General features: G+C 42.1%; 1 pseudogene; it reads right to left on the minus strand.

Annotated features, from left to right (window-relative positions):
* Positions 1–12,973: 12,973 nt before the first annotated feature.
* LOC148012975 (transcription factor TGA2.1 pseudogene) lies at positions 12,974–42,063 on the minus strand (annotated as a pseudogene).
* Positions 42,064–72,089: the final 30,026 nt, after the last annotated feature.

Raw genomic sequence — 72,089 nt, forward strand, 5'->3', positions numbered from 1 at the left:
TGCAAGGACCTCCGGATTTCATCTATGCCAATCAAGGAAAGGTTTTGCATACTTGGATCATAGAAATAGCTCCAAAATTGAGTGCCCCAATCTCTTCTACTCAGCAGCTCTCTCTCTCTCTCTCTCTCTCTCTCTCTCTCTCTCTCTCTCTCTCAAGCTCTCCTTAATCTCTCAAATGCAAAATGAGGTTTTCCATTCACACACCACCCCCCCATTACACACCATTCACACACCGCCCCCCCATTTTCACATTCCCACCCTCCTACCCCCCCATTTTTACACACACCCCTACCCAACTCCCCATTCCCACCATCCCCCCCCCTTAAGACCCATTCCCACCACCCCTCCTTTAGCCCCCTTTCCCCTAACCCCTTCCTCAGCCCACCCCTCCCCACCCTAGCCCTTGTTCACCCCCTCCCGCAGTGAGTCAAACACAACTAAACGGATCAACACCACCTACAACCTGTGATTCTCACACGGCACCCCGTGCTGTGGTTTCTTATCATGTCTCTTAGCAGCTGTTCGCGTGCGCGTATGCGGGAGCGTGTCTTTTTGCGACTGTTCACGAGCGGGACGCGCGTTTGGACTTATCAGTGCGGTGGTGCATGCTGGTTCATTCACACACAGTTGTTCACGCGTGTCTAGGTATTCCTTTTTGAAATCCCGAACATCATTTTTTAATCACCAAAATCCATTAAGCACATTTAAAATTTGAAAAAAATCATTAAAAATTCAATTGTTTTTTTTTGAAAAATTGCCAAAAATTGCTGAAACCTTTTCCCATAGTTTAATAAATTTTCTTCCTGAAAAATCCTATAAAAAAATTCCTAAAAATTCCAAATTGGCTGAAATTCTTTCTAAATGGATGAAAATTGATAAAAAAAATCCAAAAAATACATAAAAATCAGAAAATAATTAGAAAAAAATTTAAAAAAATCACATTTACCTTCTTTCCTATTTTGGATATTTTCTTAGAATAAAAAAATATTCACATAATGTTGGGAATTTATTTCTTTTTGAAAACATCTCATGACAATGTATTTATTTTAAACAAAATTTTTTCGAAACTCCCCAACATCAAATGAACATTTCCATCACATTGAAACAATATGGGTTTCTGTGCTCGTAGTGGGAAAATTTGGGTTCTTGGTTTTAAAAAAAACACAAACAAAAACAAAAATTAAAAAAAAAACACAAAAAAACACACACAAAACAAACAAAAAACACCATAAACCCCAAACAAAAAGAAAAACAAATATCAAACCATTCACACTCTACTAATCAACACATCCAAATAAAACCAAGACATACATTTTTTTTCTTCTTTTCTTTTGGTCATCCGTTTCATTGTTCTTTGTCGTGGTCATGGTATTAGCTCGTTTTTGTTTTTCTATCCAATAGGACGACTCTTGGCAGTCGACTGTTTGACCTTTTGTGGATTTTTGTGGACTGGGCATTCCACTTTTGGAGGTTGTGATTTCAGACTTCACGGGCAGACCCACACATTACCAGGTTCTTTCCTTTTTCCCCCTCTCACTTGCACACTAACACACATTAATTGTAAATAAAATCAACCGAACGTTGCACACACATAATTAACAGACTGCACCTCATAAATTGTAAATAAAATGAATCGGACGTTAATTGTAAAAAGAACCCTCGCCGTTGCACGTGCACCTTTGCACCCTAACCCACATAAGTTGTAAATTAAAATCAATTCACAAATGCACACGCACACGCGTTTCAGACACATTAACTTGTAATTAAAATCAACCCCCGAAGTCACGCATGCATGCACACAAGTGCCATACATAATCTAATTATAACAAGGAACTGCATTAGTAGAGACCTAGTCAGTCAGTCCAATTGTGTCAAAATTTGAGTAGGGCTGGGTTACGATGTCGACTCACCATGCATTAACGGGTTAATTTAATAATGAATGATGCTTAATTGTTTATATAATAAAAAATGAGTCGTTAGTTTCACTCACACACTCCACCGCACTGTAGGACGTGAACGCTACGTGGGAGTGGGAGTAGTAATCTGACATTGGTCAACATGGTACTTATTCTTGTTTTTAGTTAGAATATTTGATTGCATCATGATTTTTTTGAGTCTCTATCTGGGCTACGGAATGTAGTTTTATTTTATTTTCTGCCTGATACGGGGTTACAGGGTGCATGTATGTGTGCATAGCATGAAGCTTTCGGTCGCATGTGTGTAGAGGTCATGCTGTTTTTTTTCTAGGATGTGGTTTGCCTGGGGGTTGTTATGGTCCAGTCAGTCGTGTTAATTAGTCGGTTTCCTATCGATGGTCTCAGTCTTGGTTTTGTTTTTGGGTTTTGCAGGTTTTCTTTTTATTTTCCTGGTTGTGTGTGTGGATTTTTTTACCATAGTCTGAATGGCACCTCTTTCTACGCCTCCAATTGTGGTCCAGCATGTTCCTCTTGTGGTCCATGACTATTCTCTTCTGTTAAGAGGCAGATTGTATTCGACGAGCTGGCCTTCGCCCATTTGTGGCTCTCACTTTACCACCTGTGGATGAGAAGCTGTGTTATTCTTTCCTCGCTTCTTACAAAAACCAGTCTGGCTTGGCTTGCAACTGGACATTTTGTTTATCAGTAGCCAATATCAGTGAAGCATTATGTTTGCCCTTATATGCTTCCTTTGTGCCCAGTGGTAACCAGCTACTGACGGCTGAGGAGATAGTCACACTGATGAAGAAGGAAACTTCCACCCCCTTGCTCCTTAACCAGCTCATTAATAGCTCAGGGGTGTCTGTGGCCCACATTTCTTCTCCAGTTTGGAAGCAGTTATGCCAGTTCCTACAGGACCGGTTCATGTCAAAATACCTGTCAAAAGAATTATTCACAGCTTCTGTGAAGATTCTGGAGGGAGCTAAATTCAGCTGGGCAAGTTTCCTATTATCTAAGATGGATCAGCATTTCCAGTGTGTTAGGAAGGGTCAAAATAGTACCGTTTCTTATGGTGCCTTCCTACAGAGGATCCTTACTTTTGCACCTCCTCCTGGTGGTGTTCCAGTGCTAGATCCAGCTCCTTTACCAGTGCATCCTACAGTATCAGTTTCTTCTCCTAGGCCCATGTAGCTTAATTCAGAAGATGAGGAGTCGCCTGTTATTTTTTCTAGAAAGAAATGCCTTCGCACAAAGGGACCTTCCAATCCTTCTGTCCAAGATCCACTGGTGCAAACATCCACTCCTGCTGTGTCTGGCAGTGCCCTTCCTTCATTCCTTTCTTGTACCAATCTATTTGCTGCTCAAAAGGAAGAAAAATTAGATTCACAGATCCCTTCATCATTACAAACCATATTAGCTGGATCCATGCTTCCACAGATGGTTTCTAATGTCCAGTCTACTCTAGAAACTTCCCTTACTTCCTGTCTTCAGACACTGTACACCAGTGTTTACACTTCCATGCAAGATAAGGTGGATTCCCTCACTAGTCAATTGAGTAAGTCACTGGAGGATCTGTCTTTAGAAAGGGCTACCCTCAGTGATATCCACAATCAAATGACTACTGCCACAGCCTTAATGGATTCACAGAAGGTCACTATTCAAGAGCTAGAAGCTAAGGTTGTTAAACTAGAGGAAGAGAATGCATCTTTGATGCTTGAGAAGAATTCTGCTCTTGCAGAGATGGTCACTTTGTCTAGTAAGCTTGCTACCAGTGAGGGTCAGTTTTAGCAATCTCAGGACACTGTAGAGTTCCAACAAAAACTCATTGAAGAACTTAATCAGAAGGTGGATGTTCTTTCTGTTTCCCCTCCTGCTCCTGTATCTTCTATTGTGTCATCCCAAGAGGAGCTTAATCAGTTGCAACATAAGGCTAAGCTTTGTGATGGGTTCTCAACTAAGGTTGATCGCCTTCAGCAAGCGGATGGATTGTGTGTAGAGTGATTTTGTCCGTTATACTGAATTGGTGTCACCTCCTCCATCCTTTTGGGTGAAATATCATCAACAAAGGTTTGACTTATATATCTCTTTGAGCAATGTGGATTTATAGCCTCCAGAGGATGGATGGTCCAATCTCTAGCCTGCAGATCTCTTACGAGCTGTTTTTGACAGATTTGTGGATGACTTGATTTCCCATGAGGTCCAGTTACTCTCTTTCATGTATCTTACAGGCTATTTACAGATCCCTGATGAGGAAGATTTAAATGTTTATGTGGGAGATGTCATCTTACAGGCAGTGATATATGTACATTCAGTTGAGCTTCTGTTAGCAGAGAGTTTACGAACTTATCATGAGCAGACGTCTTGGTGCAAGGGATATGCTTGGCATCCACCTTTGGAGGATGTTGCTTTGGAACCTCGCTACCTCAGAAGTGTCTTTCATAAATCAGATATCCAGCCTCTTCAATCTTGGTTATTGAGCTTCATTGCTGATAACCCATTATTTATTGTCTTTCTTTCAGGATTTAAATTTTTGATGTTCTATTTATCCTTTAGATCCTGCTGATCTTTTATCATATTCCCTAATGTCTTATCATTTTCCATTATATGTTTCTCTTCTTTCATCTAGTCTTGATAATAGGGAATATTCCCTGGCCGACTAGTGGAGGCTTATATGGTAGGTCGGTCAAGCCAACCTCACGGCCTTCGCAGGCTATAAAAGCTAAACCCCTTCACAGCCATCGATCACTCATCTTTCACCCAGCCAGAGTTGTTGTTCCAGCTAGCCTTAAGCTGTTCACCTATCTTCTGTCTAGATCGCCATCTAGGCTTCACACAGTGGAAGCGCACGGGTGGACAGAGCCATCTTTGTATCAGTTGTTTGGAGTTAAAGAATTTACTGATTCTCCTCTTATCTGTTGTGTACTCTCTATTTCTTTCTCAGATTCTATTCGCTGTGCCGTGTAATATTTTACATGGTATCAGAGCCCAGGGGGCTCTAGAGATCGGAGAGTGTGCAAGAGGCAAAGGCTTCAACAGCAAAGAGAAACTATGTCGACTCCCGGAAGCGGTTCTGGCGCATCAGGAAGTGGTGTAGGAGGTGGTGTTGCTGTACCGGCTATTCAAACACTGAGGATTCGTCCACCAACCTTCAGCAAAGGCAAGTTAGATGGTACAAACTACACCTTGTGGAAGTTCAAAATTACAACTATCCTTGATTCTTATGAGCTTCTGGAGACTGTGCTGGGGACTGACGCAGAACCATAGCCTACCCCCGACCCATCAAATCCTAGTGTGATGATTCCTCCAAATGCAGATCTTCTACAAGCTTGGAAATGAAGGAACGCAGATGCATTGTGTGCCTTAGTTACAAGCTGTTCTGATAATGTTCTGACTTTGATTCAGCATACAACCAAAGCGTTAGAGGCTTGGAATGTACTAAGGAGTCAGTATGAAACACGAAACCAAACAAGGATTCAAAACTTGGAGAATCAACTAGTAGTGGAGAAGTTTGCTGAAGGAGAGATGGTTGAAGCATTCATCACTCGGATTAAGAATCTGCGCGATGAGATGGCTGGTGCTGGGATACAAAAGACTAGGAAAGAGCTAGCTCGGAGGTGTCTTCGGATTTGTCCACAAAAGTTTGATGGACTAGTAACTGCCCTTAATACTCAGGTGAGACCTCAAGCTTTGACTTTTGAGGAGTTTTGTGCATTATTAATGGAGAAGGAATTGAGGCTGAAAGCCCGAGAAGGAAGCAACAATGGAGATGCTGCATTCTCTGCCAATGCAAAAAGCAAAGGTGGTTCCTCCACAAAAAATGATGGTGACAAAAAGAAGAAGGGCGGAAAGAAGAAGTTTCAAGGAGAGTGCTTCTATTGTAAGAAGATAGGACATGCAATTGCAGATTGTCGTGTCAAGAAGGCAGATGAAAAGAATGGTACCCTTAAAAGTAAAGGGAAAGAGACAGCCAATACGGCTGAAGCAGAGCTGGAATTATTCATGGCGACCATTGAGGAAGTGTGCTCCTCGGCGCAAGAAGAATCTACCACTGACTCATGGGTGTTGGATAGTGGGGCCTCCCGTCACATGACCAACAAGAAAGGTCTATATAGTTTCTATGCAGCCTCTACAAGAATCCATCACTATGACGGTTGGAAATGATGCTAAATGCCTTGCCGCGGGCACAGGTACTATTTCTTTTGTTGCTGCAAATGGTGAAGTCAAAAAGCTTTCAAATGTGTTGTATGTTCCCGAAATCAGGAGAGATCTCTTATCAGTTGCTGACATAACTGATCTTGGTCATGAAGTGAGGTTCAAGAAGACAGGTGCATAAATTCTTGATAATGCTGGCACAATTGTTGGCAAAGGAGAAAGAAGGAACAACCTATATGAGCTAAGTGCTCTTACAGCCACTGCTAGAGTGGACACAAGTAAGCTTTGGCATGAAAGGTTTAGACACATCGGATTTGCAGTGTTGAAGGAGATGCAAAAGCAAGGTATGGTTGCTCACCTACCTACAATAACTGAATTGAAGGAACCATGTGAAGCTTGTATGATGGGCAAGCAACAGAGAAAGGCATTTCCACAAGAAAGCAAGAATAGAGCACATGCTCCTCTAGAGTTGGTGCATGCTGACTTGTGTGGTAAGATGCCTACACAGGCCATGGGGGGATCTTCTTATTTTATGTTGATTGTCGACGACTACAGTAGGAAGATGTGGGTGTACTTCCTTCGTGATAAGGCTCAAGCTTTTGGTAAGTTTAAAGAATGGCTAAAACTTGTTGAGAATGAAACAGGGAAAAGTGTGAAGAAATTTAGAACAGATGGTGGTGGTGAGTTCAACTCAAAGGAGTTTGAAGGCTTTTGCAAGAGCAAAGGGATCAAGCGTCAATTGACGACGCCTCACACACCTCAGCAGAACGGTGTTGTGGAACACAGGAATAGCACCATTGTGAAGATGGCAAGATGCATGCTAAAGGGCAAGGGATTTCCTAACCATTTTTGGGCTGAAGCTGTTAATACTACAGTCTACATTCTAAATCAGAGCTATATAAAGGTTCTCAAGGGTAAAACACCTCATGAGGCTTACACTGGTAAGAAACCATCTGTCTCACATTTCAGAATTTTTGGATGTGAATGTTATGCACATGTTCCAGATGAGAAGAGAAACAAGTTAAAACCAAAAAGCAGGAAATGTATCTTCTTGGGTTATAGTGATGAGCAGAAGGCTTACAAATTATATGACCAAGAGGCAAAGAAGATCATCGCGAGCTATGATATGGTGTTCAAGGAGAAGCCGCATACAGTGGAGGAGGAGAAGGCAAGTTCTTCCACTTTATCATCAAGCGAAGAAGTAGTCCACTATGAACCTGTCTCGAGATCTATCCCTATCCTTAAGGAGGAGGAAGCATCATCTTCAGATGATGAGGAAAAAGTTCACCAACCTGACATCACCCCACCGGAAAAGCCATTGCCGCACTGATTGAAGTAGCTCTATGACCACAATAATCCTATGCCTGCATCTGTTGAGGAGAAGGCTGACAGACCAAGGAGGTCTCAGAGAATAGAGAGCAAAGGAGGTGTTGAGAATCAGCAATCACACTCACTAAAACAGCCTCTTTGTATGGAGCTTCAGGGTCAAGGATATGCAGGCTAACTTATCCCATATGCACAATGGTGCCTACTGCAGTTTCCTACTTTCCTATAAAGCATTAAACTTGTTTCCTTTTCTAAATGCAATGATAGTACTCTTTTCTTTTCAGTGAAGTGTCAATGTTATTGTCCACATACAAAAGATTGTGTTTATGAGTCCAAGTCTCAATCTTGGAACCTAATTCACTTGTGTAACAAACAGTGTCTTTTCCATCATGAGTCCACACTTCTCCTTCCATCCTCCATAGCTTCCGATTTTGCCATGCTCTAGATCCCGCATTTCTCACATGGTATCAAAGCCCAGTTGGGCATGGCATTGCTTCTCCAGTCTCTCTTGATTCCTCTCAATCTCAATCTAGCTCAATGTCAGCTCATGACTTCATCTCCCAACTCTACTCTCATTGAAGCTTCCATGGCAGCCATAGCCAGCAGCACCCTGTCAGATTGAGCTGCTTATATCTCACTCCATAGGTCAAATCTCTTGGAGTTTCCTTCTGGAAAAGTATTCCCCAACTCACAAAGCTTCCATGTATCACATCAATCCAGGACATTTGACCATCTGAAGCTTAGCATTGTGAAAATTCTCAATCTCTGCTCTGTGTCTGCCATAGCCAGACATGACCTACCTCACTTGGAGCTTCAATAACTTCTCAACCAGGCCATTTCAGCTCTTGATTTCTTCTAGGGAGTTGTTCCTCTACTCAAGGAGCTTCATCCTGGCACGTAAATCGATGACATTGCTGTGCCATGACCCTGGCATTACAGAAATTGTGGAAACCTATCCTGAACTGCGCCGAATCTATTCGAGCTGCCTGTGTGCGCCATACTGCCTGCGATCTTGATGATTTTCATAGGGTTTGATAGCCCATGAAGTCAGCTTCCTAGGCATATAAATTTTTTTGAAAATGATCAAGTATAGCTCCTGCAATCTGAGAAAAACTAGGCCCCTATCTCAGAAACCCTAATTCCACCATAGCCAAAATTTCTCAAGCTTTTTTTTCTCAGTTTTTCTTTCTCCTGACACTCAACCCAAGCCTCTGTCACTCTAATCCATTGACCCAGCATCAAATCAAGGAGGGGAAGGACCTGAGAAGATTGAAGAACGACCGAACGATCCCGAACAAGAAGAATCAATCTCAACATCAGCACTGACATAGTGTGTTTTTACACTGTCACTAACTGTGTCTCTTGACACACTGCATTCTGCTCTTCTACTAATAAAATCTCAGAATTCTAGTGTTGATTTGCTGCTGATCTTGCAACCTCAACATGGGAAAAGACTCTCCAAATGCTCGATTCAAAGGAGTCGGGTTTCACACCTGGCAAACCCGCATCAAGCTCATCTTGATGAAAAAGGGTCTCTGGGCCATCACAAATGGCAAAGAGAAGAAACCTCGGGACGCGGACCTTGCAAATACTTGGCAAAAGAGTGATGACAGAGCCCAAGCCATTATCAAACTGGAGCTAGACGACAGTTATATCCACCATGTGGATAACTGTGAGACCTCACAGGATACATGGAAAAGACTTGACACCCTGTTCGGTGCACAATCTAAATCATCAAAGTATGGTCTCCTGATTGAGTTCTTCAGGCTTGAAATGAAGTCCAGCACATCACTTGCCACACATCTCAATTACATGGAAGGACTCAAAACCCAACTTGCAGGAATCAACATTAAAATGGATGAAGATGTTTGCATCGGTGTTCTACTTAAGAGTTTGCCTCCTAAATATAATAATGTATCAACAACTTTAATCAACATGCCAAATCCTAAACTTGTTGATATCCAGGCATCACTGTTAGAAGAGGAAAAGAAACTTAAAAGCAAAGAAGAGCCCAGCACTTCAAAGGATGAACAAATGTTATATGTAAACAACAGATACAAAGGTAAAAAGGAACCGCTCTTCTGTGACTTCTGCAAAAGGACCGGACATACTGAAAAGTTTTGTCATGCTAGGAAGAGGTCCCAAAAGGCCTATCTTGCAGCTGTGAAAGAAGAAGAAGACCATGGACCAAAAGATGAAGATGAAGATGAAGATGAAGATGAAGACCACCAGGATCGGAAGGACAAGACTCATCAGTCCTTCTACTCTCATAATTCTGATAGACTGTTTTAAAAGCCTTGTACTTCCTTGCCCTAATGCTTCTTGCCATAAGCTTTGTAAAACTCCTTATGTAACTTGGCATTACAGTCCCTGTACACTTTGTGAGGCCCCTGTTACAGCCTCTGGATGTCCACCATGTTTATGGTACCCACAGTTAGCCTTTTCTGTGATATCCTCCGGTGTTTTGCCATGTTTGTGGTATGCCCACACTTTGCAGGTGGTTCTCATTACAACCTCTACATACTTTGTGCCTTTTTAGTTGTGATTGAGGAGGGGTGTTGAGAATCAGCAATCACACTCACTAAAATAGCCTCTTTGTATGGAGTTTCAGGGTCAAGGATATGCAGGCTAACTTATCCCATATGCACAATGGTGCCTACTGCAGTTTCCTACTTTCCTATAAAGCATTGTACTTGTTTCCTTTTCTAAATGCAATGATAGTACTCTTTTCTTTTCAATGAAGTGTCAATGTCATTGTCCACATACACAAGATTGTGTTTATGAGTCCAAGTCTCAATCTTGGAACCTAATTCACTTGTGTAACAAACCGTGTCTTTTCCATCATGAGTCCACACTTCTCCTTCCATCCTCCATAGCTTCCGGTTTTGCCATGCTCTAGATCTCGCATTTCTCACAGGAGGGCTTCTGCTCACATAGTCAATATGGCCTTGATGGTTGAGATTATGAGAGAAGTAAAGGATCCAACAGACTTAGAAGAAGCACTTGCAGATCCATGATGGAAGGCTGCTATGCAAGCGGAGTATGACAGCATAATGAAGAATGACACTTGGGAGCTAGTGGATCGACTAGCAAAGCGGAATGTTATTGGCACCAAGTGGATTTGGAAGGTAAAGTACAAGGCTGATGGTACCTTAGAAAAGTACAAAGCTAGACTAGTTGCCCAAGGATTTTCACAAGTTGAAGGGTTTGATTTTCAAGAGTCATTTGCCCCAACTGCTAGAATGACCATTATTCTCACGGTACTTGTAGTGGCTGCCCACAAGAAGTGGCCAATGTACCAAATGGATGTTAAGTCAACGTTCTTAAATGGTGACCTCAAGGAGGAGGTGTACGTGGCTCAGCCACTAGGGTTTGAGGCCCCCCATTCTGAGAAGAAAGTGTGTAAGCTGAAAAAGGCATTATATGGGCTGAAACAAGCCCCCAGAGCATGGTACCAGCGGATAGATAAGTTCGTTTTAAACCTAAACTTCAAAAGATGTGCCTCAGATGCTAACTTGTATGTTTACAGGGATGATAAAAAGTCTGTAGTGATTGTTCTATATGTGGACGACCTTCTTATTACAGGTGACTATGAAGATATGATCAACCAAACTCGAAAGGCTTTGAGTTCTGAGTTTGAAATGACAGACTTGGGCTTGCTGCACTATTGTTTGGGGATTGAAGTCTGGCAAGAGCTAGGAAAGATCTTCATCTCTCTGAAGAAGTATGCATGGGAGATCTTGAAGGCATTTGGCATGACCGAGTGCAAGGAGATAGCTACACCTATGGAGGTGAATGAAAAGTTATCCATCAAGGATACATCAGCACTAGCAGACATTGGGAGGTATAGGAGGTTGGTTGGCAGTCTGATCTACTTGTGTAACACTAGACCAGATATCAGTTTTGCTGTTGGTGTTTTGAGCAGGTTCTCAAACAAGCCTCATGAGCGTCATTGGGAGGCTGGGATGCGGGTGCTCAGATACTTGAAGAAAACTCTTGACTATAGTATCACATACAGTTTCGGAACTTCTCTTGTGGGGAACTGTGACTCAGATTGGGCAGGAGACAGTGATTCCAGGAAGTCAGTTTTTGGTTATTGTTTCTCTTTGGGGAATTTTCTCTTGGATTAGTAAGAAGCAGCCAACAGTGGCATTGTCTTATACTGAAGCATAATACAATGCAGCTTGTTTTGCTACATGTGAAGCAGTATGGTTGAGAAGGATTCTATGGCATATGGGAGTGCAGGATGAAGAAGCAACTATGCTGAGATGTGACAATTAGAGTTGCATTGCCATTGCCAACAATCCAGTGTTTCATGCATGCACCAAACATATAGAGATCCAGTATCACTATGTGCGTGATTTGATGGAGGATGGGATAGTGGAACTGGTCTACTGTCCAACAGAGGAGAATGGAGCAGATATATTCACCAAATCACTTACGAAGGATCTGCTTCAAGTTCATCTTCAGAGACTCGGCATTGGGTCGAGGAGATAGTTCACCTATGGGTGGACATTGAGGGGGGGTGTTAGATATGATCAATGCCCCACCCTCATTAGGTGCTACCAATGATCCATGGTGCTCAAAGTTGTAAGGCCCCCATTATGAGGAGAAGCCAAATGTGAGCCCAGACATTGGTTGAGTCCTGACTTGTATATCAGATGAGGCCTATGTGATCGGATGGCAAAAAGGTGACCATTGTGGGTCTAATCTTTGGGTTAGGTCGTTGGATGCACTGCCTTTCTTTTCAACAATATCACAAATCCAAATTCTCTCCCAGAGCTGCACAAGTAATTTTACAAGATATGGTGATCCCCATGTTCACGAAGCCGATCGATTTCATGATCCACACAACAAGGTCTTCATTTGTGGCAGAAGTGCCATATTTCATGAAATCAATCTCCTTCCCACAGGCTCTACCAGCACACAATCTCTATCTTTGACACTTTATCTTGTTGTCCCATATGCTAGCACATTATCCGATTAAACACTTGGCACTACTCAATCTGGCCCACTATATCTTCTACATAATCTTCTCTTTTTGTTTCCCTCCATTAATGTTCTTCACCATTTTCATCTCCCTTATCCCATATAGAACAACTCACACCATATGCCACCATATGAACAAGCCCCAAATCATGTAAAATCTAGCCTTAATGACTTAATATCCAGCTCATCACTCAAGCCAAACGTTGGAAAATTGGCACTTTCCTTTGCAGCGACAATCATGTAGGCTTTGAAGATTAAGTCAATTAAAAATGTGCCTTCTCCTCCTACCACGTAGCAATCGCAACATTGCCTGCTGCAATGAGGTTTCCATACCTGAACAAAGAGCAACCACGTCAGTAGAAAATGCCATTTAGCACCCACCTTGTTGCTACTCCAGCTCATCAACAATATGTGAACAATACTCTCTCTCTCCCTGCAATTTCTAGTTCACTATCCACAACTAAATAACTACTTAAGTAGAAACAAACTCTTGTCCTTCCACTCTTATAGGTCCAATATCCTACAACCAATTCGGTCCCTCTAAATACCTACTCTTCTCAAAAATCAGCTTCAAAATTATCCATTGAAGCTCATATTGATCCAGCATCCTCCAAACTTTGAAGGTTTGCTCGTATAGTTGCAATGTCCTCCACTTCAAGTAATTCTTTCCCTATTGCTCTCATTATCACCACTCTTAGACCTCCATCTCCAAATTCCCCTTCAATGCCCATTACTCTCTTCAACTCTTCTGACTCCAACACTGATGAAGTTCACTCCCAACAAACTCCTTGCTACAAAAGCTTACATGACCTTCATCTCCAAGCCAACATTGCCGTTGAACAAGCTCAAGAGTCACCTCCAACCACCATTCCCAAGCCGCCAAACTACCCTTCTATCAATCAAGCACATTGGAGTCATGAAGCCTCTCAATGGCAAGCTGCAATGCTTGTAGAATACAAGGTTCTTCTTCATAACAACACTTGGACATTGGTTCCACTTCTTCTTAGAGAATTTTCAATCAGTTGCAAATGGGTACTTTGCAAAAAGCTCAAACCACATGGCTCTATTGACAAGTATAAAGCCTGACTTGTAGCTTGTGGTTTCAAAGAAATTGAAGGCCTCCATTACGGAAGTACATTCTCTCATGTTAACCTCCTTATGAGTATTACTCTCCATGTTTGCTCATTTCAAATTAATTCTTCATCATGTTGATGTCAAAAAATTCCTTCTTACATGGTCACTAAAATTTTGTGGATCCAAAATTTCCAACTCATGTCCATTTATTGCATAAAGATCTTTATGGCTTGAAACAAGCACCAAGGCAATGATACACTCGCATTCATTCTCACTTAATACACCATGGATTTAGAAAGCTAGATATTGATCATAAAATTTACATTCTTCTTCAGAGCAAAACCATCATTATACTAGGCCTCTATGTTGATGACATTCCCATTCTTACCAACTCTTCTCATGCCATGTCCAAAGCTAAATCTAATATATCTTCAAAGTTTGCTATCACAGATTATGGTCCTATGCATTATTGTATTGGCATTGAAATTGAATAGTCACCCACATCTATCAAAATGCATCAACATACCTACATTATGCCTATTCTCTCACGTTACTCCATGCTCCACTGTAATCCCATGGTCACTCCACTTGCCCAAAATCTCCAACTGAATCCATCCTCATCTCATTCTCTTTCAACTGAGCAAGCTTGTGAAATAGAGACTATCCCTTATATGAAAGCACTTGGATATCTTTAGTATGTAATTACTTTTACCCGTCCAGATTTGTCTTATGCAAGACATATTCTTTCCAAAGCCATGCATCAACCCACTTATGAAAATTGGAAGCAACGCAAATGTGTCTTACAATACGTGAAGACAACATCTAATGTGGGGATATGTTTTACAAAAGACAACAATGATTTTCTTTTAAAAGCATATTCGGATTGTAGATTGGGGTGATGATCTTTTTACCCGAAGATCTCTCACTAGTTTTATCATTACACTAGCAAGAGGTCCCATCTCATGGAACACAAAAAAAAACACTTCGTATCACTTTCTACTACGGAAGTAGAATATGTGGCATGCAGCATGGCTTCCCAAGAAGTTATTTACCTTAAGTATCTCTTGGAAGATATCAGCTTTGGATATCCGCATCAGCAAATTCCCATCTTCACCAAGTCAACAACAAAGCATCGATCTCTGCTATTCAAGGCCCTAAATTCACTCTGAAACTCTGCCATATTGATATGAGATATCATTTTGTACGTGAATTAGTTGAAAATTCCTATATCATCCTTCAATATGTACCCTCATGTGATAATGCTACCGATTTCCTCACCAAATCAGTTCCCTACTTGAAGCATACAATTGCCATGTAAATCCTTTGCATGCTTTGATGGGGAGGGGAAAATATTCTAGTTGAATTGGTAAATTGAATGTAATCTTTTTTTTAATGTAGATTTCCTATGGAATCCTTTTGAGGGGGTATATGAGGATAAAAGTTTGGATAAGATAAGGATAAGCAAATATGTGGACAAAAGGATCCCATACATATCCACTTTGTAAATATCTCAGATATTTAGAGAAGAAGCTCACCTACCTCATTTAATGTACCATGTATATATATAGCTACCAGTAATGAAATGATCAACTGCAGTTCACTCCATTTTCTACATTGTCTCTATCTCTTTCTCTTATTGTGCATAGTGTCCTTTCATCTACAAATTCCTAGTTTTCACTACAATCATTTGATGTATCAACGAGCTTGAGCCGATAGAGCTAGTGTTGGACCCATTTTTTGGTCTTAATACTCTACAATGTATTACAAGTTTTATTCAATCTCTATAGGCCATATACACAACAATACCATAGGGTTTGGAGACCTTAGTTTGGACCTAAGAGAGGTGAATAGACCAAATAGTGTGTTTATAGGTTGTAGGAATGTTCTGTACAGTAAGAAAAGAATATTTCAAAAATATTTAACTTTAAATCTAAAGTACAATGCTATAGCTAATCCTAAAGAGCTATTTGTTATCTTCATTTTTCATAAAATATTTCTTGATTCTGATATCGGGTGAAAAGTTATAGCCACTTTTTTGATAGGAGGTCGTTGTAGATAGTTAGGTATAATTTACTATTTTGCTTTGGAACCACCTCCCTTACCTAATTTCAAAGTGGCATTTTTAGTAAATCTACCTTGCCTCCATATACTAAGCTTTTTTAAGAGCAAAATCATAAGGATCAATGAAGTACAACTCAATATATCATCCATTTATTGATAGTCAAAGTTCTTTCTATTGCACCTACTCAAATGGCTAAGAACAAGTTATTGAGAATATGAATAAAGACTTGGTTGAATATCAAGAAAAGATTAACTCATCAATGAGGGTGACAAATAAAGGGCTAAATATTATTGGTAAGAGCAACACAAATGATGAGTCACATTGGCCTAGAAATCATCAAGATATGCAGCCTTTGGCTGAAGCAAATGTACCACATGATTCTAATGAGTACCAACAACTTTCTCAAGGGATTGATAGCATGAATGAGAGTATCATTCAATTGAATCATATGATAGATGAAATTTTGGTCAACTTATTTTTCATTTTGAGAAGTTTGGACAGCATAATTACTCATTGGATTCAAAGTTGGACCAAATGATTTCCATTCTCAACAACTTAGGCAATAAATGGCCAATCAATCTATCAATGATAATGGTGCATCAATTCCAAATGATAATGTGAAATTGTTAACCCCGGTGCAAATAAAGTGAAAAAAATCAAAAGATATAGGGCAAGGCAAAAAAAGGTTGTCCAACACAAAAAAATAGGAAGAAAAAGGCCAAAAGTGCAGGAGAAACTTTAAAAGTCTAGGGCAAGTGCAAAAAGGGAAATACACAATTTAAATATTAAAAGACACCCTAAATTTTTGTAAAAGAGCACCAATCTCCCTCCCGTGCAATTTGTAAATGTAGACGGACGTGGGTGAAATAACAATATAAATAGGAAGGGAATAGGAAAAGAGAACATAGGCTAAAATGACCGATCATGTAAAGAAGGGATGGGCACCCTAGGAGGAGGTAGGGCATGCATAAAATGCAAAAACTGAATGAAGAAGCTTATTCTTGTGTGTGGCCAAAACCAGCTCTCTTCTTCTTCCTCTTCTTGTTCTTGCTTGTGCTTGTCTTGAGAGAGGGAGTGTGAGGGAGTGAGTGTGTGATAGTGATGGATTGTGGTAGAGAAGCTCTCCATCTTCTCTTCTCTTCTCTTCTCTTCTCTTGCATACAAAAATGGAGCTTGGAGCTTGGAGCTTGAGGATTGAGATTGCTTGAGCTTTCATCTCGGATCATGGAGCTACTAGAGAGCTCTGGGAGGAGGCAACTCGATCAAGCATGAAGGTAAGATCAGTACACTCGTAGATATGAGAGTGTGCATGACTATATGAGAGATAGCCATTGCACTTGGCTTGAAACACTTGAAACAATAAGTGATCCATGGGTCTTAGCGATCAAGTTTCCACATTTTTGTTCCATTGTGCCAAGTCAAATGGATTCAAGTTTTGGGTGCTTGCATGCTCTGAATCGAGCATTGAAGTAGGGTTTGCCCCGAAAAATGATGCTTGAGATAGGTAGGAAATGAGGGAGTCCGAGGGAATTTGATCTCCTTTTGCAAGTAATTTTTTTGGTTTTTAAAATTTAGGTGAGTAGGATGGAGTAGCATTGGTGTTTGCTTTGTGTTTTGGATGCATTAAGGTAGGAAGAAACAAGGAAAAGAAGGGAAACAAATAGTAGGGTTATTGTTATTAAAACAAGTTAAAAGAGGGTGAAAAAGAGATTAGATGCATTAAGGGCGCAAAGAGAGAGAAGGGGGAAGTAAAGGAGCAAGAGAGAAGGGGTTCAAGAGGCCAAGAAGAGGGGGAGAGAGCTCATTTGTGTGTATTGAGTCAAGAGAGAGGTTGAGAGATAAAGAGAGCTATATAGGGCAATGCAAGCACAAATTTTCTCACCGATTCATATTATTGTATCCCCAAGCCCTATAGGTATGGTCTAAGTGTCATTTGATACTTGTTGATCATAGTCAGTGTTGAGAAACGTGGACCTGGCTATGGTGGATGCAAGTCAAACACACGATACATTATTATAATAAGGAATTGTAACTCAAGTGAATTAAGTTCAAAGATAGATTAACTTGGACTCATAAACAAAATCTTGAGTGACTCAATTGATAGTACCCTTACCTTGAAATAAGTGTCAAGCACATGCCTTTATAGCTTTTTGGATAGTACCACTTTTCCTCTTTGTGCTTACGGGATTTTAGACATCTCTTCCTAGAGCATTCATCATTGTCTCTCTCTCATAAAAAGCCATTTATGGGCAAGCCTCTATGGGCATACATACAAGCATCATTTGCTATTCTCAACACCCCCCTCAAATGATGAGTTCCTACCCTTGCTGGCTTTTGCCCCCCTTGCATGCAAACATGGACCAGGAGACTAGCTCTTTGGCAGCATAGTCAAGTTAAGGCTTGAAACTTTACATTCTTGGTAGGGTTTTTACATCCACTATGGGAAATAAAATCTACTATGGGAAATAAGGATCCAATTTGGGAGGGTTTTTGTTATCGGCAGTGGAGAATATTTTCTTCAATTTTTTTTTGTGTTTCTTTCGCACTCTTTGGTGCAGGCTTTAATCTTCTTGGACTCCTTGGTCTTCATGCTCTTTGCCTTTGTTGTGATTCTTGTCCCTTTGTTAATGTGTGGTACTTCTCCTTTTTGCTTTATGATTTTACAAATGAACACATTGATGGGTTCATGGGGTTGGTTTGACAAACTCTCATACATTGAAGTTCGGGATACATGAATTTTTTGGATTTTATTTGGCTCAATGGATAGACAATCATTGAAAGGGCTTGACATGGCAATAAAAAACTTCAAAAGCTCAGATGGGCAAAAACCTCCCATCCACATGAAGCATCTCTTTGCAGGACTCTTCCACATACTAGACACGATATGAAATACATATGCCTTGATAGCTACCCCCTTGAGGCGGAACAACTCATCATAGTGAGTCATACCATTATCAATGAGCAAGCGCAAGTTGGTGTCACTCACATGTGCCGTCAGTCCAAATATTAGCTCCGAGAGTTGCCTGTTCTGCTCTTCTACCCACCTTACACAATCCATATTGAATGCAACATCTCTGAATTCACGGATCTACCCGCATCTCCAAGTGCATATCCACCAACATAAACTCCCTATTGTCTAGCCTGATCAAGCTCTTGTTCAATTTGATTTAGCTTCACTCGGCTTGATTCTAGTTGTTGGACATAGGATTTTTTCTTAGACGGATTTTACGAGTAGCTCCCTAGTTTTGAGCAAGCCTTCTAAGAACCTTGGAGTTTGTAAATTTTGAGATATTGTTATGATTAGAAGACCTCGAAGCAACAACTATGTCTCCACGGTTCTCATTTTCTAGCTTATCCTCTTTGATAAGTGATCGATCTGATCAATCTTTTCCTTTGACTTTTGAGAGGGCCTTCACCTCCTGCTTGCCTTTTTCCTCTGCTTACTGGACTAACTATCCCCCAACTTCTTTCACAAGCATGCCCTTAGCGTGTTGGTAAGCTGCCCCCTTACTTAGTACCTCCAATGCGAACCTCACATCAAGTTTCTTGACTAGCACCTCCTTCCTTGAGCTCCTTCACCTTGTACAAGACAATGGATGTGTGGATGGATTAAAGAAATTGAGATGGAAAATAGGATTTTGATGGCATCAAAATAGGAAGGATTTAAAGTATGCAGGGGAAGAAGTAAGATGCGTCCACTAGCTATCTAGCTTAGCCATGGCTTTGATACCATGTTGAGAAACACGGACCTAGAACTCGGCTATGGTGGATGCAAATCAAACACACGATACATTATCAGAATAATGAATTGTAACTTAACTAAATTAGGTTCCAAGATAGATTAGCTTGGACTCATAAACATAATCTTGAGTGACACAATTGATAGTTCCCTTACCTTGAAATAAGTGTCAAGTACATGCCTTTATACCTTTTTGGATAGCACCACTTTTTCTCTTTGTGCTTATGGGATTTTAGACATCTCTTACTAGAGCATTCATCATTGTCTCTCTCTCTCTCTCATACAAAGCCACTTATGGGCAAGTCTATGAGCATACATACAAGCATCATTTGCTATTCTCAATAGTCAGGAATCTGGTTGCAATATCAGAGTAGGTGCTTGGAGTATTTGATCAAATTTTTTCCTTTTTGGACGCCTGTCCTGCCTCACTTAAACACCATCTTTGGTATGTACTCAAATGGTCTGGAATCTAACTCAAATTTTTTGAGTCATTCATACGACAATAAAATCGTCCGAATCTGATACTTGGACTCAAACCTTGAACCTCTCAACCTCAGATGTGGCCTTGGATGCAACCTCGGATGGTTGAGGCATCATGCTCGGGTGAGCACTGCAACTCGTACACTACAACTCAAACAAGTATACATAATAATATTTTTGGCACATCAAACCCATCCTAGGGTTGGTAGAGCCTGAGTCAAAGCTAGGTGACACCCCCATAGGCCTCTAGATGCATGTAACGGCTCATAGAGCTGATAAACTCAAGAATCGCGACCTGATGGTCCAGAAATGACTAAGATAAGAGACCATTAGTTTCTTATCCTACTAGAGACCTGAATTAGCTAACCAAACTTGCTATCCCTTAGATCACGCATCTAGAATGCAGTAGAGATCGGAACGGACCATCAAGAGTGGTCATCACCCATACGAAGAAGCTGTAATTAGTTGAAACTAATTAGTTGACACTTTCCAATTAGTTGAAACTAATTGGAAAGTGTCATATGCATTGCTTCCATTTACCTTGCACATCTGTATCACTTAAATACTTGGAGTGCATTGGAAAAGCAAAAAGCTTAATTTTGCACAGTGCACATCAATAAGCACCACTTGAGCATTTGAGTGCATGTAACATTGAGAATTTTTTTGAATAACAAGAAACTCACACAAGATAGCATAAGTCAACAAAACCCAATAGTAGAAGAAGACCCCTAGATGCCAGACGAGTGACCAAGAAAACCAATCATTGAAGACTGAGAGGCTTGAGTTATCAAGCCGAGAGCAACAAAGACCAACATGATTAGGGACGCAACTTTACTTGATCTAATAAACCTGACCGATACCCTAGTTTCTTAGGAAAGTTCTGACATGTCAAGAACTAGCACCAACCCTAGAGACGATGAATTCGACTTGGGGGAATTCCCAATTGATATCCAATAGCTTATAAGCTAGTATGACCTGTGAACCAGAATGGTGCATCATGGTAGACCAATCGAGGAGATCATAACCAATATCGAGAAAGAGAGAAAGCTAGTAAGAAAAGTACTACAAAGCATAACCACCTATAACCAAGAGCATCAAGCTTAGAAGCTAAGACAAGACATAGAAATGCGTGAGGTCCAACACATCTTGGCTCTCGCCAACAGAACTAGGATAGGACCAAATGTTGAGAGGGAGAGAGCAGTAGAGGTAGATCTTACACTGAGCAAGCTTCTTATGAAGCAACTTTTAGATAATGTAGTTGATTGCAAAGAGCAGAGCAGAGCAATGCTAGCAACTACATTGCTATTGGGGCTACAAATTACCCCAAACTCTAGCCAAGATACCTGCGGTTGCTAAGTAACTCAACAAGTAGTATCAGCCCAACACTGTACAACTTTGTAGAGTAGTCTGAGAAAGTATGCGAGACAAATGACCTCACAAACCTTGCTCAACATGCACAAGCTTTTAGACTTTGCCTAGGAGACAAAGGAAGGAAGAAATACACTAGCCTAGATAATGCCGAATGCAATAATTTTAATAACCTCAAGAATCTAATTGTTAAGAGATTCTCCAAGGCGGGATACTCTAATAACCCCAGTGTTAGGTTGATGAATGCCATCAAAAGGGACAAGGAGAATATCCAAGACTACAATACTCGCGGTGAAGTCCCTTTGAGAGAATCCCAGTGATAGAATGACCTCATGAATGAGTAGTCTCCAGTATATTCACGAATGGAATTCGAAGCAAAGAGCATTACAAGGCCTTATAGTGAGAAAATTGAACATGTAGAGGCATGTGCTAGCCAGGGCTTCAAAGAAGCCATACATGTGGATGACTTGCTCAAGGAGAGAAGCTCAAGAGCCACAACTTGAGATAGAACTACCTCTAGATCCTCAAAGAGAGCTATACCCATTAGCAAAAGATCTAGCTAGAGCACATATGACAAGGGAAAGAGTGTTGACTAGAGCTAGGAGTTGGCGGACATGAAGCTAGAGTTGGCTAAGCTTCAAGAGATGATGAGAAGGCCCACATGACCTCATGTGCAATGCCTGCATTGCAAGGAAAATCACCTTCTAGCTAAGTGCATGGATCCTATATTGAGACCATGTGCTAATTGCGGTAGGTTTGGCCATGGTGTGATGCATTGCAAATTGCTGAGATAATTCCCATACCCAAAACCACACAATAAATCATATAACCTAGCAAATAGGCAACCAAAATTCAGAAGGCAAGCTCCATTAGCTCTCTTAGTACCCAATGAATCAAAGCCAACCATCCCTAGGATGCACATCAACCCTTTAGGGAAACCTAGACTACTTGGACCCATTGTGACCTATACACCAAGTGACACTTCAATACATTATGTAGAGGAGCCAAATGAGGATGAAGCATATGTAAACCTTTACATCTCATATGACAAGAGGGTAACCCCATCTTGATGGATTTTGAATTAGTGCACATGATGGAATTAGGCAGGGGAAGCGGTAGAGGTCTAAGAGGACAAAACCAAGAACCCATCGCATGCTCGTCGACTTGTGGTCACCCATGGCATATCTCATCTCGTTACACCAAAAGGAAGCAAATAATCAAGACAAGGCTAACTAGAGATGTCCAAAATACGGGATCAGATGCTTGTATGCAGAGTGTCCTATGTGGAAGACCTCTATTAGTTCGACAATTGTGCTATCCGTACCATTGGGGCTGTTTAGAGTTGAGACACTTGATGGTGAGGCCATGCCAATTCCATTGAATGTCATGAACTGAGCACAAACTAAGCAGGAAAGTATTTCATTACCTAGACGTAGCAACCTTGATGCATCTTCAATAGGGAAGAATAGCCATAGGAGAATGAGAAAGAGGGCTGAGGTAAGGGTCACACTCAAGATAGAAAATACCACTATATTACCCAAGGGAAAGCAAATCATGGACGCATAAGCGAAGGCATTTTCTCTCCTAAGATCGTAGAAAAGGGGAGTGCCAAGATTGGGGAGTATTTTGATCGGAGGCACAATTAGAAAGTAGTAGATAAGGTCAAGGAGTGGGTGAGAGAAGCCCAAGAGCACCTAAAGGATGCTAAACCCATCATTGAAGACAAGATTGATGAGCTCTCTAGCATGAGCACACCAGTCTTGCCTCCATGGGTAAGATCAAGAGATACATTTGCACTGCATGTAGCACCGTGTAGACAAAGCCTAGATGTCACAGGTAGGAAGATTTCCCAAAATCATTGGCAAAAGAGTGTAGAGCTTGATGAAAAGCAAGTGGTTGGCAATTTGCTCACGACATATCAGCCCCTGTCACTCTACCTCTGGGAGAGCTCCTTAGGTAGAACCCAACACTATGGCAAGTGTTGAAGCAATGGGTAGAAGGACATGATGAGCTTGGACTGACTGACTTTCCTAAACATGATGCAACAATGCATATGCTTAACTTAGCCCTAAAGTCAGTGTCTAAGTCCTTGCATGTAAACTCTTTTTGGGAAGGCATGGATAGAGGCTTTATAGAGACGGTCACCAGAGGGTTAATAGAAAGACATTAGAAAGCCTTTAGCTCAACTTAAATCATTCAAAACAATCAAGAATCCATAAACAAGCTTCCAAACGCTCTCAAACTTTATTAATCATTATTCTAACCTCTCATACAGAAGAAAAATAGAGCAAAATAGAAGCTCAACAGAACCAATCAAATACTAACAGGACATCAACAAAACATGTCAAAATATCATGTCTCCACTATGAAACATCATGAGCTTCTTAAATGCATGCAGTCTTACTTGTTGTAGCATTAGGAGAAACCACAAGAAAGGTAATCATAGATACAAGAGCAGGAGTCAGCGTACTCAGCCATACAGTCTTGGGGTAACCCACTTGTGGAGGCTGCAAGGTTTAATGTCACGTTGGCTATCGGGATGAAGGTTAGACCATTTGGAGTACTAGAAGATTGGCCCTTGAAGATAGCAAGAGTTTAGTTCTCAGAGAAGATTGGGGTAATAGTCTAATGGTCTTAGGCAACATATTGGAAGCTGTAAGAGTAAGGATGGACACCTAGAAGACCATGCCAGTTGACCTAGATGCCATCTTTGCCATCTTGAAAAAGGAGGCGCACAAGTCAAAAATTCCTACAGGCCACTAAGAAAGTACATCCCTTGCCCCAGTTATGAGTGATATTGGATGCATGTGCTAGTCACCATCGATCTAATGTTCTGAGTGCTGCGAGGATAGCCAATGAGTCCCACAAAGCCACACCATCTTAGTTGCCAAAGAGTAGGACCACACCATGAGTACCACTCTACATGATGGCCAGGAACTCTAGCAGTCGACCAACACCTCTCGCTTTCCATGTTCCATCTTACAAATTCAAACTCAAAGGGATTCTTGAGCACTTGATGAGAGCTAGCTAGTAACCCAGCTTCTACCAATCTCAAACCCCTCAAGGACCTCATGGAGGATATGAAGTGGCAGTGGACCAAAGTGCATGACTTGAACCTATTGTACGATTGGGCACTAATCAGAAATAAAAATAAGGCTAAGAGTGGAATCCTAGAAAATGATGAGTAGTTAGAATATGATTATTCAAATGACCAACAGCATGAAGATTGCTACTCTACAAATGAGAAAAGTAAGGAAGAGACTGAGACAGTAGAGTATGATACAGAAGATCGAGTGATAGAATAGACACGAAGAGACAAAAGAGACCGAGAGTGCTTCAAGAAGTTCAAAAAGGGCAACAAAGTAGTGATATTGCTAGGAGATAAGAGGCAAGGAGACATGCAAGCAAACCAATGGAAGGGCATGCTAAGGTCAAGGAAGTTAACTTAATAGGGAAAGGGGAAAATCCTTGACCCGTATTCATAGCAGACGACCTAACTGAGAAAGAGGAGGCTGATCTCATCGTTCTCCTGGGAGAGTACATGGATGTGTTTACTTGGTCCTTAGATGAAATAAAAGGAGTAGATCCAAGGGTTGTGACTCATAACATCCCTATGACTCTCGATGCAACACCAGTTAAGCAACGACCATACCCAATGAATCCAAAGCATACACATGCCATTAAGGAGGAGACATATAAGTTGTTAAAGGCTAGATTCATCTACAAAATTGATCACACATTGACTAGGTGCCACCTATAGTAATTGTCCTGGTGAAGAAGAAAGGAAAGATTTGAGTGTGTGTGAATTTTAAAAAGGTCAATGTTGTGACTAAGAGGGACAACTGTCCACTATCCTACATGGAGCACATGCTCTCAAAAGAGTAGCATGAAAAGAAGCCTACAATTTCCTAGATGGCTTCTCAGGCTACAACCAAGTGCATGTGCACCTTAATGTGCACCAACTACCTTTCAATGCCTCATATGTGCCATCTTCAAAGTCATACTTAGGTGAGAATTGGAGGTGTTTTTTGAGATCTATGTGTCCACTCCAGTTGGAGGGAGAACCTAGAAAACTTCTCATAGTCTTTGAGTAATGTAGACTGTATAATCTCTCTTTGAACCCCCTAAAGTGCAATTTTTGGGTAAAATACAAATGTATCCTAGGACACGTAGTGTCTAAGAATGGCATTGCTAGAGACTTATCCAAAGTCAGAGTCATTGTCAAACTACCACCACCCACAAACTATAAGGGACTTCGGTGTTTCTTGGGACACACATGATCGGTGATTCATTCTAAATTATGCATTAATCACTAGATCCCTTTACAAATTGTTGATTGTATTTGAGCCGACCGAGGAATGCCAACATGCCTATGAGGAACTAAAGAAGGCTCTTATGACTGCACTAAGCCTACGAGCCCCATATTGGAACATAACATTCCACGTGCACATTGATGCATCAAAGTTCACAGTGGGAGCTATTTTGTGCTAACATGGTGAACATAATCTCAATTATCTTGTGAGCTTTTCTAGCAAACAACTCATGGATATGGAGATGAATTACTCTACAAAAAAAAGGAAAGGCCTACCTATGGTGAACATAATCTCAATTATCTTGTGAGCTTTTCTAGCAAACAACTCATGGATATGGAGATAAATTACTCTACAACAAAAAGGAAAGGCCTACCTATGGTATTTGTTGTAAAGAAGTTTCATTATTATCTTTTAGCTATACCCTTTATCTTCTTTGTTGACCATCAGGCTTTGCTTTAGTTGGTGAACAAACCTTGTGCTACAAGACACATAGCTAGATGGTTACTTTGCTTCTAGAATTTGACTTCTCTGTGGTTTTATGAAAGGGCAAGCAGCATTACATGGTAGACCATGTGTCTTGCATACCCATAGGAGAAGTTGCTAAACAAGGAATCATAGATGACTTACATGATGCACACCTTTTCAACATGTCCAATGAACGAGACTTGTTTAGGGCCGATCTAGCACCGTATTGGGGTAGATGACATAGTCCAAATCCTAGAGCATGGATTTCCTAAAAGACCTATAGAGAAGGCTAGGCTAAAGTGACTTATCCTCAAGATTTAGCCCTATCAGTTTTAATAGCCTGCCAGCTCTATACGCTAGGATAGGATGGGCCATTGCAAAGGTGTGTGTGTAAGCATGAGATGCATGATGTACTTGTTGAAACACATGGTGTAATTGCTAGAGGATACTTTAGTGGAGCCACTACACCATGCAAGGTGTCACGATCTCAAGTGGTCCACCCTATTCTGTGATGTAGACGACAAGTGCCAAAGGACCAAAATTCCCATCTGTAAGGACAAGATGGAGTTGACCCCAGTAATAACATGACAACCTTTTGAAAAATGGGGAATCGACTTCATCGGGCTGATCAATCCCACATCACAATATTCATAAGCAAATTACATAATTGTAGCAATGGATTATCTCACAAAATGAGCAAAAGCTTGAGCCACCAAGAAGAATGACATTAGGACCATAGCTAAGTTCCTTTTTTAGGAGCAGGTGATCTCACTATTCAGGTTTCCCATCAAACTAAGTTAGTTTTCAAGGCACACACTTCATTAATGAAGTGATTGCCCATTTACTATCCACCTTCTTGATCATCCATAGGAAATCCTCACCATACTACCCTCAAGCTAACGGTTAGGCGGAATCCACGAATAAGATCCTAGTAAATGTCTTAACTAAGGTAGTCTCCACCTCGCACACTGATTGGGACAATAAGCTCATGGTAGCACTATGGACCTATAGGAAAACTTATAAGATGGGGGGAACATCATTCAAACTGATGTATTGGATTGAAGGAATTTTACCAGTGGAGTTCTTTCTTCCAAGTTTAAGAGTGGCAGTCCAAGAGAGATGGGATGGAAAGGAATCATGGATGGAGTGCTGGTAGAGTTAGAACACCTATATATAAGAGTCGACTCCTAAACACCATGCACTGACTTGTGAGAAGGCAAGATGTAGGAGCTAGTTTGACAAACATGTCAAACAATGCGACTTTGAGTAGAGAAACCTAGTGTTGTAGTACTCTGTAAAGGGCCATAAGAAAAAGATGAAGTTTAGAGGATTGGGACCTTTCAAGGTCCACAACGTTAGTCAAACCGACAATGTAGACCTTGAGAATCTAGAGGGAGAGAGCATAGGCTTCTTTAATTGTAGTTGCCTCAAGAAGTATTATCCTCCAACGCATGAGCCTCCAGTGTTGGAACTACCAATGAATGTAAGAGTTGCCACCATCCACTGAAATAGAGGACAAGGATGTGGAAGTAGTAGCACCTGCCTACTTGCATATATCGGTCACTACCCAAATAACACATACCTTTGATGCACTCACAAAACAAGGGAGCTAACTTTAATATTCTTGCACATGACCATTGGACCCTCAATGGTTAGCCCCAGTTGCAACCTACTAATGCTAAACTCAGTCCATTTGGGGGGCACTCTTACTCACTATTGTGAAAGTGCAAAGTAGTGGTCTCTATTGAGACTAAAAGCCTACCAATGATCTTCTATGTGTTGCCCAATAGTAAGGTTGTCGGTAAGGAAACACTGCTAGGATGTGCATCCAAGAAACAAGCACACTACAATGTTGATTATGACTCATAGCATATTCACCTTGCCATTGGCAATGTTTGAATACTAACAACTTTTAGTAAGGGCAGCGTAGCTCCATCTAAGCCCACAGTGTTGAGATATCGAGCTCCACTCGTGATACGCCAGGGTGACCGTTGTGTATTTATGTCACCGACTTGTCAGTTGCAGATGCGGTTGGTACACCGCCCATGAATAATAGCTACATGATAGCTATCCTTATCTACTCTAGTTCGTGGCTCAGTTAGTATGCCACCTTAGTTAGTTGAGTTTGGTTTGAGACCCATATATAGGGTTCTTCTATTTCTTTGTACTAGAGTTTTTTTGGCTTACACAACTAAGAAGAGGAAAACTGTTTTCAGCCTCCACCCTTGTGCGTATTTCCCCCATTGTGCAAGCAAGAAAGCTTCAAGTGAGAATCCTTCCTTCTCTCCCACAATCTTGACATGGTATCAGAGCCTTGTTCGTGGTAAGGAGCTCAAGAAAGCAAGCCAAGCTCGCGGTGTTCTGGTAAGAGGAGCAGTGTTGCTTTCATTTTCTGTTTTGGGAGCAGATCTCTGCAGGTAGCACAGCCGGAAATTGCAAGAGTGCAGTGTCTCAGGTTGAGACGCCCTTCGCGGTGAAGCAACAGGGCAGTATATGCTGCGGGAAAAGGGCTTTAGCCCTTGGCGACCCTGTTTTTTTGATTTGAGGCCATTTCGGGGTCTGTTTTGGAGGCGGAAGTTTTCTGCACGCACTCAGGAAAACGCCCAGTTTTATGTTGTGCGATCACTCTTCTACAGGTCGGTGAAAAGTTACCACAGAAATTGCATCATATGCTTGTGTGCAGAGACATTGGGAGTTACAGAATCATCCTTGGTTCCTGTTTATGCAAAATCGTCACTAGGAAGTGACTGTGTGGTCAAATACCACTTTCGCCAGTTTTGCAGATTTGCCCTTGTGAGGGTGAAGCTGTGTTTTTTGCAGTGACAGAATTTTTTGCAGTATTCTGTAATGGCGTCTGATTCTCTTTCACAGATTGTAACTGAAAAGCTTGACAAGAACAACTTCCAAGCATGGAAGTTTAGAATGACAAATTTCCTTATGGGAAAAGGATATTGGGAATTTGTTGCAGGAAATGAAGAAGAACCAGTTCTTCCTGATGTTCCCAATCAACAGCAAATGCAGGCATTCAAAGCATGGCATGAGAGAGCCAGGAAAGTTATGTACTGGCTGTCTATCAGTATTTCAGACTCTATGATTGTGCATATTCAGGATGCAAGTATGCCAAAGGAGGCATGGGATACTTTGTCAAAAATGTATAGCACAAATACGCAAGCCAGGAAAATGCAGCTCAAGCAAGAGTTGCATAATGTGCAAAGAGAAAATATGAGCATCAATGACTACCACATGAAGGTGAAGAAGATTGCAGATGCACTTGCTTCCATTGGATTGCCAGTGGAAGATGATGATTTAGTTTCTGTGACCTTGAATGGTCTAGGAAAGGATTATGCACAGTTTCGGACATCCATTTCAGTTCGTGAAAGATTTCCTGATTTTGAGGAGTTGATTGCTCTTCTAATTTCTGAGGAGCAGAGAAATGGTGGTGCATCTTCTTCAGGAGGAACTTCAAAGGAAGCTGTCTTCTACTCAAATGCTGGAAGAGGTAGAGGCAGAGGTAGAGGAGGCCGATTTGGAGGCCGTGGTAGAAATCAGAATATGCAGCAAACTCAAGAAAACCAGTCCTATGGATATTGGGCTGAAGCAGTTGCTACAGCAGTCTACATAATGAACATGACTCCCACTGCAGGAATACATGGAATGACTCCAGAGGAGAGGTATACTGGTAGGAAACCAGATATTTCTCATTTGAAAATTTTTGGTTGCATTGCCTATGTACATGTGCCAGATGAGTTGAGATCCAAGTTGGATCCAAAAGCTGAGAAGTGCATCTTTATTGGTTACTCTCTGCAGCAAAAAGGGTATAGATGCTATAACCCCTCTACTCGTAAGTTTACAGTGAGCAGAGATGTTGTTTTTGATGAGATGAGTAGCTGGTATAAACCAGTAAATGTGATTGATGATGTAGATGCACAAAATGGTAATGCTGCACAGAATTCACAGCAGCAGTCACAAAATATTAGTGGACCTGGAGCGTCCTCTAGCAGTGGTTCACATTCTTCGCCATGGACAGGCAGATTGAGATCAGGAGAATCTTCTCAAAGTAATGCAGATAGTGGTATGTAGGTATCACGAAAAGGAAAAGAGAAGGTTGATCAGCCCATGTTTGATGTGAATGCAGGTCACTCTTATGTGGATGGTGAATCCAGTGGCTCAGAACAGAGCATTGATGATGAGTTGGGTATTCCTTCTATTGTTACACCTGGAGTAAGAAAGACCAGGGATGTTTTGAGAGCACCTGGGAGTGAATCTACTTTGCGCAGGTCTACAAGAGCTAGGTATCCTGTCGATAGGCTGAAATATGATGGATTTACAGCCATTCACTATGCATATATGGTCAAAGTGATACAGAAACCAGAACCCACTTCTTTTGAGCAAGCCATGGGAAAAGAAAAATGGGAGAAAGCCATGGATGAAGAAATGGATGCCTTGGAAGCAAATGCTACATGGGAGTTAGTACCTTTGCCTAAAGGTAAGAATGCAATTGGTTGTAAGTGGGTTTATAAGGTGAAGCACAATGCAGATGGTTCTGTGAATAGATACAAGGCAAGATTAGTAGTCAAGGGGTATGCACAAACATATGGCATTGACTATGAAGAAACATTCAGTCCGGTCGCAAGGATGGCAATCGTAAGAGCAGTCATTGCTATGGCTGCATCAAAGGGATGGTCTTTACATCAGATGGATGTAAAGAATGCCTTCTTGCATGGTGATTTGCAAGAAGAGGTCTATATGGAGCAGCCACCAGGTTATGTGCATGCTGTTCATCCTGAGTTTGTTTGCAGGTTGAAGAAAGCCTTGTATGGCTTGAAGCAAGCACCTAGAGCATGGTCTGACAAGATAGGACAGTATATTGTCACTATTGGTTTTCAGATTTCCAAGGCAGATTTCTCACTTTATGTGAGAAAAACAGAGAAAGGTATTATGCTACTTGTCATTTATGTTGATGATTTGATTATGACAGGTGACAGTGATAAAGATATCCTTCATGTGAAAATGCTATTGAAGCAGAAGTTTGAGATGAAGGATATGGGAGAGCTGCGTTATTTCTTGGGCATTGAGGTGATTAGATCACCAAGTGGGATACAGATCTTGCAGAGGCAGTATGGATTGGACATGCTGTCCAAATATGGGATGACAGGCTGTACGCCTATTTCAGTTCCTTTGGAGCAGAATGTGAAGCTGAGCGCAGATGCAGATGAGCTTCTGGAAGACCCTACTATGTACAGACGCATAGTAGGAAGCTTGATTTATATGACTATTACCAGGCCAGATTTGAGTTATGCTGTTGGATTGGTAAGTCAGTTTATGCAAGCTCCAAGGAAACCGCATTTGGATGCGGCTAGACGCATACTCAGGTATGTGAAGTCCACATTGCAGTATGGACTATTTTATGAGACTGGGGTTCAGATACAGTTGCATGGATACACTGATGCTGATTGGGCTGGTAGCATTTCTGATAGACGATCTACCAGTGGATATGTGTTCTCTTTTGGGAGTGCTGCAGTCACTTGGAGCAGCAAGAAACAGCCTACAGTTGCCTTATCCAGCACAGAGGCTCAGTACAGGGGCGCAGCAATGGCTGCATGTGAGGTAGCTTGGTTGCATAAGCTACTTTATGATATGCATCAGCCTACAGATGGGTCAGTTGTCATTTATTGTGACAACATGAGTAGTATACACTTGGCAAATAACCCAGTCTATCATGCTAGAACAAAGCACATTGAGGTGCATTATCACTATGTGCGAGAGAGGGTTTTACTAGGTCTTATTGATCTAGTTTATGTCAGCACAAAGGACCAGGTAGCTGACATATTCACGAAGGCATTGGGCGCGGAGAAGCTGTGCAAGTTCAGAGACCTGCTTGGTGTGTAGGAATTGGGATTGAGCTCGAGGGGGAGTGTTGAGATATCGAGCTCCACTCGTGATACGCCAGGGTGACCGTTGTGTATTTATGTCACCGACTTGTCAGTTGCAGACGCGGTTGGTACACCGCCCATGAATAATAGCTACATGATAGCTATCCTTATCTACTCTAGTTCGTGGCTCAGTTAGTATGCCACCTTAGTTAGTTGAGTTTGGTTTGAGACCCATATATAGGGTTCTTCAATTTCTTTGTACTAGAGTTTTTTTGGCTTACACAACTAAGAAGAGGAAAACTGTTTTCAGCCTCCACCCTTGTGCATATTTCCCCCATTGTGCAAGCAAGAAAGCTTCAAGTGAGAATCCTTCCTTCTCTCCCACAATCTTGACACACAGTGCCATCTGTAGAGAAACCTAGTGCCAAGCCTAAGGAGGGGGGTCGCAACTTGTCCCACCCCACTAAAGCAAACCATGTTCAAGATTCAAAGGGATAGAGAGACAAAGACATGGAGCTATAATAGAGAGTAGTATACTATCATTGTTCTCTATTTCTCATTATTCTGTAATGCTTACTAAAGTCTAGTCACACATAATTGAAAAGACACTAGGTCACTAAGTGACTGCACCACTAATTGTGGTTGAGTCTGAGTGACTCAGTTATTACAACACACATGGAGAGTGACACTTAAGATGACAACTATCTAGATAAGATCTGTCATGTTGGTGATATTGATCATGAGCTTGATTCTCAACACTCACCCTCAAGATCAAGCTAATTGTTTTACTCCAAGTAGCACCCTAAAATGCACAAACTTCTCTTTACCAAGAGTATTTGGTAAAGATATCTATTACCTAGTCTTCTGTCTTCACATGGAGTAGATCGATCTTTCTAGCAAATACCATCTCCTTGATGAAATGGTAATGGACTTATATGTTTTTGGATCTAGTATGATAGATTGGGTTGCTAGCTAACATCACACTACTGAGGTTGTCACAATACAAGATGATCTTCTTGTCTAACTATATACCCAAGTCATGTAGCAGTTTCACAAGCCAAATTGCTTCACATGCCACTAAGGCTACACCCCTGCATTCAGCCTCTATAATGGATAAAGCAATGGTTAGCTGTTTCTTAATACTCTAGCTAATCATACTACTACCCAAGCTAAAGGCGTAACCACTTATTGACCTTTTTTCATCGACACAACTAGCCCAATCAACATTCGTATAACTTTTCAAGTCAAATGACTTTCCATGCTCATAAAATAGCCCATAATCACCAGTACCCTTCATGTATCACATAATGCTCTTGACTACATCTAGATGTGGCTTACGAGGCTTCTGCATAAACTGGCTAATCAGCCCCACTACATAACTGAGGTCAAGACAAGTGATAATGAGATGAATCAGGTCTATCACAATACATAGTGACATTCTCTATTTCATTTCCAACATCAACTGCAAGTTTGACATTTTAATCCAATGGTGTGTCCATGGCTTTACACTCCATCATGCCATATTTTAGCAACATATCATGAGCATACCATTTTTGCAACAACCACATACCTTGAGGTGTAGGCACAACCTCAATCCCAAGGAAGTATTTTAGCTCTTCAAGATCCTTCACCTTGAATTCAGCTTGTAATCATGACTTAATTTCAACAATCCCATGATCATCATCTCTAGTGATGTTCAAATCATCCATATAAATCACCAAGAAAACATAACAATTCTCTGTTTTCCTTGTAAACAAGTTATGGTATGCATGACCATCTAGAAACCAAGATACTGTAAATAAGTATTGATACAAGCATTCCATGCTCTTCGTGCCTGTTTTATCCCCCATACAAGACATTTTTCAATCTACATACATGTGGTCAGGGTGTACGTAGCCCTTAGGCTATTCCATATATACTCCTAAATCAAGTCACCATAGAAGAATGCATTTTTGACATCCATCTACCATAACTTCTATTCTTTAGAAGAGCTACTAATACAATGACTATTCTTACGGTTTCCATCTTTGCAATTGTGCTGGAAGTCTCCTCATAGTCTAAGCCATACTGTTGTGCATATCCCTCTGCAACCATCCAGGCTTTATACATTTCCAATGAACCATTTGCCTTGCATTTCACTTTATAAACCCATTTACAGCCAATGGGTGTTTTTCCTTTAGGCAAACTAATCAAATCCCATGTTTCATTTTTAGCTAGTGTTGCATATTCTTCATCCATGCTAGCATACCAATTTTTATGTGCATGTGCCTCACTAATCTTAGTAGGTTCTTTGTATCAGTCTATCTGCATGTGCCTCACTAATCATATATGCATAGTGTTGGGATGAATACCCACTGTATATCAGTCTATCATCTAATTTCTAGACCCTTTCCAACCTTCTCAATTGTAGTTTACTATGCGATTACCTCTCATGGGGTAGCACATACCTTCATGGTGTCATAAAACTAGCAGTATGCCCAATTCACTGTCAATATTGTCACTGCCAAGGGACACTATAAGCAGTCTAGTTACATCATAAAACATCTTCTCTTTGCCTTTGTCTAATTTCCCCCTCATTGACATATTCGTGTCAGTGTGAATGTAGAAACATGACTGCGTAGTCGTCTTGTCCAAGGACTAATAGTAGAAGAACCATCACATGTAGGTCCACTCATGGTAGTACTAGGTGAAGGATAAATTTTAGCATGAGTAGGGTTGGTTGGTCCATCAAAAACCACTACATTCAAACCACCATACCATGATGCTAGCTCATCAAATACTACATCCCTACTAATCAAGGTCTCCTGAGGAGATGGATTATAACACTTGTTGGCCTTTTTATCTTGTGCATAGCCAAGAAAACCACTTTTTATAGCTCTTGGATCTAATTTCCTCCTCTTTTCATCAAGCACATGTACATAAGCAATGCAACCAAACACTTGGAAGTGACTTTTATCGAGCTTGTGACCATATAACGTCTCATACGGTGTCAAATCATGAATTCCATCTATAGATGTTTTGTTTAATACATAAACAACATTGACAACTACTTCAACCGAATAAGCATTTGGCAAGTTCTTTTCATTAAGCATTGCCATGGCAAGTTCCATAAGTAGACGATTCTTTCTCTCTACCACACCATTTTGTTGTCATGTGTAATTGCATGTGAGCTACCTTTTTATACCATACTTTTTCAAGTACATGTTAAACTCTCTAGAGACATATCCCCCCACCCCCCAATCAGATCTCAGACATGAGATATTACATCCAAACTCATTTTCAGCATGTGTCTTAAAATCCTTGAATACATCAAGCACCTCATCCTTGTGCTTTAGGATATACAGCCATGTATACCTGCTAACATCATCAATAAATGAGACATAATACATGGCACCACCAAAAGATGCATTATGGGCAGCAAGACCCCATATATCCAAATGTTTCAATTGCAAAGGTCTTAAACTATTTCTAACATGTCTCATGAATTGAAAACTTGCTTGTTTCCCAAACTGACACATAGAGTAGACATGCCCAAGATCAATATACTTAAACTTTGGCAAGCCAAGTACAACCTCTTTTTGCTGCATATTTTTTAGCCTATGAATATTTATATGACCAATGCTTTTGTCCCACATTTCTACATCTTTAACTACTCCATTATCATGCAGAAACATGGCTACTTTCAACTCATATATAGATCCATCCAAAGTAAACATTTTGCCATCTCTCTTGCCTTCAACAATCAATTTGCAGCCATTTCCATATTTCTCAATAAAGTAACCATCTCTATTGAATCTAACTTGCAGATTATTTTGTTCTGCTGCCATCTATCCAACCAACAATAATACCATATTAGAGAATTTGGGAATCTCCCAAGTTCCACTTTCAAAAAAGGAGTAAAGATTTGACCAAATAGCTAAATCTTAACCCCATATTTGAGAGTGGGCTTTAGGGGGATTACTTATATAGTATCTAGGAAAAATTTCACCTTCAAGTAAGGGGATAAGATTTGACCATGTGTCCAAATATTAATCACATTAGGAATTCCCAAACTTTATGAAAATTTCCAAATTCTTAAATATCTGGTTCAATAAATTCTTAGTAATAGAAGGAACGTGTAGTACATCATATAGACTCTTCTTTTTGCAACAAGGCATGATTAATGGAACCACACTTGTATGTTGAATATCATGTTGCGTGGCATCACCATTGCATAAATGTCCATGGGAACCTACTGTCATCTCATCAAACAACTCACCATGCGGATTCATATGATTGGATGCTCCTAATTCTATATACAATTTTTCATCATGGCCTTGCTTAGATGTATTCTTAGGAACATGCTACATAGCAAACAACCCATCTCCCTGATCATCTTGAGTACCAATGGAAGATGCATAATTTCCATGTTTTTTTCATTTTGTTTTCATATCTTCTTGCTTTTTATGGTAGTCCTTTATTATGTGTCCATATCTTCCATAATAATGATTAGTATTTATTCCTATTAGACTATTCATGTGATTGCCAAGAGCCACCTCTACCTCTAGGTGATCTTCCATGCCTCTAAAGGTGAAAGGCGAGAAGGATCGAAGCTTGCATGCGAGCTATGGCGGGAGAGCAAGAGCAAGAAAGAGAGAGACAAGAAATGGGAACTCCAATAGTCACAATGTGTGACCGGGCCTTCCTTTATTCAAACTGTCACTAAAGAATAAAGTGACGTGACGGGCGTCTGCCACCTGCAGTGTGCAGTGGCGGGTACTGTCAGTGTAGTAATACACGGGGCGGCACAGCGGAGGTGCCTTTACACCCAACAACCTCCCACTTAAAGGCGAATCTGCCCTAGTGAGAGAGAAAATAAAAAAAGAAAAGACAGTACAAATGTACATAGGTACAAGGGATGAGGAAAGGCGACATCTCATCCAACGCCCATTAACCTCCTGAGGAAGGCAAAGCGCTCAGTAGTGAGGCTCTTCATGAGCAGATCTGCAGGATTCTTGTCAGTGGAGATCTTGACAAGGTCAATAGACCTGTCCTCCACGACACCACGTATAAAGTGATACCTCACCTCAATGTGTTTCGTCTTCGCATGGAAGACCGGATTCTTAGCCAACTGAATGGCACTCATAGAATCCGAATGCAGTGTAGGTGTAGCATCAATCCCAAGGTCAGCAACTAGACGGCCTAACCATATGGCCTCCTTGCAAGCCTCAGTGGCTGCAACATACTTGGCCTCAGTGGTAGACAAAGCCGTACACTTTTGAACCCTGGACATCCAAGAGACAGCCCCTCCAGCATAGGTGAATACATAGCCAGAAGTGGACTTCCTACTATATGCATGTCCTACATAATCGGAGTCAGTGTACCCCACGACCCCTGTATCCTGGCTGCCATAGCAAATACACATATCTGATGTGCCCTTCAGGTACCTCATGATACCCTTCACGGCATCCCAATGTCTACTGCCAGGTGTAGCCATATAGCGTGCCACAACACCAACTGCATGCGCAATATCTGGACGAGTGGCTATCATGGCATACATCAAACTGCCCACGGCTGAAGGATAAGGGATCTTGGCCATCTTGGCCCTCTGCTTATCTGTCTGCGGACAATCGGCCTGTGATACCTTCACATAAGAAGGTAATGGACAGCCAATAGGCTTTACGTCCTGTATGCGGAAGCGCTCAAGGACTTTATGAATGTACTCCCGCTGTGAGAGATACAAAAGCCCCTGATGCCTATCGCACTTAATGCACATCCCAAGTATATGTGAGGCCTGTCCCAAATCCTTCATCTCAAAGCTCTTCTTCAGCTGAGATTTAAGAGCATCTAGCTCATCATGAGCTTTCCCTGCTATCAGCATATCATCAACATAGAGTACCAAGATAAGAAAGCTGCCATCATGGGCTTTCTTCGTGTAAAGACACGGATCCATAGCACTCCTGCTGTAGCCCTGTGACTGCATAAAGGCATCAAACTTATGATACCATTCCCTAGGTGCCTGTTTCAAGCCATACAAGCTCTTCTTCAACTTGCACACTAGGTGCTCCCTGCCAGGTTCTGCAAAGCCCTTAGGCTGATCCATATAGATCTCATCATGCAAGTCCCCATGTAGAAAAGCCGTCTTGACATCCATCTGATATAGATCTAAGTCAAGCTGTGCAACCAAAGCCAAGACTAAGCGCAGGGTGGTCATCTTAACCACAGGAGAGAAGACCTCATCAAAGTCCACACCATGTTCCTGCTTAAAACCCTTTGCTACCAATCTAGCCTTGTATGCCGGCTTGGGGTGTCCAGGGGTACTTTTCAGCTTGTACACCCACTTGCATGGCAAAGCCTTCTTGCCCTTAGGCAAGGCAACCAAATCCCAAGTCTCATTCTTATGCAGGGAGTCTATCTCAGACTGCATAGCCCTCTCCCAGGAGTGACTGTCACCTCTGCACATAGCCTCATCATAAGTGAAAGTCTCTCCTACATCTGTAACCAAAACATAATGCATAGAGGGCTGAAATCTGTCAGGTGGATGTCTGTCTCTAGCAGACCGTCTCACCGCAGGCTCTGCTGCCTGTCTAACTGCTTGTCCAACACCCTGGCCCTATGGAGGAACTGCTGCAGGCTGTACTACTAGCTGTGCTGGAGCTCTAGGCTCCTCCTGAAAGATCACTCTGCGGATCTCAACCACCTTCTCAGGCTGCCTGTGCATCTTGTCTTCATGGAAGACGACATCATGGCTGCGTACTATTTTCCGCACCTGCGGATCCCATAGGCGATAGCCCATCTCTCCTGACTCACCATAGCCAAGGAATATGCATTTAATGCTCTTTGGATCCAATTTACTCCTCTTGTCCTTGGGCACATGGCAGAATGCCTCACATCCAAAGACACGGAGATGCGCATAAGAGGGTGGCTTACCAGCCCAAACTTCCTCTGCAACCTGGAAATCCAATCCACTGGAAGGCGATCGGTTTATGACATGTACTGCCGTACTAACTGCCTCAGCCCAAAAACTCTGGGGTAGGCCTGCATGGCTAAGCATAGAGCGCACACGCTCCTGAATAGTCCTGTTCATGCGCTCAGCCAAACCATTCTGGGGTAGGGTGTAAGGGGCAGTCAACTGACGCTTAATACCCCTGTCATCACAAAACTGCTCAAAAGCACGTGAGACATATTCTCCCCCATTGTCAGTCCTAAGGCATTTCAGCCTATACCCAGTCTGGTTCTCAACAAGAGCAAGCCAACGCTGAAAGACTGCCAAGACATCGGACTTTTGCTTTATGGGATAAGCCCACACTTTCCTAGAAAAATCATCAATGAAGGTAACAAAGTACTTCATGCCACCCATAGACATGCAAGGCATAGGCCCACAAACATAAGAATGCACCAATGCCAAGGGCTCACTCATGGGTGGCCTACCCGATTTCTTATGCGTAGACCTATTCTGCTTACCTTATACAATGATCACACGAGTCAAAACGTGCATAGTCCAAAGGCGGAAGATACTGTAAACCAGATAACATTTTCATTCCCTTCAAAGACATATGCGCCAAACGGGCATGCCAAAGTGATACATGTGGGATAGAGCCCACTGCCAAAACATGGTCTACAGAAGACCCAAATACAACAAGAGGATAGAGCCTGCAGCCTTGGCGCCTCTAGCAAGGACAAGTCTGCCTTTGGTAATTTTCCAGGCAGAATCCCCAAAATAGACATGAAACCCTGCATCATCCAACTGTCCTGCAGACATAAGACTACGCGTAAGCGCAGGTACATGACGTACATCCCTGAGCAAAAAGGAACTGCCAGTGGAAAACTGCAACTGAATATCTCCACAGCCCACAATATCAAGAGACCTGTCATCTCCAAGTCTTACTGATCCAGATATAGTACGGTAAGAGTGAAACCACTCACGGTAAGGCGTCACATGGAAGGACGCACCTGAATCCAATAACCAGCACTGTGGATACATATTAGATGTCTCAGTCAAGTGTGAAGCATCAGAAGAACTAGCTGTAAGTATAAACTCATCACCACCATCGGACTCCTCAGTCTGCGTGACATTAATTTCCTCAATCTTGACGCTGGACTTCGCAGGTACTATGCTGCGATCAGAGGACTTCTCCTGCACTTTATCTTTCCCCTTATCCTTGCGCTTCTCATTGCGCAACTCATGACACTGTGGTCTAATATGGCCCTTTTTCCCACAATGATGACAAGTGACATTTGCATTGCGCCCACGCGACTTACTACGCGACTTGCCACGAGATTTAGACCGACCCTTCTGCGAGTCACGGCCTCGGCCATTACCATGGTCATACCTGTCATTCCTGCCTCTAACTGTCAAACCATGACTACCACGAGAGGCATCCAAGTTTTTGCGATTCACCTCTTCCTGAAGAAGAACACTCTCAACATCTGCCAATTTTAGAGTAGCACTAGAGGCACAAAGAGCAGTGGGAGTACATCCCATGACTCATTCAGAGTCCCAAGCAAGAAAAGAGGAGTTACTTCCTCTCCAAAGGTGATATCCTGCGAAGTCAGGTTCTTCAGTATAGCATGGAACTGGCTCAAGTGAGCAGACATAGTCGCATTATCCTTCATGCGCAGATCCATAAGCTGCTTCAACTAGTATATTTGACTCACCGGACTTTTCTTATCATAAAGATTCTTGATCTTATTCCATAGATCCCATGCACTCTGTGCTTCCTCAAATACATTATAATGTACCTGTTCAGTGAGAGACAATACAATCGTGGACTTGCATAGCTCATCAAGTTCAAGCCAGTCATCATTGTCCATAGTTTCAGGCTGCTCCCCACTCAACCGAAGTGGCTTAATCTGAGATGTCTGCACCAAGACCTGCCAAATTTGACTCTTCCAATAAGCGTAGTTGGTACCATCCAACTTTGTAATGTTAAAGATGGCACTATCATGCGAAGATGACGCCATTATGCAGGCTGGAAATGCCCAAACAGTCCAAAACTGCTTGCTATTTTACTGCAGAAACTGCCCAAAAATGACCAAAACGGGGTCCAAAGGGCGAGCAAAGTGTGCCAAAAGTTGCTGCCCACTTAGTACTAGGTGCGGTACACCAAATCAGGATATTTCAGCATGAAAAGTACACCTCAGTCCACCAATAACTGCTTGCTGTAATAAATTGCAGGTATGCAGTCTAGAGAGCAAACTGTCCCAAAATAGGATCCAATGTCAAGCAAACAATGCTAGGTCCAAAGCCGGCATGAAATGGACATAAGCAAGGCCAATGACAGTGAAAAGAACATGAGCTCAACACCGAAGCATGTCAAAATAACATCTGCCAGTGAAAGGCACACCCCCAGACACTCTAGGCAAAGTGTTCCTGTAATCCCAGCAACAAACTATGTCCATACAAGCATCAATAAATACATAGAATTGATGCTGATATTCACTGGACTTTCCCATAATTTATGACAGATAAGCAGCCTGTTGTTATGGTTGGCAACATAAACTTTGCAATAAATAGAGAATTCTTAGCTCAAAAATATCCTTAAACCACTATAGACATGCCCTAGTGCATTGGGGATTCAATATGTGACCAAACAAGCATTTACTGGTACCAAATAGGTGTCAAGATGCTCCAAAACTTCATGTGTAAGCTGTCATATATTCAGGACACATTTCAGCCTGCATTTTGGACAAATTTCCACCTCCTATTGCCATTTGAATATGAGTTTTTAACTCTTTAGAGCCATGCCAAAATTCATGAGAGTAAAGGCATATACATTGCTAAGTATCAGTAGACATCAGTAGAGGTCAATATAGCTCCCCAATGAACTACAACCAGGTAGATGTATGGTGTCCTTATATAATTGACAACAAACCTTTCCATTTTCCAACAAATGTTTGATTCAAACATCCCACAAATGATTGAAGAACTAAGATACCAATGCTATGAAGCTTTCTTCAATCCTTGACAAGTTGTTTATAAAGTAGAGTATGTTTATGACTGTCAATGTCTGAGTTGGAGTAGGAGAAGATGACCAGCAAATAGGTGCAATCTATGCATGTCACATTTTTTACGTTGCTGTTTTTTTTTTCCCAATGCTCATGTAACAAAGCTCATTTAAGTGGCAGAGAACCCCTCTAGGTAGCCTTAATAGGTTGTGAACTGATAAACCACAAGAAACATACATTCCGACTCATCCAATGGCTGCCAACACATGAACTTTTGTAGGTCCACAGTGCAGCTCCTGACTTTAGGCTCCAACTCTTGCAATGACAATGCCAATGCCACCGCTAAGCCTTCAGGCACTTCAGGCTGCTTTGATACCATGTTCAAGATTCAGAGGGAGAGAGAGAAAAAAAGACATGGAGCTGTAACAAAGAGTAGTATACTCTCATTGTTCTCCACTTCTCATTATTCCATAATACTTACTAAAGTCTAGTAACACATAACTGAAAACACACTAGGTCACTAAATGACCATATCACTAACTATGGTTAAGTTTGAGTCTAAGACTGACTCAGTTATTAAAACACACATGGAGAGTGATAGCTAAGATGATAACTATCTAGATAAGATCGGTCATGTCGGTGATACTGATTTCATGAGCTTGATTCTCAACAAAGCGGCCACAACCCCCAAATAAACACACCCAAGACCACTAAGAAGTAGCTCAAATGGGTATCCAAACAACAATCCCCACCATCTAGGAGCAACTTGCATGAACTCGTAATCCTAAAACCTCATGCCCTAGGCCTAGGAGACAAAGTTGGAGGTATAGAAGCCGACAAACAAGAAACAAGACACAATGGGTCCCCAAAGTCCTATTGCGCACTCAAGACTACTATGAAGGCAAAAAATGGATTTGTTTGCCCAAGGCCATGAGTGGCATGCGTGTTCCTCAGACATTGCCTTTTGGTCCATCTCCACAAGATAGTAAGCCAGCTAGGAATGAGAAACCAATTGACCCAAAAGGTACCAAACCCATAGGACCACAATAGATCTTTCAATCAAAACCATAGTCCTCTATAACAAAATTCACTCAATCTGACACTTCTAGTGTCCCAACTATTCCACAAGAAGAAAGTAGTGCACCAACTGAGCTGCAAGACCAACCCATCACACAAGTGGCTGACAGACGCCCTATTAACCAGTCTCCATTAAGTAGGCATCAGTTGCTAAGTTATCTAGTCCAGTTAGACCCCAACCTCTCACAAGCCTTGGATCCTCATATGAGCAGAGATCTATCCTTATTTTGGCCTCAAAACTAGCCATGAATATGGGGGATGACCTAGTCACTTGCATCAAACACTTGGATGCCATCTTCACCATGTCTGCTAAAAGTTATGAATGGTTGGATTTAGGCCTCCTAGATGAACCATTAGCAATGTGGATATATGCTCCTTGCCATGCACTTGGGAAGAATATGAATTTATGTTTGTCAAGATTCCCATGGTAGTTGAGAAATTGATTGCTAACAAGTTATCTTGAGAACAAGATCTTAAATAGCTAGTTGATCACCTCTTATAGTAGCAAGAGCAAAGTCTCTGTAATAAAACATGAGCTAGAAGAGCTAAAAAGGCTAGCCGGCTTTGACTCTTCCTTCCTACAAAAATGGTATGCTCTCCTGTCAAATGGGAATAAGGGGGTTGCCAAATTATGACCAACATCGAGAGCAGAGACGTGCAATCAAAACCTCTAAGTACGACCCAATCTATGTGGTTCTTACCTCATTGAGGGTCTTGGCCATCACTTGCAATGGACTGTTAGAAGATCATCTTATGGTGGCCTACCTCTATTTGGACCAAATCCTGACTGAGGAAGAACTGCACACATCACTAGCAAGATGAAATATGGTGACTTTCTAACTAATTTTCTAACCTACATTACACACATAGGCATTAGACCATATAACATGGACCATCATGCCCACTTAGAGTATAACCCATAGTTCTATGATTGGCTCATGAAGAAATAAAGCCCAACCAACTGGTGCCCTTCATCCTCCAATCCTTGGAAGGATCTTCATCATTATCAAGGGAGGAGGGGGTAAGGTGGACAAGAAAACATGACTTGAACCTCAAATTGGATTTCAAAAGCAAAAAAAGATGGTTAAAGTAAGCTTATACTTGAGGAAATTTTTCATGAAATTCTTGTTAGAATGTGTGGATTGCTTGAAGTAAAAATTTTCATTCTATACTTGAACATTTCATTGTTCCATAACATACATTTGTAATTGTCAAGAATCGCGTGATGGGAGGATGTGCTTGAGCTGCTGTGCCAAACACACACTGTATACACAAGAGGAAGCTTACTCAAGAACACAAGAAGAGAGATGGAGGCAAAACGTTTTCTTGCTGGTTTTTTCTTATTTTTCCACACACTATAAATGTACACAAAGTATAGATATGATACAACATAAAGGAAAGTGGCCTTCTAAGTCAAACATTGCATAACCAACTACACTAATCGACTAGTGTTATATCTTTGCCAGCTTTGTAGGTAGGTGTAACAAACTAAATATAATAAGTGATAAGTCAGTGGCCATGTGAGTATCATAATGACCACCAACGTGCTAAGTGTAGATGTGTGGACTCATATAGCCATGTGAGTATCGTAATGACCACCAACGTGCTAAGTGTAGATGTGCGGACTCATCTAGCCAGGCGGTCCATCATCAATGTCCTCACGTGTTGAGTTTGCCATCTCAACACTCCCCCTCAAGCTCAATTCTATCTCTGCAACTCCAGGTAAGCTTTGAAACTTTCAAAGCTTCTCTGCACCCAATGCCTTTGTGAAAATGTCAGCTATCTGATCCTGTGTGCTGACATATACCAAGTCAATCTCTCCTGCAAGTACCTTTTCTCTCACAAAGTGAGTGATCAGCATCAAAAATACAAAATCCAATATTGACAAGATACTCTCCAATCTTGTCAGACCATGCTTTAGGTGCTTGCTTCAGCCCATAGAGCACCTTCTTTAACCTGCACACATATGTGGGATGCTCTAAATTCTCATAACCTGATGGCTACTCCATATATACTTCTTCTTGCAATTCACCATGCAAGAAGGAATTCTTAACATCCATTTGCTGCAAACTCCAACCTTTGGCTGCTGCCAAGGCAATCACACACCTAATAGTTGCCATCCTAGCAACTGGACTGAATGTCTCTTCATAATCTATGCCACATGTTTGAGCATAGCCTTTTGCAACCAGCCTAGCCTTATACCTACTAACTGAACCATTTGCATTATACTTGACTTTATAAACCCACTTACAGCCAATAGCTTTGTTACCCTTAGGTAAGGGTACCAAATCCCAAGTCTTATTGGCTTCTAATGCAGCCATCTCCTCATCCATTGCTACATCCCAATGAGCATGACCAACAACATCCTCAAAACAAGTGGGCTCAACATCCTCAACTAGTTTCACCATATAAGCATAATGATGAGCTGCATAACCTTCAAAACCAAATCTTTTAACAGGGTATCTAACCCTGCTAGATCTGCATACCATCGGATCACTCAATGGAGCCTTTACATTACTATGAGCTCTCTGTACACCTAGTGTGTTGACTGAAGGAATATCAAGCTCATCATCCAAACTCTTTGAACCACTGGAATCTCTGTCAAATCCCAAATGGCTGGTAGATGCATCATTACCATCCAACACTTTCTTCTTTTCTTTGTCCTTCCCTGCAACACTTATAGATCCACCTGAAGATGTGGGGCTACTCCTTAGTCTCCCAAACCAAGGGCTCACTATAGGTATAGTAACAGATGATGTTTCTGGTCCACTAAAACTTTGTGACTCTTGTTTATCTTTCTGGACATAGCTGTCCTGATCATTATCATCATCCAAAACATCACCAGCAAGTATATACCAACTTTCCATCTCATCAAAGATAACATCACTACTCACTCTGAACTCACCTGTGATAAGGTTATAATAGCGATACCCTTTCTACTCTAATGAGTATCAAATAAAAACACATTTTTCTACCTTTCTAACAAGCTTCTTTTGTAGCTCATCTGGCACATGGACGTATGAAACATAGCCAAATACCTTCAAGTGCGATACATCGGGCTTCTTGATAGTAAAGCATTCTTCAAGAGTCATCCCATGAACTGTAGCTGTGGGAATTCTGTTCATAATGTAGACAACAGTGTGGACAGCCTCAGACCAAAAATGTTTGGGCATATTCTTTTCAGCCATTAATGCCTGTGCAAATTCTGGAATATGCTTGATTTTTCTTTCTACAACACCATTTTGCTGTGGGGTATACTTGCAAGTAATGTAACGTGTCCGCTCGTCCACTTGTGGGACACATCTTAGCAGCCCATCAGGAAGAGAGTCTAGAAAGTGCCATCTGGCACTCACAAGGAATGTCACAGGGTTTGTGATCTAGGTCTTCCCGAGTCTACCTCGAGCGGAAGTGTCCGGCCGTTCCCACTTAGGATCGACCTGAAGTCAGGGTTCCTTTCCTATCGGCAAAGTCTCTAGGAAGTAGCTAGTGTCGAGCTCCAGATGACCCACTTTGAGTAGGAACAATAGAGTCGAAGCGGATTAATGTTGCACTTGGTTCATGGAAAATGGGGAACGAGAGGGATGCGAAGCTCAACCTCTCTGCCATAAGGCATAGTCCCATTCCTTTCCCCTAAAACAACATAAATCGGAATTCTAACTCTACTGATGCTAGGTCTCCATAGTCTCCTTATCTCGTCTTTTGAGAAAAGTTCCCAGCTAACAGGGACCACCCTTTTGTAGGACGGACCCAAGTCACGTCCACCGCACTTTCCTCGAGTTGCTTAGTTATCTAGTTACCTACCACATTATGTTTGACATGCAAAAGCAGCTTCCTTAATTAACCAGTTTAAACACAGGTTCCTTAACGTAACTTAGGCACTGACACAAAAACAATGTCAAGCAAGATCCTTTTTCAAATATCTGATCTTTATTTATCATAATCCCGGAGTACATCAAGTATCCTGCCCGAAGGCTATCCCAGCAATCAACATGATTGCTCCTCCAAGTTTTCGCCCATAGATTAGTATATGGGCCTCGAGATCCCATCTCGAGTCACGTCAACCTCTTGTGCAGGGTCTCGAGGTAAGGAATTTACAGCCAGAGCCTCCCCTGGCACCCAAGCGTCCTCCCGCTCTAAGCAGCACCCACGGAGAGACCTCTCGCGGCGAGTTAGGTCCATATACCCGGTGCGGCTAACAACCCCCTTGGATAGGGCTAGGCAGACAGTCGGAGGTAACTATTCCTGCCTCTCCCTCCAGGATTTTAACTTGAAGCATTAAGTGTTTTGCCTTGAATTAGTTCCTTGAGCAAAGAAGTTCAAACAATGTACCTAAGTGTACAATCACGATCATTTCGGAGGCCGTTTGTATGACCAACTGCTAAGGTGCGATTTCTTTGTCCCAAATGCTCCCAGCATTCAATCCTAGATCGTTCGCAACTTGGCGAGATCCCAAGGGCTTGGCAAGCTAGGTTGCTTGTTTTCCCTTTATCTTCAAGTTAGGGTTTGTACGATGCCGACCCTAAATTATCCTTACCTTAGGTATCCTGGTAAAAATAGGTCATGGACAACCCCATTGTCCTTGGTTGGTCAACTTGCTGGTTATCTCCTAGATCCCTTGAAGTATCTATGTGATCTTTCCTTCGATCCCTAATCGACCAAGGGTACTTTTGGTGATACAATAATACCTGATCTTAACCCCTTTTTCAATAGTACTCACATGCACTAATATTTGCCCCTTTCTAACCCTTTCTTTGAGCTTGTCTAACTACATTGATTAAGACAAGTATTGACTTTACTCAACAATTTCAAGGCCAATGTACAAAGCATGAATTCAAGCATTCTAATGCACATTAATTTCATGCAATCTTTCTATGCGTGCAATCTTGATATTACCCATGCATGCAATAGTTTCTTCGTATGCATCTAGTATGGATGCGACAACTTGAACAAATCATGATGTAGTGCTTCAAATTCAGCATCTAGCACAAGGCAATCTTCTTCAACCAAGGTAATATGCTCCTATGCTATTATGATGGCACTCACAATATCTAAGCTTGTGCCATCATATCTTCCAATCTTTGCCATTGTCGGATGCACATCCAAGTAATCATAATCGATTAGGTCTTCCATTGAATCCCTGACTAGGATAGAAAACAACTCTTCTTCCTTCATTTCCAAGTACTGCAGTACATCTGATAGAAGCAAGTATTGTACACCATCTACTTCAATGGGTGTCAAGGAGGCAAGGTTGGGTTTGTCGTCTTGTGGCTATTTTGAAGAAGATGGCACCATGAGAGCCAACCCTTGCTCTACCACCACTCATGTTCCTCTTTAACATTTATGAGCTCTTCAATCGGTTCTTCTCCCGTGTATGTGATAGAAACAACTTGTGGAGTTGTATCTTCATCACTCTCCTCCTCTAGGGGTGTATCCAATGCAAGGAGGTAAATTGCCAATGCGCAATCACACTCCATGAGATCCAAAGGTGATGTACCTGATGCACTTCCCATGGGAATAGTGCATACTCTGTGCAAAGGATCCACATGGGCCAGACACTATTCACCATTTTTTGGTGATTCTTCCTTGCCTGAAATACCATGAGCTATTCTAGAGGCACCCAAGTCATGTCGGATCCCTCGATGGAGTATGTGCATGTAGCAATGGTGCTCACAAAGTCTTCCAAAACCTGAAGAGGGAGATCGAGCGATGAGAGCATGCTTTTAAGGTTGAAGTTCTTAGAGAAAACCTGGAATATCTCATTACTCTGGCTGGCAAAGATAGTCTCGTGGATCCACTCATCAAAGTGTGCACGAGCATCCATCGTAGCACGTAGGAGGGATGTGGTGGATATAAAGAGATGAAGAGAGAAAGTGTGAAATGAAACAATGAAACAAGAACTAAACTAGTTCTACCTTAAAAACCTTAAGTTTTAAACCATTAAGGGTTGTTCGCATACGATATTTAGTTATGGATTTACTCACATCTTTGTAAAGTTTACATGCATATGTAAATGTGTTGATGTGGAAAGTGTATAACAAGTGTATGATTTTGCATAAATACCATAATTGTTAAATATTACAAGTTTGTAAGCGACAATATTTTATTGGAAAAAAAAAATCAAAAATTTATAGGTGATGGATATTACAAATTGTGGTGTTGGGATTTTTAGGGAGACTCTACAATTTCTAAAATATGTGGAGCCACACAGTTTCCGCTGGTAACAGTATCCTCAGCTCGGCTTCGAATTTTCCTACCATCTAGTTTAAAATAGAAGCTAACAGGTGGATTTTGCATTAACATTGTAATTTCTTGGCGCATTATACTCAAGGGCCAATCATCCTCCATTTGCAACACCTGGGGCTCGCGGCCCTCACAAATGACAGTAACATCCACAACTGCACTTTCATGCATGTCTTGATCAAGGCACAACCATTTACCCTTGGGCATCCTCCATCTATGATACTTGAACACTAGGCATAAAGTCTGTCGTGCGAGAAAGTACATGTAATTGGAAAGAAAAGTTATCCGATTCATCCCAAAGTAAGATAATAGTCAACTAAGAGAGAAAATTTTTACCTGAAAGCCATGTCCCTTGTTGTGACTCGACACTCCACTGTGTCAGGGTTGTGAGTTATTTTTTATGTCCAAGTTTTGCCTAGAATCCTTGTTACATAATCCTCTGATGTATTTTTTATGATGTTTGTGCTTTTGGTACATCTCAAACCCTTACATTCCTTGAATATGTGTGCAAAAATTGCAATTGGTATGAACAAGCTTAGATGTACATTCTTTGAGCTGGTGCTTGGCTTCATAGAATTCAATGTCTGCTGAAATTTTTGTGCTACACATGTGCAAAATGTCGCTACTACACAATGGCCATTCTATGCTATTGAGATTTAATATGTGCATAGACTCAAGGATTCCATATTCTTGACTCCCCTTGGGAAATATGTACTTGGAGTCATAGAAAAAACAAGGTCCTCTGCGAGCTGCTTAGCTGTACGCCCCTCAAAGAGCAATCTACCAATTTCAAGGTGGTAACACTTAAAAGAACCAGTGAAACTCTCAACATTTTGCCACTCACAACAATCTAAAGGGTATACTTCTATAAATACGAGACAAGTTGTTACATAGGTATCATGAAATTTCTCATTGTCAATGAGTTGCAAATACTTACTGTTTGTAATGTTTTGTTGAAAGGGCATAGTGGGCGCAATATGTATTTGTTTTTGCATGAATACATGTTATAAAAATGCCTCTGTTACAAGGTGAGAATCAACATTCCATTGTCTAAGAGCTAAAAATTTACCCTTCCAGTGCTTTGATACATCTGCAATTGCAGATGCTTTCACCTTGAAAGCTCCCTTCATACTTGGACGCATATATACCCAAGACGAGCAATGATATGTATTAGTGATCCAACTCCCTTCTTCATCTTTTCTGTTATGTACTTCTATCGAGAGAATGCTTGTTCTTCTTTTAGACATTATAACCTATGCATTAGACGTAAAGAAGTATGTATTAACCCCTAAATAATAAGCATTCTAAGTCTATCCAGTAATCACCAATATGCCATACAAATCAACATGGCATTAAGAGATGTTTACACTTTTGTAAACAGACATAAACATCGATATTGAAACGCATGTGGATATATACATCAACACTAAGTATAGATTTAATTTCAAGGCATCACTTTAATCATACCATTTACATGAAATATAATGAAAAGAATAGCACAAGAATACTCAAAGAATTTTGCCAAAATAATTTTTGTGGAGTCTGATTTGACTTAATACATTGTATGAAATTTGTGGGTATTATAGAGTAGTTGTTACAAGGATAGTAGCCACATTGCATGCAAATATTAATAGGCACATTGGATTGACACCTAAGATATTCTAAGACTCAACACATTGTGTGTTATATGGATGATATGAAACAAGAGTTTCATGGATCATTGCCAATTGGCATGGAGATCCAAATGGAAACATAGGACCAATAAAGCAGAGGATTTTTGAACCATCGACTTTCAGCAGATCCATATCATTCAACACAAAGGAATCACTCACCACATCAAAATAGTCGATCGAGAATTATATGGTTCACCTAAACCTTGTACAATATCTACATGTACAAAAAACACCTGCATTGAATCCCTTTTAACAAAAATACTTGCATGAATCCCTTTTAGCAAAAAATATCTGTATAATTGTATGAATAGAAGCAATACAAAACTGGGCCAATTTACCTATAAGTTGATCTGCTAAAGATAAGATTGAATCATTGCTAATCAAAACCCACTGCAAATGATGGACATAAGAAAACATCAATCCCATCAAACATAAAAGCCACTAATTAAATGAACAAATTTTGGTACCACAAAATATGGCAGATTTACATGTAAATTGAGCTACAGAATCTTTGCTCTACCTTGTGTTAAGTGCTGCAATAACAATTGATCCTTAAGTTAGAACTAGCATCAAACCCTATTGTAAAGATAGTAGAAAAGGGATAATGCAGAGAGGAAGAAAGAGAGAGTGTGTGAGTATGCGGGAGAGAGAAAGAAATGAGCACCTCTCCAATCTTGCCCAAATTGATCTCTGCAAAAGACAATAGCAAGAGTTAGTATTTACATGAAGGTATACTGAAAAAATAGTAGAAAAGAGGAAACATAGAGAGAGAAAGAGAGAGGGAGAGAGAGATGAGCACTTATGCAATGTCACCCAAAATGATATCTGCAATAAAACAACAACAAGGGTTAGAACTAACATTATGTTGTATTGAAAAGATATCAACAAAAAAAAAACCAAACAGAGAGAGAGATTAACACCTTTGCCTCTTGCTCCAAATAAACTCTGCAAGAAAACAACAATTAGAACCAACATCAAATTCTATTAAAAACATAACATAAAAGAGAAACAACATATAGAGAGAGGGGGGAAAGAAAGGAGAGAGAGATGAGCACCTGTGTCTCGTACCCGAAACAACCTCTGCAATAAAACAACAATAACAGTAAGAAGTGACATCAAACCCTATTGAAAAAATAGCAAACAAGAGAAAATGCAAAGAGAGATGGGCACCTGTGTTTTGCCCAAGATCTGGAGCTGCATGGAGAAAAAAGTACAGAGGTAAGCAGAACACTCAAAACCCTAATTACTCTCAGCAGGGAGCTTCAATGGAGATGAAAATTCACGAGTATAGAGAAGAGAGGGAAAGTGGTTTGTTGCTCAACTTTTGGATCAAACTGATTTCGTGAGAGGAAAAAAACCGAAATTGAAAATTCTCCAAAAAAGGGGAGAAATACGAGGTGAGAGAAACTCAAATTTTGTATACTATTCATTCTTCCTTTTTTTTAATCCCCCACTACCCCTTTTTTTAATAGAAAACCCAAGATTTGGAGAGAGAAGATTCACCCTCCATGGATGTCAATATATAGCCTTCCTATTGGACAATCCAAAAGGCCCACATCTTAAACTATATTATTTTTAAGGGCCCATTTGTGTGTTCATTTTTTTCCTAATGTTTGGATTCAATTGCTATTCAAGGTACTTTCAATTACCCATTGCCCTTGAAGATCGCAGAAAAACAACTTTTATAACACTGTGGGGATGCTTATGTTATATAGTTTTACCTTTTGGATTCAATAACGGGCGAGCTTGGTATCATGGGAGGATAAAAAAAGTATTAGCTCCTTTCCCAGGGAATTTTATGAGAGATTTCATTGATGATGTCTACATACATAGTACAAGACTTGAACATTGTAAAAAACTAGACAAAGTTTTTAAAAGAATGGATAGTTATGGTTTTTAATTTAATCTAAAAAAATGCAAGATAGCCCAAGAAAAAGTAAAACTTCTTGGTTATGTGGCTTCAAAAAGTAAAATTGAGCGTAATCTTGAAAAGGTAAAAGCTCTAGTTACCTAGTATCACTTGCAAATACAAAAGAGCTTATTACTTTGATTCATAAGATAAGATAGATTCATACCTTTGGCATCTTAGTTTCTCTATCCATTGTAGATGGCAGCCAAGAAAGATCCTTTAAAGTGGACAATAGAGGTTGAGGAAATATTTCAACAAGGTAAGGAAACTATAGGCCATGCTAGAGCCCCAAGAGAAACACCAAGGAAAAGGGGTTTCTACTGCAAGAAAATCTATCTTGTAATATCAACAAGCTTTTATTTCATTTTAATAGAATCAACCATAATCTTCAACATCTTCATAGAATCCATCATAACAAACAAGAACACAAAGTAATACACCATTTTTGAATGGAAATCAATCACATAGTATTCATCTTCATTGTCTTCATAGTTTTCTCTCTCAATCTCTCATAGAAATATACATTGTTTTGATAGATTTGGCTATCTCTGATTCTCTCTCTCTCTCTCTCTCTCTCTCTCTCTCTCAATAGTACATAATCTCCTCACTAATTAATAATCCTTCTTAGGTCGTGGATGCACCTCCCAAGAGGTATGGGAGTTATGAAAGGGCACCAGAGCCACTACAGTGACTCTTCATAGCTCACTACTGTCATTGTCACTTCAGTCTTCTCTTCAGTCTTCAGCAACAGCTTCTTCCATTTGTTTTAGCTATTTTGAACTTAGATTAATCCTTTCCAAAAGTTAGAAATTTTTTTCAAAGTCACACATACATTCTACAGAACACTTACAAAAGATCTACAGAATAGAACAAAATAGGAACAGAGCACAGATAGAGCAGAGACAGAGGCTCTACAGAAGGTCTACAGAAGGTCATCTGAGAATAGTAGATCCTCATAATTTGTACAAAAACCATTCCAAACTATCGAAAACTATTCAATAAGCTTTCAAAAGACCTCAATCTTCATCAACCATCAATCCATGCTTCATACAGAAGAAAATCAGAACAAAATAGAAGCTATACAGATGGTATCAGAACCAATCATATACAAATTATTCAACCAGCACGAACTCATCATATACAAATTAATACATCACAAACACGAAACAACCATTTGAATGGCACCTCCAAAAAAAATATATCGTTAAGAAGCATAGAAGATACATTCAGGGATATCAGTGAAGATGATCCCTCTTGAAAGCTTGATGATTACGAAAGTGATCCATGGATAAAGACTCATCTACAAAAGATTTTGGAGGATTTTGAAAGAATTGAAGGCAGCACATCCAATCTAGCAAAATAAGGTATCTGCTAGGAAAACAAAGGGCATGAAAATATATGACATCCAATTGTTGAGAATCAATGTTCACATTGACATTCATACAAAGCTTGGGAATGGCCTTTTGATCATTATGGGAATAACTATGCATATATGCTAGGTACCAAGCAAAATGGGTTGTCAATCTCACTAAAGGATCGAGAGATTGTGAATATTGTTGGAAAAAATGGAGATAATTTTGGTACACTTGACTAGCAGTTATCCAGTCTCTTGGAATTAATGGCCAATCAATCAGTGGTCCCGTGAGAGAATTAGTTGAGCTCCATCCTCTTCTTCTTGGAATATGTTGATCAAATCCTTCATACCCACTAACCAACTGAGGGGGTTGAGAAATAGAAGTGGTAGGAGATGGAATAGGAATGAGTAAAAGAGGATGAAGAGATGGAAAGGAAAAATCATAAAATGAGGAATAAGCTAAAGAAGGATTAGCTGAAAATTTAGGCAAATCAGTTAGGAGAGGTGTTAATTGATAAGCAGGAAAAGTAGAAGGTATATGGATAGATGGGGAAGGACAAGGCAGAGAGGGGGAAAAGACTCGATCTTCAATGAAAGAAAAATAGGTAAAGATTGGAATTTGAGAAAAATCCTGAGGTTAGAAAATGAGAGGTAAGATGGCTGCTGAGTTGGATTGATAAAGGAAAAAATAAGCATCATAGCGATGGGCCGATGGTAGGCATAAAAAAAGGATGAATCCAATGGATGGTTCTTGGAAATATAAGCTAAAAGATCCACCCTCAGTTGGTTAGTGTTCTACACATGAGTAGAGGTTGTATTCTGTCATTGGTTTAGGACTACAGAATAAATCATTGAATGCCATAAAGTCTCAGGGCAAGCAACCACTTTAGAAGAATAGCACTGTAACATTTCATCTATCCTCAACTCCAAATGGTTGACATACAAGGCAGCTTGTAAGACCACATCCCCTACATACCAAGCCGGATCTACATCATCTGGAATTAACAGATCACCTTGTAGATACATATAAGACAACAGCATGGTATCCGTCGTCACAAGAATCTTCAAAGACCATACGGACAACTTCTGTCAGCAAATCATAAGATCAAACTCCACTCCAACCATCCTCTGGAGGAGGGAGATCTATCGTTCAGAGCTTAATATAGAAGGCCAACCTCTGCAACTAATAGTGGATAGAAAAGGAATGGTTAAGAGGAACATACTCCTAAAATTGCTCAAATGTAGACCATAATAGGTCCATCATGGACTGCAATCTTTCCACTTTAGCTTGAAACAACGGACATAAGGTGGCCTGTTTCTGGAGAACTGCCAAGTCTTGCTGAGATATAGAAGGAATCATGGGGACATTGGGACTTGGAGGCATGGACCGTGACTGCGCGAGTTGATCCTTCAACTATTTAATCTGGGAAGCTTGGGATTCCACAGTATTGTGAGCACTTTGCAAAACTGACAGTTTTGTATCCAAAAGAGTCTTAAACTCTTGAGCTTCTTTGGAGATTTTCTCTTTCTCTTCCGAAACTCTAGTGACCACCTTGTAGATACATATAAGACAGCAACATGGTACCCATCGTCACAAGAATCTTCAAAGACCATACAAACAACTTTTTTCAGTAAATCAGAAGACCAAACTCTGCTCCAACCATCCTTTGGAGGAGGGAGATCTATTGTTGAGAGCTTAATATAGAAGGCCAACTTCTGCAACTAATAATGGACAAAAAAGGAATGGTTAAGAGGAACATACTCCTAAAATTGCTCAAATGTAGACAATAATAGGTCCATCTTGGACTGCAATCTTTCCACTTTAGCTTGAAACAACGGAAATAAGGTGGTCTGTCTCTCTAGAGAACTGCCAAGTCCTGCTGAGATATAGAAGGAATCATGGGGACATTGGGACTTGGAGGCATGGACCGTGACTGCGCGAGTTGATCCTTCAACTATTTAATTTGGGAAGCTTGGGATTCCACAGTATTGTGAGCACTCTGCAAAGCTGACAGTTTCGTCCCAAAAGAGTCTTAAACTCTTGAGCTTCTTTGGAAATTTTCTCTTTCTCTTCCGAAACTCTAGTGATCTCTGATTGAGCTTCTGCTAACTGAGTTTTCAAAGAAGATATTTCTTCTCTCTGGGTCTCAATCATTTGTGTCTGCTGCTCCATCTCTTAAAGTGCCTTTAGTAGAGGCTAGCTCAGTGGTTGCCTTATGCATCTGATCTTTGGATTGCATCAATTCTTCATAGAAAGAAGCATATAACTATTGAACACAAGCTATCACTAAGAGTTCAATAGAACTCTGGATGTTGTTACAAAGGAAAGGAATGGCATCCCCTGTCACTAAGTTGTTCAGTGAAGGAACTGATATATTCAAAGAACCCTCTCAATGTGCCTTGAATAAGTTGTTGCATGTGAGGTAGGCAAGGAGGTCACTTTCAGAGGTAGCAGGAATTGACACTGAAGGAATGACTAGCAAAATTGTCTCTGTTATATGCTTCAAGCGCTTCCGCTGAATGACCAACCGAGGAGGGGAGTCGATATCCTCTATATCAATGTGTTTTGAATCTTCTAAAGGTGGAGGGGGAAGGATTGGATCAGATGGAGGAGGAGGTAAACCACCCTTCTTAAGGCCTGAATATGTCAAGAAAGCATATAAATATGAACCATAAGTTACATTGGTAACATTCCCTCTAGTCACTTTGACAAAATGCTGGTCCATCTTCGTAAGAAGGTAAGTACTCCAATCAATGGCAACCCCTTTTAAAACCATCCTGGAGGCTGTGAAGAGCTCCTTGGACAAATAGTGAGATGGTGTCTTGGCAGGCATAAACCTATCCTGGAGAAATTGACAGACTAGCTTCCAGAGAGGATCAATGATCATTGAGAAAGACACTCCTGAAGTGTTAATCACCTTCTTGACATGGAGGACCTCTTTAGTCTGCTTTTGTAACATCTTGAGGATGTCTTCATTTGAGAATAACTGTCTAATTGTGACAAAGGGTTCTCCTTTGTAGGGAAGAGACAAAGCCTTCCATAACCCTCTAGGTGTCAGGACCATGGAATTTCCATGAACCAAACTTGATTTCTTACTGTATGACACGAGAAACTCATCACATAGGGCTAGATCATCTGGAATCAGAGGGATTAGAGCAGCCACAAAAGATGCAAGGCCAGCTTTTGCAATAGGCTCAAAAGTTAGTAGGGAAGAATAATCCTACTGATAAATGGGACATACTGAACAAGAGGAGGAGCTTGAGGCACCATTCAGATGGAATACACACACACACCACACACACAGACAATCACAGTGAGTGCCGAGGCTGCGTGTGAACAGCTACATGGAAACGGCTGAGCACACACCATCGCATGGACAAGTCGATATGCTCGTCCTCGCGCGTGAACACTAGCAAAGCAACTCATGAACGCACGAGCACGCCTCCGCGCATGAGGATCTTGCGTGTCGCGTGGAGGTCCCGGGAACGTAGTGGGGGGGAACGAGGGCTATGAGGCCACGGCGGAAAAGGGGAGTTGGGGAGGCTTAGGAAGAACATAGGAAGGGGGCTTAGAAGGGGGGGAAATTTTGGTAGGGGGCAAAGTTGGGGAAGGGGGGGGTCAATTTAGCAAGGGGTAAATTTGGGAAAGGGGGTAAATTTGGTGAAGGGAGGGTAAATTTGGTAGGGGGCAAAGTTTGGGAAGGGGGGGGTCCATTTAGCGAGGGGTAAATTTGGGAAAGGAGGGTAAATTTGATGGAGGGGGGGTAAATTTAGCAGGGGTAAATTTAGGGAAGGGGAGGTCAAAATGGCGGGCGGGCGAGGAGAGGTGGGGGAGGAGGCGAGATGGAGAGGTGGCCATAGAGGGGCGGGCCGCGGTGAGGAGATGTGGGGGAGGAGGCCAGAGGCCGGGCGACCGAGGCCGCGCAGATGGGTGGTGAGGCCGTAGCAAGGAGAGGTGGGGGATGAGGCCAGAGGTGGGGCGGGGGAGGCCGTCGAGGAGGTGACGGCAAGGCCATAGCGAGGAGAGGTGGGGGAGGAGGCCGCCAAGGAGGAGGCGGTGAGGCTGTAGCAAGGAGTGGTGGGGGAGGAGGCGAGAGGCGGGGCAGGGGAGGCCAGGCCGTAGAGGAGTGGCGAGGCCATCGAGGGGCGAGTGGAGAGGTGGACGTCGAGGAGCGGGGGAGGAAAGGAGGCACTCGCGGGGGAGGAGAGGTGGGGGGGAAAGGATAAGGCCACATTGCAAAGAATTGTCCAAGTCCAGCCCCTGTCAAGGCCAATGCCACTTATAGCCAGTAGAAGGAACAAGAGTATGCCTACAATTTGGTAGAGTTGGAAGTTGCAGCTATCACGCGTGCCAAGAAGAAGAAACCAGTTGTCCAAAAAGAGAACAAATTCATTGCCAAGACTGTGAATTTCAACCTGCCAACAGAGGGACAGAGTAGTACATGACAGAACAGTGCAGTACAGAGCACTGCAGTGCCATAGAGAGTCACAGAGACAGTCCCAAAAACAGGACCAGAGACCCAAGAGGTAGACGATACAGAAGCACCTCCCAAAACAGAGGAAGTGACGATGCTGCCATTGCTAGAAGAAAAAGGGAAGATAAAAGTAGGCGTGGCCCCATTTTCCAGTCGATTGGAAAAGCCTGTGGATCCTATCAAAGAGTATGACTTAGTCAAAGACCTAGACATCTTTAAACCAAACCTAACATTCCAATAGTTATTGATACTATCTCCTAGTTTCTGAAAAAGATTCAAAAGCATCCTGACAAGAAGACGCGGCCTAAGGATTTCTCCCCCAACAACAACAAAGTCCAACAGAGCCTCAGAACCTATGAAGGAAGTAGATGTGGCTAACGCCTTTTTAGATCCTAGAACCCCAGAGACTAGTGTATAGAAGGATGCTTTATTTTAGATGCATTGATTGATGGCGGCTCATCAGTAAACATAATGATAGATGTGAAAATGAAGGATCTAGGTTTGCAAGGAATTCAACCTACACAGTGGCTTATCAGATTGGTAGACCAAAGCAGAATTAAACCGTTGGGCATCCTCCCATACGTAAAAACAACCCTTGCAGGAAGAGACTATTGGCTGACATATTTGGTGGTCAAACCAAATTCTTATGGGACCTCATACCTTGTGCTATTGGGAAGACCTTGGCTTTTTGAAGCAAGATCCAAGATGGACTGGTTCAAAAGAACCTAACCCTAGGCAGAGGACCCAATAAAGTGGTGTCGAAATTGTATGGATCGCAAAAAGGCAATGGATCCACATCCATCAAAGTCATAACAGACTCCTCCAATGAAGTAACAGATAGTACATAAGGAGACGAAGAGGCTGTTAAGCAGATCTTTCCCAAGAAAATAAAGGCATAGTCCCTAACAGTGGGCACTGTAAGCCAACTACCAAAGGAAGCAAAGTCATTGTCCATGGCAGAATACCTCCTGCCTCAACTTGAAGTGACTACTAAAATCACCTCTGACAACAAGATAGAAGCATGGATGTGTTGTTCTCCCTATTACATGGTAGTTGCAGAGACAGAGCCAGAGACATAGGTAGAAGCGGAAGCAGATACAGAGGCAAAGAATCTATTCTTCTCCTACAGAGCCTCTACAGAAGCAGAGACAGAGCCTCTAGAGGGAGAGGATGAAAATGATGAGGAAGAAAATGAAGCAAGTTATGAAAGTGCAGTTGAAGAAGATCCTCTAATAGTGGATGATCTTATTGATGTCCCTACAGAGACCTCAAAGGTCGAAAATCTCGGGGTGTTGGATAGAATGACCATGGTTCCATTTGGGTTGACCAATGGACCACAAAGTATGCAAAATCTGCATAAGCAATGGATCAAAGGTATAAAAATTAAGTTCACCAGTGGCTTGTGTCGCCTTGACCATTCATTTTGGAGAAAACATAATGATGATGCCCCTTGTCAATAGAAGCTAGAGCCATCAGAGCCATGGGTTATAGAAGGTCCGTGGTATGTGACATTCCTGGACGCATCCTCTGAAGATGAATCCCTAAGTTCAAAAGAAATCACCACGGCACGGGTCGATAATCCATGAGGACTGAGTTGCCCTCGTCGTCATGCGAGACGTAAGGGTATGTGTAGGTCTCTTCATCATTCGGCTCCTCCACGTAGTGTATTGGAGCATCGCTCGGTGGGTGGGTCACATAAGGACCAAGCTGTCTAGAAATGCCTGTAGGATTTATGTCCATTCTAGGGACGGCCAGTTTCATATCGTTGGGCGCGGGTAGAGCCAATGGGGCTCCCCTTCCGAAGAATGGCTACGGCCTGTTAGCTAGATAAGGCTGGCCGTAGGGTTGCGAGTATGGAAGTCTTCTTGGTAGTTTGCAATGTGCGATATCGTGGCCAAACCTACCACAGTTAGCACAAGGTCTTGACCTAGGGTCTTGACACTCGGCCGGCAAGTGGTTTCTGCCACAATACACGCATTGGATATGCGAGCGCGTTGGTCGTCTCAACATGTCTTGTATCTTGGCTAATTCCATCTTGACCTCAGCCAAGCCTTGGTCTGTCTCAGCGGCCTTCAGGCTGACGTTCTCTCTGAGTTTCGCGGGTTGGTCTCTTCTAGATTTGAGCTCCTAGAGCTCCGCTCTTTCAACTGGCCATCGACTCTGATGGCTTTCTCAAAAACTCTAACCACCACGTCCCATTGCAAGCTTGAGTTGCCTGCCAGTGCCTTATACAACTCCTCGTCTCGAATTCCGCTGATGAATATAGTTGAGACTGCTCTGTCAGTCGGTCGCTCGCCTAGAGGGATTCTCTTAAAGAGACTTCTCACATGGGTCACATAGTCGCAGATGTCCTCCGTCTCTTTCTGCTTGACATTCATCAAGCGTACTAGTAGGTTATTGGAGTATCCCGGCTCGGCAAACCTCTTGACGAAGAGATCCTTGAGATTATTGAAGTTGGCTTGTTCCCCGGCATCCAGGCTTGTATACCATGTCCTACCCTTGTCGCCTAAGCAAAGCCCGAATGCTTGCGAACATTGAGTCTGGTCGTTGAGGCCATTGGCCTTGCAGACTTGCTCAAACTACTCAACAAAGCTATATGGATCGTCATGCGGTTGGTACTTATCGAGTTGCTTGGCAACAATCTGTATTTTGGCTTGGCTCTTTGAGCACTGGTTTGCCCCTAATCCTGAAAGCAGAGATGTTGCTAGTGCAGTGGCACTCTGCTCTACTGCGGTGCTATCGAGCAGCCGTTTCATGAAAAGCTTGCTCAATGTCAGGTCTCCTTCTAGCGCTCTCTCATGGTTTGTGCGATTTCCGCCAGCCAAGTTCAGCACTCGCTGCACCTCATGCAGCTCCATGCTTTGCCTTTGGCTCCTAGCCTGTTGATCCCTATTATATTTAATCACTATGCCCTGCAATGCCTTGCGGGATAGCCTTCTCTCCTCCTCTAGGTCTGCAATGATTGCATCTGTTGTCCTGCCGAGGTGCTCGTACCGAGCATGCGCGTCGTAACTGCTCACCATCTGCTGTATAGCATCTGGGAATACACTCAAATCGAGCTCCTCATTAGACTGATGGTCTGAGCTTTCTTCCGTCATGGTCGAATTCTTGCGCCCCGCTGCGCTGTCGATCAGGTTGAATAGTCTTGACAAATCCTCGTCCTTGGCTCTCCTTGCTTGGTCCTACCCTGCGCTTCAATTGTTTGTCTATGTCTTGGGTCCTCTCCTATTGGTGGGTTCCTTGAGTGATTTATCTGAGTGAGTTCCTTTGATTATTGAATACAAACCTCAATTTATGGTCACTCGGTGAGTGTGTCGTTTCTCGTGTACTTGTGCCCAATCAGGCTTTCAGCTTTCTTAAGTGTACTTCAAGTGCGGAAATTCAATGTGAGTGCCACAAGCAATTCCTCGTCTTCTTACTCACTCTCGCTCGGTTCGGGCCTGATAGGCTTTGTTGCTCAACTCCTGGCCGTTCTAGTGGGTTCTAGGGTTTGCGCTGCTTCTTACCGTTCATGGGGGGGTCGATCACAGGTCCTTCAATTGGATTTCCATTCTCAACGCGTTAGGTCGCTGGGAAGTGCTCCAGTACTGTCCCTCTGTCCCTTGGTCTTGACTCCTATGTTGGGAACTGCCTACAAGGCGTTCGCCATGTTGTCCTGGAGTGGGTTGCGCTTCCAGTCGCTCGTGGGGGTCAGGTTTTGATGTTTGTTTTTCTTTTTTTTTTTCTTTTTTTTTATAAGGTGTGTCCGACTCTGGGAATCGGACGTCCAATTTACCACTGGTCCGATTCTAGTGGTTTGATTTACCAGTGGTCCGATTCTAGGAATCGGACCAGACAGGGTGGTCCGATTGGTGACATGTCCTAATTCGTTCGATCGGACGGGGTTGGTTCGAGTGTTCAGGTGTCCGAGTGTCCGAGTCGGCCAGGTTCGTCCGATCGGACGGCAATCCGAGCGTGCGAGTCCAAGCGTCCAAGTGTCTGAGTCGGACGGGTTGGTCCGATCGGCGCCCAAGCTCTCTCTCTCTCTCTCTCTCTCTCACTCACTGTCAGCTAGTTGCAAATGAGGATTCCCTTGCCCTTCCAGAACTTATAACCCTGCTGGTCATTCCCCGGATGCTACATATCACTCTCCTAGCGATTCCTACACATTCAAATGCGCATTTCCTCCATTTTCCCCTGTTTTTCCCAATTTTCTCCCTATTTTACAGCAGTAAACCCTATGCGTCTTGGGTGTGATTTCCTACTGTTAACGTACTCTAAACACAATACAAATCGAAAGAAAAATACTTATTCTCCATGTTCTCCAATCATCAAACAACCAGAATATCCCAAAATACTTACCTGTTTTGAAGATGAAAACACCCAACTTCCTACCTATCTCAAGCTCCGTTTCGGGGATGAATACCCTACTTCGATGCTCGATATGAGGCGCACAAGTGCTCAAGCTTGAATCCGTTGGTCCCAGCAATGGAACCAAAATGTGGGAGCTTTCGCTCAACCGCCAAGACCCACGGACCACTTATTGTTTCAAGCGTTCCAAGCGAGCTCTAATGGTTATCTCTCACCTAGCCGACGCGCCGTCAATCCTACGAGTGTAGTGAGCTTACCTTGATGCTCGATCGAGTACCCTCCTCTCTCTTGCACTCCGATAGCTCCACGATTCTTGGTGCTAGCTCAAGCATCCTCAAGCCTCCTCCATCTCCAAGCTCCATCCTCCATAGCCATGCGCGCAAGAGAAGAGAAGAGAAGAGAAGAGAAGAAGAGAAGAGGAGATGGTGAAGAGCTTCTCCCTCTTGATCCCTCACTCTCACACATACTCACTCCCTCACACTCTCACACTCCCTCTCTCAAAAGCACACACAAGCAAGGAGGAGAGAAGAAGAGAGGAAGAAGGAGACTCCTTTTGCCACACACCAAAGAATGAGCTTCTCATTCACTTTTCAACTTTATATACAAAGCTCTAAATCCTTTTTGGGCGGTCATCCCCTTTTCCTTCTTTTACATGGCCGGCCATAGCCTAGGCCCTTTTTCCCATTTCCCACCATTCTAATTTATCCTATTCCCAACTAATGCATACACTTTGCACAGGAGCGAGCCTGGCACTCTTTTACAAAGATTTGGGGACGCTCCCACATTTTAATGGTGTGCCCTTTTCTCTTTTGTTGTCTCGGGCCAACACCGAGGCTTTCTGAGGGTCGTGCCCGAACATTTAAATTTTTCAGGGACTGGTTACCGGTCAAGGCGCCTTTTTGTGCTTTTATCCTCCGCCTTTTTTGCTTTTTTCATTTTTTCCAATTTTTGCTCCTTTGTGCTGCAGAAACACGGTAAGAGAGATAGCCATTAGAGCTCGCTTTGAATGCTTGAAACAGTAAGCGGTCTGTGGGTCTTGGTGGTTGAGCGAAGGCTCCCACAATGGGATACTGGTATGGTCGACCCTCCACAAGGATGCATATGACTACTGCAAGAGATGTGATGCTTGTCAGCGAATAGGGAAACCCACCAAAGCAAGTGCCATGCCACTGCAACCTATTCTTCCCCTAAAGCCATTCGAGAAGTGGGGGATTGATTTCGTGGGTCCCATTGATCCGCCTACCAGATGGAAGCAGAACAGATACATCTTAGTATGTACGGATTATGTCATAAAGTGGTGTGAAGCTAAAGCTTTGAAGCGGTATGATGGTAATAGCATAGCCATGTTCATGTACGAGAATATTATCACCCGTTTTGGCAGTCCCCTCAAGCTGGTAAGTGACAGAGGTACTCATTTCCTTAACAAGATCATGGAAGAGTTTACGGAATTGTATAAGATCCACCATCGCAAGTCCACTCCTTACTACCCCAGAGCCAACGATCAAGTTGAAGTCACCAATCGCATCCTCTACTCGATCCTGACCAGGACAATTGTTACACATTGTTGCAATCGGGATGATCGACTTACACAGGCCCTCTAGGCGTACAACTTCCCATAAGGTAGCAACATGACAAATTCCTTTCCAATTGGTATATGGAACAGAAGTCGTCTTCCCTGTTGAACCCAAGCTACCCTCTTTGCGAGTGGTAGTCAAAGAACGCCTCAGAGATGATGAATCTCTCCGACACCGCCTGTGGCATTTGGAATGTTTGGATGAGATTTGATGGATGACCCTACAGTGCATGGAAACCACTCAAGCCTGATGTAAGGCTTACCATGACAGCTTCATCAAACACAAGGAGTTCAACGAAGGTGATTTTGTCTTGGCCTATGATTCGTGATTTGGCAAGTTTTCTGGCAAGTTTCAATAACGGTGGATGGGCCTGTGCAAGGTACTTACTGCCAATCCTAATGGCTTTGTCCAAGTGCAAACCATTGATGCCTCTGATGATCCCTTCATGATTAACGGCTATTGCCTGAATAAGTACTTCTCTCCTTGGGGATCTTGACAATCACAGTTACCCCATCCTTTCCCCCATTTGTATGGCACTATAATTCTTCTAATGCTACTTCTGATAGTCGTTCTTCTGCCATTCCTGAAGAGGTGCATGCAACCCTTTGTCCCCTCCGGCCCACCTCCTACCCCCCTGATCTCTTATCCTCTATTTTTAATCAACCGCGGTGGAGAGGATGGTTCTGACAAATGGTGGTTCTACCATTTCCCTTTTGAAAAAAAGAAAGAAAAAACAAAACAAACAAAAAAGAGAAAAGAAAACTGTTATGGGAGAAAAGGAAGAAATTCCTTGTCATAACAGGCCTCATTCCAAGAAAAGGTGGAAACACCCTTGGGCGGGAAGCTGATTGTGGAAAAGATGGTGACACCCCATAGTTCAGGATAGCTGATTCATCAGCAAAATCTTTCCAAAAGCGATTTGAAGCCACCTCCCTTGGTGCGCTATCTTTGCAATATCAGTCAGTCTGCCCTCCTTAACAGACGATCTTTCATATAAATCATTGAAGTACCCAACATGTCAACTACCTCCCTGGGTACGCATTATCTTCAACACTCTGGTGACAACAACAATCGAGTAATCTTCATCACCCACCCCTTGAGTGACGCGAGCTTTCATCCTAACAGGATGGGGACGTATGGGCTGCCCTCTATATCTATGAAGACAAAGGGTGGGGTGAGTGACCAGTTTTTCCCTTCAAATGAAATGAGAGGCGAGATGTGTGAATGGAGTGTTGCACGCATGGGTTGGGCCTCTCAATGCACAACGCATGATCTGTTCTTGTGCACTACACCATAAGGCTCCCTGGAATTCCTTCTTGCACTGTATGCCAACATAGGACAGGATGCACTATTGCAGCATCAAATGCGCACAAGGCATACAACCTCTGCACAAGTGAAGGTGAGGATTACATCAATGGGTTTCAGGAATGTGCTGCCCTCTATATCTTTCAAAAGAGTGTGAGACAAAGGGTGGGCTGAGTGTGATTGGTGTTTCTCCTCAATCAATTCCGAGAGGTGAGAATGAGGGATGTTACGATAATTGGAGTCAGGTACGTTTCTGTTTCCCTATGCACACACGGGACGGGTCTTTGCCGTCAGCACAAGACACGTCACCTTGTTCTGTGCATTGCACTACAAGGCTCCCTGACCTTTCTGCTTGCACCTATTGTCAAGAATCGCGTGGTGGAGGGGATTGCTCAAGATGCTGCGCCGAACACACACAGAATGCACAAGGAGAAGCTCACTCAAGAGACAAGAAGAGAGATGGAGGCCAAAACGTTTTCTTGCTGATTTCTTCTTCTTCTTCCACACTCTTTACAATGTACACAAAGTATAGATAAGATACAACATAAAAGGAAAGTGGCCTACTAAGTCAAGCAATGCATAATCGACTACACTAGTCGACTGGCGCTATAACTATGCCAGCTGTAAATAGGTGTAACAACCTGAATATAATAAGTAATGAGTCAGTGGCCATGTGAGAGTCATAATGACCACCGACGTGCTAAGTGTAGACGTGTGGACCCATCTAACCAGGCGGTCCATCATCCATGTCCACATGTGTTGAGCTTGCCATCTCAACACTCCCCCTCAAGCTCAACTGCATCTCTACAACTCCAAGTAAGCTTCGAAACTTTTGAAGCTTCTCTGTACCCACTGCCTTCGTGAAGATATCAGCTATCTGATCCTGTGTGCTGACATACACCAAGTCAATCTCACCTGCTAGTACCTTCTCTCTCACAAAGTGGTAGTGTACCTCAATATGTTTTGTCCTGGCATGGAACACAGGGTTCCTAGCCAACTGTATACTGCTCATGTTGTCACAATAAATGACAACTGGACCTTCCACCTGCACATCCAAATCAGCTAGTAACTTTTGCAGCCATACTACCTCACATGCTGCAACAGCAGCACCTCTATACTCAGCCTCTGTACTCGATAAAGCAACTGTAGATTGCTTTTTGCTGCTCCATGCAACTGCTGCACTACCAAGAGAGAACATGTATCCACTGGTAGATCTTCTATCAGACATACTACCAGCCCAATCTGCATCTGTGTATCCAAACACCTGTACATCTGTACATGCCTCATAGAAAAGTCCATAATGTAATGTGGACTTCACATATCTCAATATGCGTCTGACTGCATCCAAATGTGGTTTTCTAGGTACTTGCATAAACTGACTCACAAGACCAACAGCATAGCTCAAGTCTGGCCTTGTAATGGTCATGTAGATCAAACTCCCCACTATCCTCCTGAACATAGTAGGGTCTTCTATCTCATCCCCAACATCAGCACTCAGCTTAACATTCTGCTCCAACGGGACTGAAAGTGGTTTGCATGCAGTCATACCATACTTGGACAACATATCCAAGCCATATTGTCTTTGGGACAGCCATATACCATCATCACATCTGATCACCTCAATGCCAAGGAAGTACCTTAGTTCACCTAAATCCTTCATCTCAAACTTCATCTTCAAACAGCCCTTGACTTCAGCAATCCCACTAGCACTATCACCTGTAATAATCAAGTCATCCACATAGATGACTATGATGACCAAACCTGCATCTCCCTTCCTCACATAAAGTGAGTGATCAGCATCAGAAACATAAAAGCCAATATTGACAAGATACTCTCTAATCTTGTCAGACCATGCTCTAGGTGCTTGCTTGAGCCCATAGAGTGCCTTCTTCAACCTGCACACATACGTGGGATGCTCTAAATCTTCATAACCTGCTGGCTGATCCATATACACTTCTTCCTGCAAATCACCATGCAAGAAGGCATTCTTTACATCCATTTGCTGCAACCTCCAACCTTTGGCTGCTGCCAAAGCAATCACACATCTGACAGTTGCCATCCTAGCAACTGGACTGAAGGTCTCATCATAATCTATGCATATGTCTGGGCATAGCCTTTTGCAACCAGCCTAGCTTTGTACCTGCTAATAGAACCATCTGCATTGTGCTTAATCTTATAAACCCACTTACATACAATAGCTTTCTTTCCCTTTGGCAATGATACTAGATCCCAAGTCTTATTGGCCTCTAATGCAGCCATCTCCTCATCCATTGCTGCATCCCAATGAGCATGACCAACAGCCTCCTCAAAACATGTGGGCTCAACATCCTCAACTATTTTCACCATATAAGCATAATGGTGAGCTGCATAACCTTCAAAACCAAATCTTTTAATAGGGTATCTCACCCTGCTAGACCTGCGTACCACTGGATCACTCAATGGAGTCTTTGCATTAACGCGTGCTCTCTGCACACCTGGAGTCCTCACTGAAGGAATGCCAAGCTCATCATCCAAGCTCTCTGAGCCACTGGAGTCTCCATCAAGAACCGCATCAATGCCTTCTGACACTTTATTCTTTCCTTTGTCTTTACCTGTAGTGCTACTAGATGCACTCGAAGATGTAGAGGTACTCCTTAGTCTCCCAGACCAAGGACTACCAGATGATGTCTCTGGTCCACTAAGAGTCCGTGATTCTTGCCTTTCAGCCTGCACATGAGTGTCATGATCATCATCAACATCCAATGCATCACCACTAGATGCATACCAACTGCTCATTTCATCAAAGATGACATCCCTGCTCACTCTGAACTTACATGTGACAGGGTTGTAACAGCGATACCCTTTCTGCTCTAAAGAGTATCCAATAAAGACACACTTTTCAGCCTTTGGATCCAGTTTCTTCCGCAACTCATCAGGCACATGAACATACGCAATGCAGCCAAATACTTTCAAGTGTGAAACATCAGGTTTCTTACCTGTAAAACATTCTTCGGGGGTCATACCATGAACTGCAGATATGGGAGTTCTGTTCATAATATAAACAGCAGTATGAACAGCCTCAGACCAAAAATGCTTAGGCATATTCTTTTCAGCCATCAAGGCACGTGCAACTTCTGCAATATGCCTGTTTTTCCTTTCTGCAACCCCATTTTGCTGCGGGGTATACCTGCATGTGAACTGTCTCTTTATCCCATGAGACCTCAGAAAATCACTGAACTCATTTGAGAGGTACTCTCCCCCTCCATCTGACCTCAAGCACTTTACTTTCAAGCCTGTTTCTCTTTCAACTGCAGCCTTGAAAGTTCTAAAGTGCTCAAATGCTTCACTCTTTTCCTTCATAAAAAATACCCACAGCTTTCTAGAACAATCATCAATGAATGTGACAAAGTATGAACTACCTCCAAGAGATACATTTTGTGTAGGCCCCCAAATGTCTGTATGCACAACATCAAGGATATTCCTGCTTACATCTCTGTCATGTGAAAAGGGTTGTCTTGCTTGCTTACCAAACTGACATGCTTCACATACCTTCTGAAATTCTGCAACTTTAAATGTAGGCAAACCTGTAACCAACCCTTTGGACTGCATTAATTTCAGCCTTTGTACATTTGCATGTCCAATGCGTTTGTGCCAAATTTCAATGTCTGCAACAACACCTTTTCCCTTGGCATACATAGCTGCATTCATAGTAGGAATTCCAGCATCTAGAGTGAACATACGTCCAACTCTACTTCCCTTTGCTACCAACCTGCACTTGTCATTGAAGTCTTCTACAAAGCAGCCCTTTGCATTAAATCTGACTTGCAGCCCTTGCTCTACCATTTGACCGACTGACACCAAGTTCTTTGTAATAGATGGCACATGCAATACATCTGAAAGACTCTTTGTCTTACCATCATGCAAGGACAAGGGAACTTTTCCAATGTGTGAAATTGGGTGGCATGAGTCATCACCCGTCTGCACATAACCTGCATTCTGTAAATCCTGCATCTCTCCAAACCATTCTGCATGGCTGGTTATATGATTGGATGCACCTGAATCAACATACCAAACATCTTCATGTGTTCCCTTTCCTGTAACAGCATTCAGCATATGCTGCATAACGAACAAATGTTCATTTTTGTCTTCATTCTGTCGTGAAGACGATACATAGTTTCCTTGCTGCAACTTACCACTGCGGATATCATCTCTCTTAGCATAACATTGGGCTGCAATATGACCTGTTTTGCCACAATAGTGGCACACAATACCAGAGTTGTTAGAACCTCTGTTCTGCCATCCACCTCTTCCTCTAAAGCTCCCCCTGCCTCTAAAGTTACCACGACCTCCTGAAACCTGCATATCGCCAAATTGCTGATTCAATCTGTTTTGCTGGTTGTCACTTCCACGGCCTGTACCACGGCCTCTTGAAGAGAACCTGCCACGTCCCCTTCCTGAACTGGAGTAGAAAGCTTGGACCTGTTCACCGCTTCTTTCAGATGTCTCACTCTGCATGTTGATCTCTTCAGTGATCATAAGGGAGACCAACTCATCAAAATCTGGAAATGGCTTTCTGACATATACGGAAGTTACAAAAGACTTCCAAGCCTTTTCATTATTCAATCCACCCAAGGTAGACGACACCAAATCATCATCATCGGGCATTGCATCAATTGCTGCCAAGGCATCTGCAATGCTCCTTACCTTCAATGCATACTCATTGATAGACATCTTCCCTTTCTTCAATGTATTCAACTCTTGCTTGAGTTGAATCTTTCGTGCCTTTCTTCAATGTATTCAACTCTTGCTTGAGTTGAATCTTTCGTGCCTTTGTATTATTGTCAATTACTGCAGACAACCAATACATGACCTTCTTGTCTTTTGCATTCCATTCCTTTCGTGCCTTTGTCTCTTCCACAGTTGGAGGATCACTCACCTCCGGCTCCTTTTCTTCACCTGAAACGAACTCGTAGAGGCCTTTTCCAATAAGGAAGTTCGTGACACGGAACTTCCATGAATGGTAGTTATTCTTGTCGAGCTTCTCAATGATGGGGCTTCCACTGTTCTCTGCCATTATCACAAGAATAATACCAAACAGCAAGCAAATCTTTTACTACCCTTGACCTGTAGTGCACAGCAATACACCAGACAGCCTTTTTAACTGTCTGCTCAACAATACATGCAATCTGCAACCTGTTTGCAGATAAACCTTGTGTTTACTAACTGGTAAACACCTTTGAACTTACAGATCTGAAATCTGTAACCTGCGCACCCACTTTCGATCAATACAGTCGAAGTCACAGCGTACCCTGAAATTGCTGTCTGCAACCTTGCGACTCTAAAACGGGCCCTGAAACGGCCTCAGATGCCCAAAATAACTGCGGACAAGCCCTAAAGGGCTTATTTGTAGAATACACAGCGCTCTTCGCGCACACCAAATCTCACTGCAATCTGAGATTTTTGCTCTGCCCTGCTTCCGATGCCTCCACAGGCACTATCCAAGAGAAGAGTGGAAGGATGGGAGAGCTTCTTACCCGTGGCTTGCTTGCTCGAACCTTGCTTCTTCTCCTTTGCTTCAACCTTCGAAATCAGCCTCTCTCAATGGCGCGGCTCTGATACCATGTCAAGAATCGCGTGGTGGAGGGGATTGCTCAAGATGCTGCGCCGAACACACACAGAATGCACAAGGAGAAGCTCACTCAAGAGACAAGAAGAGAGATGGAGGCCAAAACGTTTTCTTGCTGATTTCTTCTTCTTCTTCCACACTCTTTACAATGTACACAAAGTATAGATAAGATACAACATAAAAGGAAAGTGGCCTACTAAGTCAAGCAATGCATAACCGACTACACTAGTCGACTGGCGCTATAACTATGCCAGCTGTAAATAGGTGTAACAACCTGAATATAATAAGTAATGAGTCAGTGGCCATGTGAGAGTCATAATGACCACCGACGTGCTAAGTGTAGACGTGTGGACCCATCTAACCAGGCGGTCCATCATCCATGTCCACATGTGTTGAGCTTGCCATCTCAACACCTATGCTAGATGGGTGGAATGCATGACTACACCATTAATTGTGCACACTGGCATACTCCCTTCCAATCACTTTCCCTTTTATTCGATTCTAAACCGGTCGTAAGTTATGGGATTTCATGCTTATTCATTGAGCAATGTGTATATGGGGTGAGCGACTGTTCTATCATCCTCTTTAGTGCCCATCAGCTCAGAGTTCTATTCTTCGTCATCGACACTTAACTCGATGGACTTTATCAACAAAACTACCTCCTTGGGTGTTGTTGCATGGTCCTTGCCGTGTTGGATGTGTTCTATGGCACGCCCTGGTCCCTTTTGTCGCCCAACGATGGCTTCAATCTTTGTGCATCAACAATGACGGTTTTCTTCAACCATCTACGAAATGGGCCAAGTATTCCTAACCCTAATTTTTTGATTGCAAGTGTATGTTATG

Source organism: Lygodium microphyllum, chromosome 26 (assembly GCF_053477565.2).
Source record: "Lygodium microphyllum isolate KBCC chromosome 26, Lygodium_microphyllum_v1.1.10, whole genome shotgun sequence".
Lineage (NCBI taxonomy): Eukaryota > Viridiplantae > Streptophyta > Polypodiopsida > Schizaeales > Lygodiaceae > Lygodium > Lygodium microphyllum.